Source organism: Saimiri boliviensis, chromosome 2, assembly GCF_048565385.1.
Source record: "Saimiri boliviensis isolate mSaiBol1 chromosome 2, mSaiBol1.pri, whole genome shotgun sequence".
In the NCBI taxonomy this organism is placed as follows: Eukaryota; Metazoa; Chordata; class Mammalia; order Primates; family Cebidae; genus Saimiri; species Saimiri boliviensis.
Genome location: NC_133450.1, coordinates 96,927,383 through 96,999,471, shown reverse-complemented (window position 1 = coordinate 96,999,471; position 72,089 = coordinate 96,927,383). Strand labels below are relative to the sequence as shown.

Here is a 72,089-nt window from a genome sequence, read left to right as displayed (position 1 = left end):
GTTAAATCTGATATAACTTTGATAAATAAGGCAGTATGTTGTTCTAACCCAGTCTCCCATTCTCTGACACTGAACATATATACAGAGTGTATATAACATACACCAAGTATTTAAAAATTTGAAATAAAAATGTGCATTGCTGCACATCTTCCTGTCTTTCACTCTTAAGGTTGAGTTTTCTTGCATGGGTTATGCTTTCCGAGGTCAAATTTATGATTGTTAGTTCTTCTTCCTCCCTTCCTTTCTCCAAGTGTCATCCCAGTGTTGCAATCTACAGTTAGATTGCTTGGAATAGAAGTATGGATGGGAAAGAAAGAACAGGACACAGATACTGGTTTTTAAAAGAAGAAAATATCTCTGTGTGTGTGTATGTGTGTGTGTGTGTGTGTGTGTGTGTGTCTATTTTTAAGTTCTGAGGTACATGTGCAGGATGTGCAGGTTTGTTACATAGGTGAGGCCAAAGGTCCAAATGCCAAATCTGTATAACTCTTCCATCTCTTTTAATGTGAGAATAAATAAATGAAAAGGTAAAGAGGGATAAATACTAGTGAGGCTCACAGAAAAAAATGCAGAAATGTAGAAAAGGGATATTATCCCAAAGATTCTGAACACATACAAAAATAACTTAGCACATAAAGCAAAGAAACATCTGTAAGTGGTTAGCATTTTTAAAATGACTCAAGATCATATACATTTAGATTACTGTGCAACCATTAATACCATCCATCTCTAAAACATTTTTCATCTTTCTTAACTGAAACTCTGTACTCATAAAAAAATAACTCTCTATTCCCTCCTCCTCAGTCCCTGGCAGCCATTCTGTCTCCTTGAATTTCACTACTCTAGGTGATAAGGGAGTGGGGCAGGGACGTGCTGGGTAGAGAAGGCAAATCTGAAAGAGCTTGGCAACACATGCCCACTTGGGCTTCTGGAGTCACAGACACCCATGTCTAGATGCCGCCATGGGGCCTGAGCCCAAATCCCGTCACCTGGGCCCCTGCAACTGCCTATCTGGATGCTCCTTCTAGGGGTTTGAGCTGTGGGCAACCAAGCAGACAAGCCGCACCCTTGTCAGACGTCCTGCAAGGAGAATCAGGGAACTCTCCTGTTTCATAGGTACCTTACACAAGTAGAATCATATTTGTTCTTTTGTGACTGGCATACACACACACACACACACACACACACACACACACACACACACACACACATTTGTTTGTCTGCTTTTGAGATGGAGTCTTGCTCTGTTGCCAGGCCGGAGTGCAGTGAAAAAAAAAAAAAAAATCTTATCCATTACCATCAAGTCAGCTTCATGCCCAGGATGCAAGGCTGGTTCAACATATGCAACTCAGCAAATGTAATCCATCACATAAACAGAACCGAAGACAAAAACCACATGATTAATAGATGCAGAGACGGCCTTCAACAAAATTCAACAGCCCTTTATGCTAAAAACTCTCAATAAACTAGGTATCAATGGAATGTATCTCAAAATCGCGAGAGATATTTATGACAAACCCACAGCCAATATCATACTGAATGGGCAAAAACTGGAAGCATTCCCTTTGAAAACCAGCACAAGACAAGAATGCCCTCTCTTACCACTCCTATTCGACATAGTATTGGAAGTTCTGGCCAGGGAAATCAGGCAAGAAAAAGAAATAAAAGATATTCATAGGAAAAGAGGAAGTCAAATTGTCTCTATTTGCAAGCAACATGATTGTATATTTAGAAGACCCCAACGTCTCAGCCCAAAATCTCCTTAAGCTGATAAGCAACTTGAGGAAAGTCTCAGGACACAAAATCGATGTGCAAAAATCATAAGCATTCCTATATACTAATAACCGACAGAAAGCCAAATCATGAGTGTACTCCCATTCACAATAGCTACAAAGAGAATAAAATGCCTAGGAATACAACTAACAAGGGATGTGAAGGACCTCTTCAAGGTGAACTACAAAGCACTGCTCAAGGAAATAAGAGAGGACACAAACAGATGGAGAAACATTCCATGCTCCTGGTTAGGAAGAATCAATATTGTGAAAATGGCCATACTGCCCAAAGTAATTTATAGATTTAGTGCTATCCATTGACTTTCTTCACAGAATTGGAAAAACCCACCTTAAATTTTATATGGAACCCAAAAAGAGCCAGCATAGCCAAGACAATCCTAAGCAAAAAAAAAAAAAAAAAAGAACAAAGCTGGAGGCATCATGCTACGTGACTTCATACTATACTACAAGGCTACAGTAATCAAAACAGCATGGTACTGGTACCAAAACAAAGATATAGACCAATGGAACAGAACAGAGGTCTCAGAAGTAACACCACACATCTACAACCATCTGATCTTTGACAAACCTGACAAAAACAAGCAATGGGGAAAGGATTCCCTATTTAATAAGTGGTGTTCGGGAAACTGGCTAGCTATACGCAGAAAGCTGAAACTGGATCCCTTCCTTACACCTTATACACAATTTAACTCCAGATGGATTAAGGATTTAAATATAAGACCTAACACCATAAAAACTCTAGAAGAAAACCTAGGCAATACCATTTAGGACATAGGTATGGGCAAGGACTTCATGACTAAAACCACCAAAAGCAATGGCAACAAAAGCCAAAATAGACAAATGGAATCTAATTAAACTAAAGAGCTTCTGCACAGCAAAAGAAACAATTATTAGAGTGAACTAGCAACCAACAGAATGGGAAAACATTTTTGCAATCTATGCATCTAAGGGCTAATACCAAGAATCTACAAAAAACTTAAACAAATTTACAAGAAAAAAAAAACATCAAAAAGTGGGCGAAGGATATGAACAGACACTTCTCAAAAGACGACATTTATGCAGCCAAGAAACATGACAAAAGTTCATCATCACTGGTCATTAGAGAAATGCAAATCAAAACCACATTAAGATACCTTCTCATGCCAGTTAGAATAGCAATCATTAAAAAATCAGGAGACAACAGATGATGGGGAGGATGTGGAGAAATAGGAATGCTTTTACACTGTTGGTGGGAGTATAAATTAGTTCTACTATTGTGGAAGACAGTGTGGCCATTTCTCAAGGATTTAGAACTAGAAATACCATTTGATCCAGCAATCCCATTACTGGGTATACACTCAAAGGATTATAAATCATTCTATTATAAAGACACATGCACACATATGTTTACTGTGGCACTGTTCATAATAGCAAAGACTTGGAACCAACCCAAATGCCCATCAATGATAGACTAGATAAAGCAAATGTAGCACATATTTACCATGGAATACTATGCAGCCATTAAAAAAGGATGAGTTCAAATAATATATGATGCATCTAGTGTAGTGGCTGGGGTTGGGATGAGTCAGAAGCCAGAAGGGAAAATTAGGTGCTTCTTAAAGAAATAAGAAGTAAGGAAAGTTTAACACAGTGGACAACACCACATGAATGTCAGAAAAAGTGGGGTCTGTAGGTTCATGTGAATTCAGACTTGAACTCTTCAAGCTCACACCCACCATAACAGCCAATGGATCCTGAGAAGGAAAAGGCAGAATGATACAGAAGGGGAGGACCCAGCTAGTGTTCTCTGACATCTGATCTCTTTTAGAAAGAGGTCTTAGTTGCAAACAACTTAAAAGAAGTGATTTGTTTAAATAGAAAATAGTTCATGAAAAGAGTTTAAGATTCTCTAAAGTCTAAAGAAACAGGATCTGGAGGCAACCCCACTGGGAACCATGCCCAAAATCACACTGCAGAGTTCACCACTGATGCTACCACCCATAGACACTGCTGCTTGCATCACTAAGACTATTGACACTGGACGATACAGCCTCCCCCAGTCTTGCCAGAATGGATTCCATTTCTTTAGAATTCTAGCTCTGGCATCTGATTGACTGATCTCAGGTTCCATATCTGTTCCACAGCTACTTAGTAGGAAGCAGGGACTCAGATAGGGACTCTCTGGCCCAAATACTAAAAGAATGTCCAAAGGTGCTGGCAGCCAACAAAGACTGCCCTGAGTTCACACATCACCTACATACTAGAAGGGGAAAGAATTTTCCAACTGGCCAATGAGCCTCAGTTAATCAGAGACTGAGACAAAATTTGAACCCAAGTAGTCTGGCTCTACCAAGATGAGCAATCTTAACCTAAAACTAACAAACTTGTGAGACCTAGACACATTTAACTCATACACAATTTAAATTTAAATTTGGATGCATTTTACCTTTATCATAGATTATACACAAGAAAATCAGAATTATCATTATTATTTTCCTAGTTCTGGAAATAGCTGTTTCATTGTCAAAGAAGAAACGGATTCCAATACGTAGCATTGCTTATAATGGCAAAAAATATTTGAAAACTCAATACCCATCATGAAGGAAATGGATACATAAAATGTGGTATGCTGTATGATGGAATACTACACTACTTAAGGGGAGCAAATTTTATCAGTATAAATCAACATAGCTAGAGCTGAAAAATATTTTCCATGACAAAGGCAAGTTGCTCAACAATATGCAAGTTATAGCATATATCCATCTATTTTTCAGACACACAAAACAGTGTATTATAGTGTTTATGGTAAAAAAATATTCTTTGCTTGGCCACAATTTAGTCAGTCTCCTGAACCTTCTCATAAGCCCATCTGTGCACTTTCTTACAAATTTCAGTTTTAGCAAAGAATCTTGCTAAGTCAGTTTCCCAAGAATGCCCACCCTTGATATCTAACCATGCTCAATATCTGACCAAGTTCATCCTCCACTATCTCCCAGGTGATGTCTGAGCATTCTGCCCCATCCTCAGCAAGAACCCCATTAGGTCACTTTAGACAGAATCCCCCTTACCCCTAATGTTTTCTCTTAGTAATTTTTCTTCCACTGATCCCCACCCTGCTCCTTGGCTATAAATTACCAATTGCCCATGCTGAATTCAAAGTCGAGCCCAATCTCCCTTCCCCACTGCAAAATCCCATTGCTGTGGTCCCAATGCCTATCATGATGGTCCTGTATAGTCTTTCTAACCATTCTTTCAAGTATTATTTAATGTTTTTTCTTTAATAATAGACAGATAGATGTATAGTCAAATTACCAAAGGAAAAAAAGCACAAACTAGAAGAACACACATGAAATTCATGATAGTGGATGTGCTTGGGAGGGAAGGAGTTGTATGGATTGAGAAGGGGCACAAATTTGTTTTTAATACTTTATTTTTTAACCAAGCGAAATGAAATAACATTTGTTCATTCTAGATGGAACATATATAAAATTTTTCCCAAATGAAAGAAGAAGGAAGAAATAAGGAGAGGGAATACAGAAAAGGAAGAAAAGAGAAAGAAGAAATGGATTTCAATTTTCAGATAGATAGCTAACAGATTTGATTTGTTCAAAGGAAATTTTTCCCAGATGTCCTGCCTATAACTCCTTTAAGTTCTTGCCCCCAGCTCAGCCACACAGTTCCAACCTAAGCAGAAACTCCAGCCCAAATCAACAGCTTTGATTTTGAACCACAAAAATTCTTCCTGCTTTTGGATCTCCGTTTCTTTCCTGTTCACTCTTTGACTTTGGTCCATGCTACTTTTTCCTGAGAGCCTGTCATTTCCTGGCTTCCACCTGGATCTTGTTGATTAAATCTTGTTTTTCCCCTTGCTTGTGCCATCTCTGCCACTTCTGCCCAGTCCCCACTTCACCCCTACCTTTTACCTACCCAGGTAGGGGTGTCTGTCATTCCCTTACCAGACTGCTTCTGGGCCTGATGTGAGTGGGAACCAGGTAGTAATCCAAGAAGTGAGACTGAGCTGGGGTACAGTTTTCCTGACACTTCCCTTTGGACCTCCCACGGTCAGTTGGGGGATTCTGGCTTTCAATTAAAAATTTCCAAAACTGAGAAAAATCCATTTTAGAAAAATCAAATTATGGCATATTTAGAATTAGGATAAGTTGTGTGTTTGCAAACAGAGGAGGTTATTAAATATTATGAAAGACAGGGAAATTAAAACACCAGCTAATTTACAATTTTCCTTTTTCAATGAAAATATGCCTGTATTGACACTGATGTTAGCAAAATAGTACCAAGCCAAAAAAAAAAAAAGTTTTTCTGCATTTGTTATAATCGCCTGCAATTTAAAGAACAACATGGATTAAATAGGATTTTATGAGTTAGGTTGAGAAATTAGTCACTCTATTTTTTCATGGACTGGGTGTGGTGGCTCATACCTGTAGTACTAGCACTTTCAGAGGTCAAGATAGGAGAATCGCTTGAATCCAGGAGTTAAAGACCAGCCTGGGTAACATAGCAAGACTCCCTCTGTACAAAAAAAAAATTAAAATTAGCCAAGTGTGGTGGCATGTGCCTGTGATCCCAGTTACTTGGGAGGCGGAGGTGGAAGGCTCTCTTGAACCCAGGAATTTGCAGCTGCAGTGAGCCATGTTAGTGCCCCTGCACTCCAGCCTGGGCAACAGAGTAAGTTCCTATTTCAAAAGATAGTCATTGTTATTATTTTGTGGGGAATTTATTTTTAAATTCCAAAGAAGTAAATCGCCAACTAATTTCTGAAGGTATTTTTAATTCCCATCCTATGCTAGACAGAAAAGAAAACATACAGCACAGTCCCACTTCTCAAGAAACTTATTTCTGTGCCAAAAAAAAAGACACAAAGTGGAAATATTTTTCTATGAATTTTTGAAATGAGATCGTTTGATTGCTTTGGACATTTTAAATGAAGCCTTCCCAGATTTAATCATTTTCTGAAGCAGCCAATGTGTAATGAGGGCATGAATAAGGGGTAGATGAAAAACATAAAGTATGCTCCCAGCCAAAGTAACTACATTTAAAAATTATTGTTTTCAGACATACAATAATATAGATGTCAAATATAATAAAAATGAAGCTTAAAAATAAAATAAGATAGATACTACTGATGCTCCCGTTACCCTCTTAGATCCCATTTCCCCATCTCCATCTTCAAAATCCATTTTAGATAGATTGAGACCATCCAGAATTTGGTGTTCATCATTCCCATGCATATTTTTACAATTCTGTAACATATATGTTTCCATATGGTACTGCTTTGATGGTTTTAAACTTTACACAAATAGTATTATACTGCATACATTCTCCTGAAACTTTCTTTTTCTCTTTCACATTTTGTACAATTCAGCCACGTTGGTATATTCATTGTACTGTTGTATACTACTACGTCTACTATTGCTGCTGTTGCTATTGTTACCACTGATAATGGATTTTATCTTGTGCTTGACACTGCTGTTGTCATTTTACAGTATTATACACTATTCTAGTATTTTATAATGTTATCCTCAAAATCCTTTTATCAGATAGGTACTATTGTGATCCTCATCATCAAGTGAAGCAAAATTTGGAGTTTAAGCTCAAGATCCCATGACAAATCAGTATGATGGTATCAAAATTAATTTATGTATTCTTACAGACATCAATGTGATTTCCAGGTATTCATCATTATGAATGATGAATGCAGCCATGAACATCCTGTATATGGCTCCCTGTGCACCTGTGTTAAGAATTTCTAGGAGCATACACCTTGAAGTGGAATTGCAGCATTACAGGAAATCCACATTCTCAACTTGACCAAATTTTTCCAAATTGTTCTAAGTGATTATTCTAATTTACACCTGCCCCAACCCACTCCTCCCCCAACAGTGTTAATTCATAAGGACCCACTATTGGGATTTTCAGACTTTAACTTCTACCAATATGACAGATACAAAATGCTACCTTACTGTGGGTTTGCTTTTTGTTTTTTGTTTTTGCATTTCCTTGATTTCTGCCTTTGTTTGTTTGTGCTGCTAATATTTAAGAATGAGTAATTTATAGAGACCCAAAAATTTATTTTCTCTTAGTTCTAAAGGCTGGAAAGTCTAAGAACAAGGTGCCAGCAGGTTTGATTGGCTGCTAAGAAACACCCTCTACTCCCAACGTGGCCCTTGTTGCTACATTCTCCAGAGTAGAGGAACACTGTGTCCTCAACATGGTGGAAGACAGAAGGGCAAGCCCATCAAGGCCTTTTATAAGGGTCGCTAATTCCATTCATAAGGAGAGGCACTCTAATCACCTAATCACCTCTTAAAGGCCCCACTTTTTAATACCATCACATTGGTCAGTAAGTTTCAACACTTGAATTTTGGAGGGGACACATTCAAACCAGAGCAATTATTCTTGAGTTTAAGCTCTTATTCCGCCGTGAATTGCCCGTCCATAACCTTGGCAACTTGGTTTTTCTTCTTTTTAGGAATCCTGCACATATTTAATACTAATTCTTTGTCCATCATCTGCACTGTAAACACCTTCTTCCAGTTTGTGATTTACCATGTCCCCCATCCTGTCTCTTATAATACAGAATTTTTTTTTATCTGATCAAATTTACCAATATTTTCTTTATAGTTTGGGCTTATTTTGTCTTCTTTAAAAACATATTTTTATGCTCTGACAGAAATTCTTTTAAATGTTCCTCCTATCAGCTGAAGGGCAGGGCACAGTGGCTCATGCCTATAATCCCTGCACTTTGGAAAGTTCAAGACCAAGCCTGAGCAATATAGTGAGACCTCTGTCTCTACAAAAATAAAAGTAAAAAACTAGCCCGGTTTGGTGGTATCAGCCTAAGACCCCTCTCTCTTAAAAAAAGAAAAGAAAAAAGAAAGGAAGAAGACCAAGTGTGGTGGCTCACACCTGTAATCCCAGCACTTTGGGAGGCCAAGGCAGGTGATCACCTGAGGTGAGTTCCAGACCAGCCTGGACAACATGGTGAGGCCTTGTCTCTATTTTAAAAATACAAAAATTAGCCAGGTGTGGTGGTGTGCACCTGTAGTTCCAGCTACTAAGGAGGCTGGGGCAAGAGAATTGCTTGAACTCAGGAGGTGGAGTTTGCAGTGAGTGGAGATTATGCCACTGTACCTTAACCTGGGTGACTGAGTGAGAGGAGAGAAAAGAGAAAAGAAGGGAAGGGGAGGGAAGCGGAGGGGAGGGGGAGAAAGGGAAGGGAAGAGAAGGGAGAGGAAAGAGGGAAGGGAGAGGAAAGAGGGAAGGGAAAAGGAAAGGGAAAGGGAAAGAGAGGAAGGAGGAGGGAAGGAAGGAAGGAAGGGGAAGGGAAGAAGGGAAAGGAAGAAAGAAAGGGAAACGTTTTGCTTTGGACATCAATTTCTAATTCATGTAGAGTCCATTTCTGTGCATGGTAAGATGTGGAACTCTAGTTTAATTTTTCTCCGTGTGGTTTACCATGTTTCTATTTATCAGTATTCCACCCTCCTCTCACTCATCTGTATTGCCTTCTCGCTTATTTCTTTTTTCTTTCTTTCTTTCTTTTTTTAACGGAGACAGGGTCCCACTCTATCACCCAGGCTGGAGTGCAGTGGCATGATCATGGTTCACTGCAGTCTTGACCTTCCGAGCTCAAGCAATCTTCCCACCTCAGCCTCTTGAGTAACTGGTCTCACAGGTACATGGCACCATGCTTGGCTAATTGTATTTTTGATAGAGACAGTGTTTTTCCATGTTGCCCAGGCTGGTCTCGACCTCCTGGGCTTAAGCAGTCTTCTCCGTTCTGGCTCCAAAAGTGTTGAGATTACAGGCGTGAGGCACCGTGCCTGGCCTTCGTCCATTTCTTGAGCAGGCTTTCGTATGTGCATGTGCCTGTTCCTGGACTCTCTACTCTGTCCCATTGGTCCATTTGTCTACCCCTGCACTTACACCACACTGTTTAATTACTTAACTTGATTATCAGTTTTGCTATCTAACATGGCATGTCTCCCTGCTTTTTCATCTTCAGCATTACTCCTGGCTCTTTTGGGCCCTTTGATCTTTCATGTGAGTTTTAGAGTCAGATGGTTAAATTCCACAGAAAATTTTTTTATCGTCTCAACATTTATTAATTCAAGGTTTACTACATTAATGTTATTGATTAATTTGGCAAAAATTGACCTTTTTATATTCCATGGGTCTCTGTTTCTGATCAGGCTGTCAGTCCTGGACCCCTACATACTAGGTTTTATATTCCTCTTTCAGCTACAGAGTCTTGCTCAAACTTTCCCTTTCTGTTGTTTATTTTCTTTTTCTTTTCTTTTCTCTTTTTTTTTTTTTTTTTTTTTTGAGACAGAGTCTCGCTCTGTGGCCCAGGCTGGAGTGCACAGAATGCAGTGGTGAGATCTCGGCTCACTGCAACCTCTGTCTCCTGGGTTCAAGATTCCTCTGCCTTAGCCTTCACAGTAACTAGGACTACAGCTATGCACTACCACACCCAGCTGATTTTTGTATTTTTAGTAGAGACAGGGTTTCACCATGTTGGTTAGGCTGGTCTCAAACTCCTGACCTCGAATGATCTGTCTGCCTCGGCCTCCCAAAGTGCCCTTTATTTTTTTACGTATTTACAGCTCCATACACAGCTGCCGTTCCCTGAGCCCTCCAGGGATAGGTTGGAGGAGGAGGCCAGCAGCCCATGCTACTCTCCTACTTGTCGAGAACTGGAAGTGCCTTGTTTGTGTTTTAATTTTGAGAGCCCAGAGGCCCCAGAGAATGCCATTTATGCCACTCCAGGGAGAGATGCATGATAACATCAAAGCTGTTTCCCCTACCCTCAAAAAAGGTAAGAATTCAGCAACGGCTGGAAAAGGAGATGCAAAAAGGATGTGAGCTGAGAGGCTGAGTTTATGAGAAGAGTCCCACACTTGGACTCTTCCTCTTTAGGCTGAGCCCAAAGTTGTGGGGTTGATGGATTTTTTGGATGAGTTTGGGGGGCCTCCCTTCCCAGCTGTGGCCTCAGGGAAATGAAGAAAAGGCCCCACAGAAGCTCCAAGTCCAGTCTGACTCAGCAACACCCCAGCACTGCTGAGTGTGTTGCCCATGTAGGTGGACAGGACAGCAGCCCCACAGAGACCCACACTGGCCAGGTGGCACAGGATGGCTTCTGGAATTGTCTTTTGCTCTGACAAAGGACACAGGGAAAGCTGCAGATGAAACGGGTCTAGGATTAGGACGAAGGGGAAGCAAAGCTGGTAGAATGGCTGACTATAAGCCATGGTGCCGCTGAAGATGTCAGCAAGGGACAGGGTGAACACAGTGCATGGCCAGGCTCAAGAGAGGAGGTGCAGGGGCGGAGGCCAGCCCCAGCCCTTGCACGGGCATTCCTCCTTGGTGTCAGAACACTTCCAGGAACCTCAGGCCTCCCCCGAGGAGAAGGAAAGGAAAAGAGGAATTAGGAAAATTGCCAAATGAACAGAGTAATGAGATAAAAGTATTTTTAAGCCTAAAGATATTGCATTTTATCAAATTAGCAAGTTTAAGCTTCCTACCGTTAGCAAAGCCTAAGTGGAGTCCAGTTATAACACTATAATGAGCCCCCCACCTTTGTGCACAGGTAAGCTGAAATAGTGAATTTCATACCTGTGACAACTTACATTGTCACTTTTATCTTACTAGTTTAAACATTTTTACCATTGAAACATTCTCATTTTATCAGTTTTGTTCAGTCTATTATTTTGTTGGTCACCAACTTATTTACTTTTTAAGTTTTTCCACTATGTTCTCTTTGCATTTTATTATTATTAGAGCTACACATATTTTCAGAGAGTAGTAAATACTATTATAGATCTGTAAGGCAATTTCTTTGACCCACCAATTCTATATTTAAAAAAAAATAGTGTAAAAATATTTAAAATGGAACTAAACCAGGCAACTCAAGACAGATCTGTATAGCAAACTAGCAAATAAAATAGTTTGACTTATCTTTTTATAGCCAAACTTAGATATCCAATATAAAATTTAATGTCTAGCAGAAGCATTTGTTATCTGAAAGTTACGGAAATTTCCTGCTGCAGTGCCTGCTGCCTTCAATGCTTTGCTGGTGCAGAGACAGTAACTTTTAGAGAAGTCAACACATTCTGGAATTTGGGAACCTTGGAACTTTGGAACTGGGTGAGTGTGCTGGAGTGTACCCAACTACCACCTGCCTCCTTTGGGGTGCCACTGGGGCACTGTTCTATGTAGACTTGGCTGCTAGTGACACCATTTGAGCCCTTTATGCATTTATATTTGTTTGTATCTGTGGCACCCTTCAGGCTTTGCTCAGTTCAGACTTATTTGCCTGGGAGGCCGGCTTGAAACTGAGGTAAGGGATTTGGGACTGTATTTAGCCTCTTAACTGGTGATTTGTTTGGAGGTGTGTGAAGGTGTGGTCTTTGTATATGGCCCCTCATCTCTCATAATGATATATGTGACGTATATCACAGAAAGCAGAATTTGTTTTAATTGAAAATTTGTGTGTTACAGTCTTTTACTTTTGTTTACAAGGTCAGCGAAGTCCATCAGCTAGTTAGTCATAACAAGCTGGTGACTGAGAACCTAATATGGGGAACACAGTTGACAACGTTGAGTGCATAAACCCTGTTTCCTACAGCACACATCCCAACGCAAGTGCTAACAAACATTTATTTCTCAACAGTCCTTCCAACTATTAATAAGAACTTTCAACACTGAAGGAAAGCTCTTGGCCCTCCTTAGTAAATAGACTTAGATTATAACTGGGCCACTTAGCTTCAAAATGGCATTTTAAAACTTTTTTTGCTTTTCTCTTGGGGTTTCAAGACATAACCTTGAAGCAAACTGCAGAAGCCTTTTCTCTTAGCCTTAGACGCCACTTCCCTCCCTTTCCCACCAACTTCGCTTCACATTTATCTAACTCTATATTGGTATCTAATTATGTGCCTTCTTAGAAGTTCCAGGAGCTAATCTTGAGACACACAGGCCAAGTCTGGAGACCCAACTGCAAAATTCCAGAAACTACTTTGAGGCGGCGAATCAACAGCTCGGCCATTATTGAGATGAGCCCACAATCCAGGTGGACTGTAACCCAAGATGGCCACTTGAACATGACACTCTGACATTGTACTCAGCCTAATTCTTGCACGCCTTCCTTACCAAGTTTTTCCTTTTTAAACCCCTGCCATCCTCCACAAAATTGAAGTGGCTTCTTTGGATGGGAGTCTGGCCAATTCCACTTTACTAGTTTCAGTTAATAAAGTCACTTTCTTTCTGCCAACTCAGAGTTAATGGGACTCTGAAAGCAGTGAGCATCCATACCTACATTCAGTTACAATTTTGGTGGCCCTTACAGGAAGCACTATGGGCTTCCAGGGCCTGAGCACGCCGGTCTAGTTTCTGTTGGGCAGGGCACAGGACCACCTGTGAGCTACAGCCACTGTGCCTACTGTGTCCCCTTGGCTGGAACGTTAGGGAGTTCCCCTGCAGCTGCTGAGACGCTTTTGACTTGAGGATCTTCTTTCTCTTCCTGCTGTGGTGCCTGCTGCCTTCAATACTTTGCTAGTGCAAAGAGAGTAACCTTTAGAGAAGTCAGCACATTTTGGAATTTGGGAAACTTGGAACCTTGGCACTGGGTGAGTGCGTTGGAGTGCACCCGACCACTCTCTGCCTCCTTCGGGGTGTCGCTGGGGCTCTGCTCTATTTAGACTTGGCCAATGGTGACATTATTTGAGCCCTTTATGCATTTTTATTTGTTTGTATTTGTGACACCCTAGTTCTTTGCTCAGTTCAGACTTACTAGCCTGGGAGGCCGGCTTGAAACTAAGACAAGGGATTTGGGACCGTACTCAGCCTCTTAACTGGTGATTTGTTTGGAGGTGTGTGAATGTGTGGCCTTTGTATGTGGGCCCTGATCCTGCATCCCCACCACCCCACCCCTTCCCTCTCTCTCCCTTCTACCAACATCATCCTCCTGATTATCTGAGAAGCCACCTACAGCCTTATTCCTCTTGGCCAAAAGCACCTTTAACTCCCTCTGGTTGAAAACACTTCACCCTGACTGGTGACTTGTAGAGGTGGGAGGGATCTGTCCCTCACCTATAGGTCTGGGGTGCTGAGGCTCTCCGTGACTGCTTACTGTGCAGTGGCTGGGAGGCTCCTAAGCCTCCCTTCTTTCTGGTCTCTTTCCCCTTTCCTTCTATAAAATCTGACCTTTCTTCTCTCTATTCCTGTCTTTCCTTTTTGTCTTTTCCTACTCAATCCAGGGGTCCAGCATGGCAGGGGAAAAGCACTTTCCAACATTCTGGCCCCAATTTTGTTACCCTGTTAGGGATTCCAGGTGGCTAAATATTTTGGCCCATTTTGTGCACATTTTAAACTGATGGCCAAATTACCACAAGAAAAATGCAGAGCTCAAATAGTTAACCTGCTCTACAGAGTTAGAGTCTTCAAAAGGTCTCTATCTTCTTCTCTTCTTTTCTGCCTGCTTTAAATCTGCTGTTACTAAGCTGCTGGTGCTGACATAATACTGGCTAGCCATGTGCAGAAAGCAGAAACTGGATCCCTTCCTGATACCTTACACTAAAATTAATTCCAGATGGATTAAAGACTTAAACATAAGACCTAACACCATAAAAACCCTAGAAGAAAACCTAGGCAAAACCATTCAGGACATAGGCGTAGGCAAGGTCTTCATGACTAAAACACCAAAAGCATTGGCAACAAAAGCCAAAATAGAAAATGAGACCTAATTAAACTCCAGAGCTTCTGCACAACAAAAGAAACAATCATTAGAGTGAATTGGCAACCAACAGAATGGGAAAAAATTTTTGCAATCTACCCATCTGACAAAGGACGACTATCCAGAATCTCCAAAGAACTAAGACAAATTTACAAGAAAAAAAACAAACAAGCCCATTCAAAAGTGGGTTAAGGATATTAACAAACACTTTACAAAAGAAGACATACATGAGGCCAACAAACATGAAAAAAATGCTCATCATCACTGGTCATTAGAGAAATGAAAATCAAAACTACATTGAGATACCATCTCACGCCAGTTAGAATGGTGACCACTAAAAAATCTAGAGACAACAGATGCTGGAGAGGATGTGGAGAAATAGGAACCTTTTACGCTGTTGGTGGGAGTATAAATTAGTTCAACCATTGTGGAAAACAGTGTGGCAATTCCTCAAGGATCTAGAAATAGAAATTCCATTTGACCCAGCAATCCCATTACTGGGTATATCCCCAAAGGACTATAAATCATTCTATTATAAGGACACGTGCACACAAATATTTATTGCAGCATTGTTTACAATAGTAAAGACTTGGAACCAACCCAAATGCCCATCAATGATAGACTGGACAGGGAAAATGTGGCACATACATACCATGGAATACTATGCAGCCATAAAAAACAATGAGTTAGTGTCCTTTGTAGGGACATGGATGAACCTGGAAACCATCATTCTCAGCAAACTGACGCAAGAACAGAAAATCAAACACTGCATGTTCTCACTCAAGGTGGGTGTTGAACAATGAGAACACATGGACACAGGGAGGGGAGCATCACACACTGGGGTCTGTGGGGGGGAACTAGAGGAGGGACAGCAGGGGGTGGGGAGTTGGGGAGGGATAACATGGGGAGAAATGCCAGATATAGGTGATGGGGAGGAAGGCCACAAACCAAATTGCCATGTATATACCTATGCAACACTATTGCATGTTCTTCACATGTACCCCCAAACCTAAAACTCAATAAAATACATATTTTTTTAAAACTCGTTATTTAGGGTCTAACTAGAATATAAACATTGAAAACTCATTTGAAACTGAAGGAAAAAAACTGCTGTAGAGACTGCTTTACACCGAATTTTGGTTCACAGCTTTCCTTGGATTACCTATCAGGGCAAACAAAGTTTAGCCATAGGAAAAGGTTCCAATCGTGTCAGAAAAATAACTTGGAGCCAGCAATTCCCATAAAAACCTGGAAAATTCGTTCAGGCCATAACGGGAAGCAGGGTGTGGGAAGTGGGGAGAGCCGGACACGCCTCACCATACCTTGCCCAACTTCTTGGATTTTAGGCACAACTGACTGGCATTAGCATTAAAACAGAGTTCATAAGACAGATCAAACAGAACCCGTAAAGATAAAATAACCAATTTTAAACAGGACTTAGGACAACACCAGGCAAGGGTTAAATCACTTGCTCCTATACTTAAAGAGTAAAATACGTCTTAGATGCCTCAAGATTTTTGTTTTTCTCTAGCAGCCAAACAATCCCTGGCCTCAATATAAGCTGACTGACTCCTGGCCTCTGTTCCACCAGCCATATTTACAGCTGTAATTAGATGAGAGACTAATGTCAGTAATTTTTCCTGATAAAAGACTACAGAGCATGGGCTAGTTTACGGAAAGCACACACTTACATGCCTTTATGTCCTATAAAGACCTTTTGACATATAAGGCCTAAATGTAATATATTTCAATGTGAATTCTCCACCTCAAAATAAACATGGCTCATATATGCATATGTATTTGTAGAATACACATGTGCCAGGACCATCTCTGTAAATATTTGTAGTTCCTCCTACAACGTGTTAAGTCTCTATATTTAGCCAATCTGTCGTCATATGCCACAGGAAATCTGGGTTCAATTGATAGTGGGGACAATGCACTATAACTAAGACTAAACACTGTATATATTTCCTGTGTAACTCTGCGAGCACATCCTCAGCCCTACAAGACACAAAGGCAAACTAGTGCTATATCTAATCCCACAATGTCTTTAAATCATATGGCTTCAGATATCCTAACTGTGACCCAGGGCAACACTCGGGCATTAATTAAGGCTGTATAATATAGATAGATAGATAGATAGATAGATATAGATAGACACCAGAATCTTCTCACAATATAACCCAAACTATTCAGGCCTTAAATACCCATATTTCTATTGGATATTATATATACTATCGACGCTCTCTCTCAAGACCCTGTGATAGCATGGTTTAGTTAACTTCCTAACACATGAAAGACTCTCCTATACAATATAATTGACCTTCTGCTCATTGCTCTCTTTGATTGCTATGGCTTTTATTGCTGCTGTACACTTTATATGGGAATGCAGGACAAGCTTTCCCAAAAACTCCTAGGTCCTCACACCATAATGCTCCAACAAATCCCTACTATGAGTCCAGGGACTCAAGAATATTTTCAGCTCCTGGTCAGCAGATATCATTCCAATACTCCCTAATTACACCCATCTCAGCAGGAATTAGCCGTTTTTCATATAAATGGAATTAAATCTGACAGCAGGGAATTCTAACTGGGTAGCTTAGCTTCAAACCATTTTTAAAAATCTTTTTTGCCTTTCTCTTACGTTTCAAGATAGAACCTTGAAGCAAACTGCAGAAGCCTTTTACCCTAGACTTAAAGTAGACTCCAAGTCCCTCTTCTTCCCTCCATAGACACTCCTTTCACATTTATTTAACTGTGTATTGGTATCTAATTATGTGCCTTCTTAGAAGTTCCAGAGGTAATCTTGAGACACACCCCCAGGCCAAGCCTGGAGACCCAGTGGCAAAATTCCAGAGACCACTTCAAGCTGGCTAATCAACAACTCGGCCGTTGCTGAGATGTCTCCAGCCCATGATTCAGGTGGACTGGGACCCAAGATAGCCACCTGAACCAGACACACAGATATTATACTCAGCCCATTTCTTGAATGTCTTCTTTATCAAGTTTTCCCCTTTTAAATCTCTATCTCCCCCCACCCCAAAATCAAAGCTTTGAACAGGAATCCCGTTACTTCCCCTTTCCTAGTTTCCATTAATAGTCATTTCTTTCTACCAGAGCTCACCCTTGTTAATTGGACTCTGTCAGTGGTGAGCATTTGCACCTGTGTCTGGTTTCAAGTTGAAGCTGCAACTTATGATGAAAAACAGAGTAATTATACATTTAATTACATTTTATGGCAAACCATATTGTAAATATTTACTCACCATCTGCCTTACCCATCTAAATAAAGGCTAAATGTTAATCCAGCATTTTCAATGCTTTCAACTCACAAAGACACCTGTATCAACAGCTTCCTGCAGTTTTCCTACAAGTTACTGTTTAAAAACAATTTGCAGCTGGCGCAGTGGCTCACACCTGTAATCCCAGCACTTCGGGAGGCCAAGGCAGGTGGATCATGGTGTCAGGAGATCAAGACCATACTGGCTAACACGGTGAAATCCCATCTCCACTAAAAACACAAAAAATTAGCCAGGTGTGGTGACACATATCTGTAGTTCCAGCTACTAAGGAGGCTGAGGCAGGCGAATCGCTTGAACCTGGGAGGCAGAGGTTGCAGTAAGCAGAGATTGTGCTACTGCACTTCAGCCTGGGCAACAGAGTGAGACTGTCTCAAAAAAATAAATAAATAAAAATTAAAAACCCACCAATTTTGCACTCTATGTTAAGCATAGTTTTAATCAAGGCTGAATCAAAGATATTGGGGCATACAATAATTTATTTCCATCTATACAGTCTTAAAACAGTTTACCCATACAATATTAATTTTGTTAGTTCTATCTCTAAATCAAAAGAGTAGATTACACAAAACTGTGTGTGTGCTGTCCTTTTTATTATATATATTTAATGTTATAGTTAAGAATACCTAAACATTGCTACTGCAATTCTGTTTTTTCCTTGGGAATCTGAAATTTGAATGTAAACCAAAGGAGATACAGAAGTACCAAAATGAGGAGTATAAAAACCCAGGAATGCTGAATTTGAATCCAAAGTATCAATATGAATCCAGGAGGTACTTTATCTTCATTTTGAAAATATAGTGTTCCAAAAGTTTTAGGACAATATTAAGTTTTAAAATTCAGGAAAACAAATGTTAGGAATTTATAAAACATATCCTCTAAAACAGCAGTCCCCAACCTTTTTGGCACCAGGAACCAGTTTCATGGAAGACAATTTTTCCATGGATGGGGAGTGCAGAGGGATGATTTGAGGATGTAGCTGTTTCACCTCAGACTCAGGTAATTAGGCACAGTTCACAATAGGGGTCACATTCCAATGAGAATCTAATGCTGCCACTGATCTGACAAGAGACGGGTCCACGGCCTGGGGGTTAGAGACGCTTGCTTCAAAAGTTTAAGTTCTTAAATTTGTTATACTTATTTAATTTGTGAATTTTGAATAGTAAATTTGCATTCTCAATTAGAAGGATTACTGATGAGAGAATAAAGTACCACCTGTGGCCTATCAAGGGGTTTGAATCTGAGTTGGCTCAATCCTCTAAACCCAGCTGCCACAGAAGGGAAATACCAGAGGATAGAGGAACAGGTTAAGCCTCACTGTGAGCGTGCAATCGCAAAATCTAAACTGTGAGAAACTACATGTCAGAAGGCCTGGGTTCCTCAACAGATAAACTGTCAGGAAAAGTAAGGGACAGAGGGGATATCTGTGGATTACGGATTACGAGTTTAAAGAAATAAGCTTCAAAATTAGCAAGTCTAAGTTACAGTAGCTATGGATTCTGGTATGTGGGAAAGAACAGAGGCAATGGAAAGCAAGATATTACACACAAGTAGACACATTATTTCTGCTAACATTCTACTGACCGAAACTAGGTCATATGGCTACATCTGTCCAGCTCGAGCTAAGGCCTGCAAATGTCTCCAAGTACGCAGCCACGTGCCTTGCTAAAATGTAGGAAAGCATATCTGGGTAATTAAAAAGACAGACAAGGAAATATTACTATGAAAACCAGGATAGTGGTTACTGATGTTGGGGGTTATTAATCTTGCTTTTGAGATTCATCCATGTTGTGTTATGTATCAGTATCTATTGTTATTGGATGAGGCACATGATGGGTTTCTCAGGTGACTAGAAAGCTCTATGTCTTGATCTGCATTTTGGTTACAAGGATATTTATTCTTATAATAATTCATTAGATCATGTGTTTGTTTTGTATGGCCTATGCATTTATTTTATATTACAAATGAAAAGAATATTAGAATCAAAACAAAAGAGGAAAAATACGAATAGCATCTGTTTTATATGTTGTATTCTCACAGATTGACTTTACTATATTTTTAGCTTTGGGTTTTTCTTTTCAAAATGTACATAGAAATTTATTCTTTTCCATTTAGAGTTCTATGAGTTTTGACAAATGCCTAGTATTGTGTAACCATGGCCAGAATCAAGATACCAAACAGTTCCACTCCCCCAAAACTTCCTGTGTTGCACTTTGTAGCCATCATCCCTCCCTGTGGTTCCTGGCAACTATTCATCTTTCTATTCTTATAATTTTGCTTTTTCCACAATATCCTATAATTAGAATAATACAGCGGATAGCCCTTTGAATCTGGCTTCCTTCACTAGCATAATGCTTTTGAGATTCATCCATGTTGTGGCATGTAACAATAATCCATTCCTCTTTATTGCTGTGATGTAGTTTATCCTACTTTCATTGCTGAGTAAAATATATATTTATTCACCAGTTGACTTTGTCTTCTTTCCAGTTTGGGGCAATTATTCATAAACTAAATATTCACATTGAGCTTTTCATATATACATGTTTTCATTTGAGTATATTTTAGTATTTTTAAATTTTTAAATTGTGTTTTTGTGGGCGAAGGATATGAACAGACACTTCTCAAAAGAAGACATTTATGCAGCCAAAAAGCATATGAAAAAAAGCTCATCATCACTGATCATTAGAGAAATGCAACTCAAAACCACATGGAGATACCATCTCACACCAGTTAGAATGGTGATCATTAAAAAGTCAGGAAACAACAGATGCTAGAGAGGATGTGGAGAAACAGGAACACTCTTACACTGTTGGTGGAATTGTAAATTAGTTCAACCACTTTGGAAGACAGTGTGGTGATTCCTCAGGGATCTAGAACCAGAAATACCATTTGACCCAGCAATCCCATTACGGGATATGTACCCAAAGGATTATAAATTATTCTACTATAAAGACACATGCACATGTATGTTTATTGCAGCATTGTTTACAACAGAAAAGACTTGGAACCAATCCAAATGCCCATCAATAATGGACTGGATAAAGAAAATATGGCACACATACACCATGGTATACTATGCAGCCATCAAAAAGGATGAGTTCATGGGCTTTGCAGGGACATGGATGAATCTGGAAACCATCATTCTCAGCAAACTAACACAAGAACATGAAACCAAACACCACATATTCTCGCTCATAAGTGGGAGTAGAACAATGAGAACACATGGACACAGGGAGAGGAACTTCACACACTGTTGTGGGGTGAGTGGTGGGGGGCTAGGGGAAGGGTAGCATTAGGAGAAATACCTAATGTAGATGATGGGTTGATGGGTGTGGCAAACCACCATGGCACATGTGTACATATATAACAACCCTGCATGTGCTATACATGTATCCCAGAACTTAAAGTATAATTTTTTTTTTAAATTGTGCTTTTTGAAAAATTGTGTTATCCTTAAATTTCTGTCATTTTGCTTATCAAGTACAATCAAGGAAACTCAGACATAAAGAAGACAGCCAGAGGATAGTTAATGCCCCAGAGACAGGAAAGTTCATTCATTTTCTCTTTGACTGTGTCTTGTGGCATGCAATTTAAACTCCTCATAATTGACCCCTGATTTCCTTTAAAATTAACTCCCCTATCTTTTTCAGAAATAGAAATTTCTAAGACACATATTTTATAATCAAGGCTTGGCTAGAAACTATGGCTGAATCCAGAGGATCTAAGTCTCAATTAGCAGTTTACTGAAGAATTGCAAGAACGTTGACCCTGTGGACAGCTGCTTTAAGGAAACAACAGTGAGCTTGTCTTTTTGTCCTATTCAGTAAGGGAAACAATCTCCTTTTGCTGAATAGATAAATATTTGGTTGCTTTCTTATATTTTTTTCTATCTAGTTATGATGGTAAGAGTTCTTTTTAAATTCTGACTTTAAGTAATTAGTATAGTCTTAAATAACCCTTAATCTTGTATCTAAACTATACTCAATCATTGATTATGAAAACATTAAATGTACTGATTATGTGCTTGTTAGAGAAAATTATATTCATTAGAATATTTTTGTAGCATGTTAAACTCAAATAAGCTGCTATTAAAAAGTGACCCAAATACATAGTGACTCAAAAAAGAGAGAAGTTTATTTCTCTCTCAAGTAATAGTCCAGAGAAAGGGAGTAATCCAGGCAAGTAAGAGCTTCTATGCCTTGGAGTCATTCAGGGAACCATGTTCCTCTTATTAGATATAGTGAACTCCAAGTTTCTCTTCAAAGAATCAGTGTGTCAGTATGTTCAGCTCTCTTATTCTTTAATTCTCCATTTTAAAGTTTAACTTCCTTGTAGTTTCAGTAAACAACCTTTTCCACCAGTTCTTACCTTTCAAAGGGTAAGAAAAAAAAACAACAGTTTTTTTCTTTATGGTCAGAAATTAAAATTGGATAAATATGTCTACAGGTTTTATTAAAATTGAGTTTAACATTAATAGCACACTAATATAAAGGTGAAATTTAGCTTCTGGTATAAAATCATACAGGAAGCATTGTCAAATATAAAATGGTATTTGGCTTTCTTTGGTCTAAAAACTAATAAAAATAGGTGCTAAAGAGAATTCAGAAGGAAAATAGACATTGCCAGACCAGAGAGAAATGTTATCCAAATCCCTTATGAGGGGAATCTGCTTCCAACTGCATCAAGGGACCCATTGGGGGCCCTAAGCCATGTGTGACACAATCATCAGAGTTTACGGTTGCGTAGGAATTTATACCTTGGCTGAATGGGTTACAGACAGTTGCTTAGTATGTAAGAAAACTAATAAACAAACTGTTAAAAAAAAAAAAAAATTTACCCTCGGGGGAAGGAATCCAGGCTTAAGGCCATTCCAGAGTATCCAGATTAATTACATGAAGATGCCTCCAACTGGTCTTCTAAAGTATTTATTGATGCAGATAATAGGACTCATTTTACTGTACATGTCATTGGGAAATTAGCCCAGGTACTGGATATAACATGGACATATTGTACTCCCTGCCACCCACCTTCATCAGGGAAAGTAGGAAGAAGGGTCTATCACCCTGTGGAGTCCAAACTGCTCCCCCGAAAAGACATTCTACTACATTTCTATGGTATAGGAGAAGTCTCAGGGAAGGACCCCATAGAATCCTTTGAAATGCACATCATTGCCTCCTCACCTCCTGTACCCCCTTCTCCCTCTCCTAAGTTCTCCATTAACCAAACCTTCTCTCATTATTTATCCAAGGATAAAACCAAAGTAGTTGTTGCAGAGGTTAAAGATTTAAAACAAACCATAGCAATTGAAACAGGGTATCAGGAGGCATTCCCTGAAGACTTAACAGGGTGCAGTGAAACCAGGCCTTTTCAAGAGCTTACCAATCAGTCATTATGTTCAGCTCTCGTAGCTTTTTAATTCTCCATTTAAAAAAGTTTAACTTCCTTGTAATTTCAGCAAACAACCTTTTCCACCAGTTCTAATCAGCAGTTCACATCTGTTCCCCTGGTACCCTGCTCCGTCCTGACTCATCCCAGTCACCTGCTCCAGTCACCTGCCCTGATCACCTGCTTTGACCCGAGTTGCCTCTGGTCACCTGCTCTGACCTATACCAAATGCTTGGCTGGCATGCATTAGACTATGTTCTCACACTAAACAAAAGTGACTGTTACACTTGTGTGACAGGCAGGCCAGAAACCCAGAATGTCCCCTTTCCACTTAGGTGGTCCTCTCATGAGCCTGAGCTGTATGGTAGCTCTCTTCCAGAACCCCACAGCCTGGGGTGATGAGTCATGCAAGACTCTTTTCACTGCTGCTCCCTGAGGTTAAGAGCCCTGCAGGTCAGCCCCTAAGGGCCATCCGGCTTCCAGCCCCCAATGTTAACTGCACCTTATGCCTTTCATGGCAGGGGGAAAAGTTGGCATTCCTTGAAGACTTAACAGGGTGCAGTGAAACCAAGCCTTTTCAAAAGCTTACCAATCAGTCTGCCCTTGTTCATCACCAAGCAAATGGGTGGTGGTATTGAAGGGGACTATTGCTGGATACTCTGCCAAGTAATTAGAGCAGCACTTATTCTCTAGTCCAGTTGGCCATCCCTTTTCACCCTAGCATTCCATCATCAACATGATAAAAAAAAAAAAAAGCAAAAGAAAAATAGTAGATAAAAAGAAGTGCCTCACTTGGGTCCTTTAACCCCTATGTTTAATAAACACTATTGGAGCTGCCAAACAAATTTAAAGCCTGAGATCAAATAGTTGCAGGATTTAAGTCAATATTTTCATAGGTGACAATTAATATATTACATCTATTATGATCAGCAGCAGTTTATTAATTACACCCGGGATGCTGTCAGAGGGATAGCAGAACAACTAAGCCAACAAATGGTAAGGAATTTAGAAGAGAAAATAAACTGTAAAATTTAAGATGGAGGATTGTTAAATATAGGGAACTCCAAGCTTCTCTTCAAAGAATCAGTATGTCATTATGTTCAGCTCTTAGTTTTTTAATTCTCCATTTAAAAAAGTTTAACTTCCTTGTAATTTCAGCAAACAACCTTTTCCACCAGTTCTAATCAGCAGTTCACATCTGTTCGCCTGGTACCCTGCTCCGTCCTGACTCATCCCAGTCACCTGCTCCAGTCACCTGCCCTGGTCACCTGCTCCAGTCACCTGCCCTGGTCACCTGCTTTGACCTGAGTTGCCTCTGGTCACCTGCTCTGACCTATACCATAACCATCCTTCCTGCCAAACTACCCACCCCGTCATTCTGGCTTGTACCCCTGCTCTCTTTAAAATAGCCAATCAGAATTAGCTTAGACTGTGTGATCTAACATTAGCCAACAGGGGAATGACAAATCAGTAGGGGCTACCTACATCAGGAATAAGAACGCCTTCCCCTCCCTTGTCCAGATGTGCGCTCACCATTGCTCCTTCTGTAAGACACACCCTTCTATGGAAGTAAATTGCCTTGCTGAGGAAATTTACATTCGAGTGCTACTTCTTTTTGCAGCACCAAAAATTTACATATAACACTCCCTTTTGTTATTCCATAGTCACCTAGAACAGGAGTCAGTAAACTTTTTCTGTAAAGGACCAGATAGTAAATATTTCAGGCTTTGTGCCCTCTATGTTCTTCATTGTAACTTCTCAGATCTGCCATTGTAGCATAAAAGCAGCCATAGAAAATATATTAATTAATATATGTGGCTTCATTCCAATAGAACTTTATTTATGAAAACAGATGGCAGGACAGATTTGACCCATAGGTCATAGTTTACTAATGTCCTAGAGTGTAGTTTTCATAGCTGAAGCTCTGTTCATATTCTGGTATGTGGGAAGCAATAGAGGCAATGGAAAGCAAGAAATTATTCACAAGTAGACACATCATTTCTGCTAACATTCTACTGACCAAAACAAGGTCAGATGGCCACATCTGTCCAGCTCCAGCTGAGGCCTGTGAATGTCTCTAGCTAGGCAGCCATGTGCCTTGCTAAAATGTTGGGGTTTGATTATCAAAAGAAGAGAGAGTGGATATTGGTGAACAAGTATTTGTCTCTGCCACTCCCTTAAAAGTGGAATATACAAACTAGCACTGTGATTTCTAACTTACAATGTACAGATTCTCTGAATTATTCCGGAACTTAAACTGGTGCTTGTTTTTTACTTGTTATTTGGAAACTATCTAGAACCTCTCATAATTTTCTTTATTTTCTCCCTGATAGCATCAGGAAAGTCAGAATCTCAATCAAGCCAGGGTCTTAACAGAAACTAAGACTTGAAAAAGTAGTTTGCATTGAGAGGAGAAAGGAAATAGGCAGAGAAAAGGGACTACCAGAAAGGGACATAAAAGCGAGGAGAAGGTGGTGCCTGAGAACTTTCCATTCCCATGAGACCTGGGGTGCTTCCTGCTTTGCATTCTGTGCAAATCCCTTCAACTCCTTTTTCACTTAAGCATCCTGAGGTGCATTTCTGCGTCTTGCAAACAATCTTCAGGAAGTATATAGCAACCTGTTCTAACATATTTGATCCCAAGTAGAAAGTCTTATTTCCAGCAGGATTACAGAAACATTACCTTATTTTGCCTAAAAGTCTCCCCCAAGGACCCCCGTTTATGATGAAAGCTAATTGGCTTAGGTTTGGATTATATCAAATTGGGCATTTTTTAGTCAAAACTATTTTTGTCATGCTATTTATAGTATTATGGTTACATTTCCTTTCTTGTACAGCACTTTTCTTGGAGTTAATTGCCTATTTTTTTCATTTTCCTTTTTTTTCCATGTACCCGTTAATTCATTGATCATTAAACCCTTCAGCAGGACTCAACTGTGAATCCTTTCTTTGCTTCATGAGACATTTTTCCCTGCAGCTTTTGTCATCCTGCTGCTTTCCGGCATAGTTGCCCTGGAGGATTGCTGGGTGTTCTTCCTCCATCATTCTGGGAATTCCATTACTGTTTTCTTGTGCGGGATTGCCTCTTTCTCATATCCCATGCCTTCTTTTTGCTTTTCAATCCCTTGCGTTTTTGAGACATCCTCTACTATCTTCTTGCAAAAGGTGCTTGGCAGGTAAAGTTTTTGAAAAATTGGGTGTCTAAGACTTTTTATTCTGCACACTTTCTTGATCAATAGTTTGGGCCATATTTCCCTGAATGTTGAAGTCATTGCTTCATTTGAACCTAATTGTCAGTGCTGAAGTCAAGAAGTCAAAATCTGCTATAATAAAGTGAACCTTTATACTTAGTAATCTAAAATTTCATAGTGAGTTTTTGCTTTTTTTTCAGCCACGTTACGGAGTACTTACTGGGCTCTTAAATTTGAAAATTTCTATCCTAAAGTTCTGCAAAATTGTCTTGGATTCTTTCTCTGATAGTTTCTTGCCCTCCATTTTGTTTTCCTCTCTTACTTTTGTGCCTATTAGACTAACGTTAGACCTGCTGGATTGATCTTTAATTTTTCTTTTCTTTCCTATTGTCCATCAAGTCTTCTTGCTCCACTTTCTAAATAAAGTTGATGGTATCCTCTTTCTTGCTATTTCTGAACAACCCCTCCTTATATAACATTGCAATTACTTTGTTATAGACAGCATTGCTCTTCTAATCAAAAATGTTCTTCCATTGCATTGTCTCTGCTTTCTCTGGGAGGTTCCTTCTTCATTATTTTGTTCTCTATCTTAAATATTGAAAGATTTTTCTCAAATAGTTGGACGTCCCATGGATGCCCATTTATATTTAAGAGTGAGGCATTGAAAAAAAGAGAGATTGGAATCTCTATGTGCTTGGGCAGAGATTATCTAAAGGAGAGAGGCTGCTTCCCTGGAGGGTAACCTGCGGAAATGCTGCTTTTATTTCAGAGGATCACAATGTGCCAGGGCCTGTAAGTCTTTTCTCTTGAACTTATGCAAGATGAGATTTTGTGTTACATTTTAGACAAGAGTATTTTATAAACTCCATCTTATATTTCACCTACCCAACTACAAGGAGGAAATAGCTAAGAAATTTACAAGGTAACTTTAGAACAAGTATTGTGATAATTAGTGGTTTAATTATAACAAAAAAGAGAGAAAATTCAATTTTCCATGATGAATAAAGTTTATAACACCAGTGAACAAACAACTATCTCTGGAAAATAGAATTTTCTGCAATATACAAAGTGTCAAGATTACAAATTACAATTGTTGTTTTTAGAAGTTACTTGTCATGGAGATTCTTTGCTCTTTGTAAGCAAATATTGAAGAGCAAGTAAATTACATTTTCAAGGGTCAGAGCATGTGTAAACACAAAGCCAAACTTAAAGAGAACTTCACCCATTTGGCTTAGAATTTTTCTGTTTTGTTCTTGATATAATAACATGTAAGAATCCTTTAATTATCTATCTCTCATTAACATGAGGCATATAATTCAACCCTGATTCTAAAGTACTTCTTACAACCAGGTTCTTATTTCTCTATTTTTTTTTTAAGAGATGGAGTCTCGGCCAGGCGCGGTGGCTCACACCTGTAATCCTAGCACTTTGGGAGGCCGAGGTGGGTGGATCACCTGAGGTCAGGAGTTCAAGACCAGCCTGGCCATCATGGTGAAACTACGTCTTTAAAAAAAAAAAAGAAAAAAAAAAAAAAGAGATGGAGTCTCACTCTGTTGCTCAGGCTGAAGTGCAGTGGCATGGTCTCAGCTCACTGCAACCTCCGCCTCCCAGGTTCAAGCAATTTTCCTGCCTCAGCCTCTCGAATAGCTGGGACTACAGGCATATGCCGCCACACCCAGCTAATTTTTTATATTTTTAGTAGAGACGAGGTTTCACTGTATTGCCCACACTGGTCTCGAGCTCCTGAGCTCAGGCAATCTGTCCACCTCAGCATCCCTAAGTGATGGGATTACAGGCATTAGCTGCCACGCCTGGCCATCTGTGTTTCTTTTTACATACATGTATGCCTTGTGATCTACTCATTTTCTTTCATTTTAAGCTAGGCTAAATTATTTTCAAGTTAATATATTTTTACAGGCCAGTCATTTTCTCCTGGCTGATGGGATTATGGGAAAGTGGGGGCTAGGGGTGGTAAATCTGGCAGCCAACTTTTTTTGTAGCCAAGAGGAGGAGGAGACTAGGAGTCAATCTCACAATTCAATATACAGTCTTTCACTTCATGCACCTGATCTCCATAAGATACCTCACTCCTACTTGCTTGTTTAATTTATTAAGTATCATTATAGTGGAGTTTTGGGAGAGAGAAGATATAAATCTGTATTCCGTGTAGTATATTTAATTCAGTGTCTTGACAGATTTCTTTGGAAATTGAAAGCATCTTCGCTAGATTATCTGTGGGAGTAAGAAAATGATTCTTGCTTAACCATTCATGCTGTCAAGAAAACTGGAGCCTCACAATTATAGAGTGCTACCCTTACTTAGTCTCTATGACAGACTTTAAGTTCTTAATGTATATACTCTCATTTCTCCTTAAGAACTCTAATTGTAATTGGATACTTAGCTATCCAGAATAAAAGATCATACTTCTCAGCCTCCTTCACAACTACATATAGCCATTTGAATAAATTCTTGTCAATGAAAAGTAGACAGAAGCAATATACAGAACTTCTGAGATATCTCCATAAAATGGAAACAGTTTGCCCTTCTTCTTCTCTTTCTTCATCCAGCTTTTCCATAATCAGATGAGACACTGGAATACCAGCAGCCATCGTGGACCTTGAAGACAAGAGCCACAAGATTGGTGAACCAGACATCCTGAAGGTGGGTAGGTCCATGACATCTTCTTAGTTAAAGGATATATATCATTGAGTAGTGCCCTGACCTACTCGGGTCCTGGATAAATAAAATCCCTATTTATTGTCTAAAATCCTTGCTTTATAGTTTCCAAATCTCTAAGATTCTAAGGGCATGTTTTCCAGGCTGCCTCATACAGGGGCTCAATTCTCCTCCTCAGTCCCACCTCACAGTTGTTCTTCTGTCCTGGATGATTGTATAGAGATCTCCCCAGGCAACTTGATCTAGGAATCTTATATCCCAAGTACAACTCCGTCATATTGTACTCATGTCAGACAAACTAGGCCCACCAGTGCTGTCATCCAACATAAGACCTGGATCCATCAACCCGTAAGCTGCACCTCCTGGGTTTTCTTTCTCCATTACTCACTAGGATGTACTCAGATTCTTCTTCTGGAGTGAGGGAGACATTCTTAGTTTCTACCCACAGCTATTCCCTCTTCATTCTTGATATCAGAATTTCAATTTTGTTTGGAAGGTGTTTTCATTTCCTGTTGCTGTTGTAACAAATTACCACAAACTTAGTGGCTTAAAACAACAGAAATGTATTACCTTATGGTTCTGAAGGTTAGAATCTAAAATAGGTCAACATAGCTGCATTCCTACTAGAGGCACTAAGATAGAATCCATTTCTTTGCCTTTTTCAGCTTCTAGTTGCTGCCCTTATCCTTGGTCTGTAGCCCAGGATCACTCCAATCTCTGCTTCCTTTGTCACACCTCCTTCTCTAACTTCAACTCTCCTGTCTAGCTCTTATAAGGACCCTTGTGATTACATTAGAACCACCTGGATAATTCAGGATACTCTTCTCATCTCAAGATCTTTAATTTAATCAGGTCTGTAAAGTCCTGTTTGCCACAAATGGTAACACATTCATAGGTTCCAGGGACAAAGACATGGACATCTTTAGGGGCCATCAGTCTGCCTACCACAGGAGGCAATAAACCCAATCTCAGAGGATGCTCATGATTAGTAGCAGGCAGTTACGGCAATCCTGTTTGTTTCCTTTTGACAGTAATAGGTTTGTGAGGTAGGCATGTGAACCACTCTGTCAAGCGAGATGTACAGAGAATCCTACGGTTTCTGAGCAAGACTTTCCTCCTAGCAGAAGAGATACAAAAGGAGAAAATTCTCATTTTTCTGGCCATCACCTTCCTAATCTTTTGAATGTTATGATGTGAGGACACAAAAACACTGAAGAAAAGGCCAAGACAATTGTGGAGATGATGACTTAACATCAATACTTAATCATGACTTAACAAGATGACATTAGGCCGGGTGCAGTGGCTCATGCCTGTAATCCCAGCACTTTGGGAGGCCAAGGCGGGTGGATCATCTGAGGTCAGGAGATCAAGACCAGCCTGACCAACATGGAGAAACCCTGTTTCTAGTAAAAATACAAAATTAGCTGGGCATGGTGGCACATGCCTATAATTCCAGCTACCTAGAAGGCTAAGGCAGGAGAATCTCTTGAACCTGGGAGACAGAGGTTGCAGTGAATTGAGATTATGCCATTGCACTCCAGCCTGGGCAACAAGAGCAAAACTCAAAAAACAAAAAACAAGATGACATTGTTGAGCCACTAATCTAATCCTGGAATCACTTACCTTTAAACTTCTTATTGAATGGAATACTTATATGTTTTTAGGTCAAGCCACTGTTAGTAGAATACACTGTTACTTGCAGCTGAAGGCATTCTAATTAATATATATTTCTAAATGGAAAGCTGTCAACTGCATATCACTTGGACTGTGTCACTTGGATTCCAAGCATTCTGGCTCTTAGAAAATAAACTTAATGCCCAGCCACAAAGGAGAAAAAATGTTAACACAAAAAAAGATGTGGAATTGGTGATTTTAATCTCAGAGGAAACATATTTGAGCTTCCAAACTTATGTAATAAGAAACTATCTTCTTTTTATCTTGATTCATATTCTTCCCACCGAAGTGTACCCAGATGGTTTAAGGTCCAGTCTCAATTACACCATCTGTTGACTGGTAAATAAAACAAGATAAGGCCAAAGTACTGAGAATATTAAGTAGATGTTAGGTAAATTGTAGTTATCATCACATACTTTTGTGCTTGATAATCAGGTAGTTTGTTTTTTTAAGAGGAAGCCTCCCTCTGTCACCCCGGCTGGAATGCAGTGGCATGATCTCAACTCACTGCAACCTCCATGTCCTGAGTTCAAGCAATTCTCCTGACTTAGCCTCCCGAGTAGCTTGGATTACAGGCACCACCACACCTGGCTAATTTTTATATTTTTAGTAGAGACGAGATTTCACCACGTTGGTGAGGCTGGTCTCAAACTCCTGACCTCAAATGATCATCTGCCCACCTCGATAATCAGCTAGAATTTTATTTTGGCAGATTAAAGGCCATGATTAATAATAGTATCACTAAAGTTCCACCTGGAGCCAAACTAGTGATAAAACAATTTCTATATATGCTTATCCTCTCTGGGAGGATTAATAATTTCACCGAATATTGAAAAAGTCAATCTGTGAGAAAGGTCTGGGAAAACTTCATTCTATTCCAGTTAGGGACCCATGCTATAAATTAATAATAGAAATTTTGCTTAATATGAATTTAAAGACAGGTATTTTCTATAATGTTGAAGCAAAGCATCTCCCTCTAATTCTGATTCTTAGACAGACCAGGGTCAGCACCTGTTTACACCATTTAACCAAACTCTCCCTAGACTAAGACAGAACAAGAGGGCTCTGAACTCCATAAAATGCTGTTACCGATGATTTAATGCTCTTCTACAAATGCCTTTTGAGAGAAGTTCTCTCAATATTTTATACCAACAGAATTTGACAGACTGAAATCAATACTGTTTGTCCTTCTTTGGACAAACAAGGGCCTTGTCCTTATAATTCCAGGGTAGATTAAAACTATTAAAAAGAAATCATCCTTCCATAATAAAACTTGGCAAGTATGCCCATAAAACAGCAACCAGAGAACATACTGCTCTATGCCATCCACAGAAGCCTAACTGGGTTCTCATTTTACAGAGCAGCAAAGAACACTTGGTCATTGTTTCATGAGCAGTGACCAGGAAAAGGTGTGTCAGCACATTTTAGAGCACTACATCTGTCAGTCATGCCAAAATACTAAGTAGCTCCTGTGGCTGTCTGTCCAGTGCCTAGAATACAGCCTGGCTCAGGATTGTACATGATATTTTTTTGAATACTTTTTTTAAACTTAGAGAAATCAGGGTGTTATATCCCAGTGGTCATCTAGAAAAGGTAAACGCAAATAGAATTTTGCTATACTATTTCAAACTACTTCGTTTAAAAATTATTTTACTCTGTCTTATCCCCCAAGGAGAAGGACTTTTATTTAACTTTATTCATCTATTTTGTATATTTTCATTTTCTGCAAATTAATTTTGTACAGCCACTGGAAAAGTAAACATTACAGTTCATTTGTTGGTCATTTGCCTTACAAAATGTAATAAAGTCTTTTCACTTAATTTTTCTATTGAATTGGCAGTCTGAGGTACCCAACAGAAGTGAAATTCAATCCACACTGTATTTGGTATTTTAAATCCAAAGAATTTAAAAACCTCCCATATTCTAGGAAAAGCATGGACCAAACAGAAAAGCTCTAGAAAGAGAGCCACTTAGCCAAGGCCAGAGGAGAGAGTCCTTCTCAACCCATCTCTCAGAGTGAAGTTCACAATGGTACTGAGCAAGCTGATGTTTCCATCCTTCTAAGACTGTTTTGACAATGAGACGTCATTGCATTTCAAGGATCAGTTTTGCTATATATAGGTATATGGTCCCTGCTTAGTTGGGGCCCACTTTTGCAAGAAAGATAACCTGATACAGTGGCAGGAATCACCCCTTGTCTGACTGAGTTACTGTTCCTCCTCCAGGATCCCTGAACAGCTGCAGAGGTACAGCAAGGCAGGGAGTGATGAGGGGGCCTACTGCCACATACAGGTCTGGGATGTGCTATTTTACTCACATATCAACAGTGCTCACACAAACCCCGTGGCTTTGCTGATTGTGTTCTTATAACCAAGCCCAGCATTTGTAGTGTTAACTCTGCAGCAGGATGTGAACAACTCAACCTTTCTCCCTCTGCTATCTTAGAAATCTTTTGATTCATCATTGTGTGGATTTAAATATTTTTCTCAGCCCTCAGGGAACTTAACTCTCCAAGGCTTTTGGGAATCGTCAAGTGTTTATTTGCTAAAAACTGGGGCTCCTATGGAGGCATCTTTTCTAAGGGGATGGTAGCATAAGTGTTCCATTTGCTTCCCTTTACTTCCCTACCCCCTTGCAGTTAGGCAAGGCAAAGTGATTTTTTTCACTTGTAAAATGCGAGCAGAATTGATGTGTCACTTCTGGAAGAAGCCTGTGTTTGCAGGTACTCAAACTCCAGCCGCTCTTCTCTTTCTTGGTCATCAGCCAGCGTGTATTGAGAAAAGCCTCTCCCAGCCTGTGATCCTATGTCACGGTGATGAGCAGAGCCATCCTGCCAATCCATGTTAGACACACAATGAGCAAGATATAAATCTTTGTTACTTTAAATCACTGACATTAAAAACAAAACAAAATAAAACAACCTCTATCAGGGCCGGGTGCAGTGGCTCACACCTGTAATCCCAGCACTTTGGGATGCCAAGGCACGTGGATCACAAGGTAAGGAGTTTGAGACCAGCCTGACCAACATGGTAAAACCCCATCTCTACTAAAAACACAAAGACTAGCTGGGCATGCTGACGGGCACTTGTAGTCCCAGCTACTCGGGAGGCTGAGGCAGAAGAATCACTTGAAACTGGGACACAGAAGTTGCAGTGAACCAAGATCACACCACTACACAGAGCAAGACTTTGTCTCGAAAAAACAAAACAAAACAAAACAAAACTCTATCATAAACTAATTCATTCTAATACAGGGCTATTAAGGGTACATTAAGGGCTACTGTGTATTTGGAGGAGGAAGTGGAATTAGGGCTTTTGTGAATAAAGGAGTAAAGAGAGAAGTGGTGTCGTCAAGGGAGAGGCTGGGGAGCACATTCAAGAGTGGGTCCAAGGGTCCTAGAATGGGCAGCTGGGCTCTGTCTCTGCAAGTGACTGCAAGTGACTTCCTCTGTCCCTGCAGGTGACTCTCTCTGGTAGTCAGTGGACAGAGAGTGCTGAGGCCAAAAGCAGGATGCTTGCTAGGGAATTATTCATGGGCCCAAGAACTGAGTAGAACCAGAGAACCGACCTAGTCCAAGAAGCCTATGCCAAAGAAGCTTCTGGGTTCAGGGGAATGATCCCTGCTAACATTTCTAGATGCTGGACACAGTCACAGGAAGGTGGATTCATGATCTGCATTAACGTGGGTCTCTAAGAAGCAGATGCTATAAGGAGATTAAGAATAAGCAAGGGATTTGTTAGCACAACACCAATGAGGGAACATGGGGAGGGAGCCGGAGCCTAAGGAGTTAGGCAGAACAATGAGATTACAGTGAGTTCTGAGGCCTCTGAAGGTGAGAGGGAAGGAAGGCAGGGAAGGAGGCCTTTGACTGCTGTGCAGCTCTAGGAAAGTTTCAGCATGACTGATGACTGATGAGTCCTTAAGCCAAAAATCACCCTTTAGAGGAATCCTATGTTCCTCACATCTTAGTATCCTTGCCACAGTTACAATTGGCTGAACTAAGGCCCTAGAAAGCATGGCCGGGGGTTAATGTTGTGATGAATTTCAGACAGCAGCACTGAGACCCTCAGTTAACAATGTTCCTGTGGTAGGAGATCTGAGAGGAGAAATTCCAAAGCCACTACACAGCTGCCGCACCATCCTTTATAGCACTTACAAAGTCTAATAGGAAGAAGATTATTACGCATAACATGTAGAAGATTATCTTGGTGCTAATAATTCTACCATATATTTGTTTCAAGTTTACCCTGGGCTTTCACACATTTTACCTCCATTATAAGGATAGGAATCCTGAAGCTCCCTAGAGCACCTGACCACGCAGAGGGGAGTGGAGCCAAGCACTTGGCCCTTTCACCTTAGTCCAGGGCTCAGTCCACTGTATAATAGAAACACCTGTTGACAGCAAGTGCTCCCAACATGTTTGTCATGTCTTTAAATGAAAATTAATCTCGGGTCGCTTGCTTAACAGACGGCTCAGAAAGAAAATACACTTCAAGAAGGCTCCTCTTCTGTTTGTTCTGTGAGTAGAGGTAGAACTTATAGGATGAGAACAAATCAAACATGAAACCAAGGAGTTAATTTGATAAGGTCGGCCTGCCCTGCTTGCTTTTGGTCAATTGCATTTTGGTTTTTTATCCCCCTTTTCCATGAAGCTGACGACCAAAGTAGCTGAAGTCCTCACTGCTAAATGCCAAAACTTTTTTTTTTTAACTTTGTCACCAGGACTGGAGTGCAATGACTATCATAGCTCACTGCAGCCCTGAAATTCTGGGCTCAAGCAATCCTCAGCCTTCTAACTGGCTGGGACCACAGATGTGTACCACCATGCCCAGTGAATTTTTAAAAGTTATTTTTTGTAGAGATGAGGTCTCACTATGTTGCCAAGGTTGGTCTCAAACTCCTGCCCTCAAGCAATTCTCCCACCACAGCCTCCCAAAATGCTGGGATTGCAGGTGTGAGCCATCATGTGCGGCCTGAACACTGAAACTTAACCTTCACTGGCTACTTTACAGATAATACATGTATATGTCACCATTATAATGGTCGCTTCAGTTGTTGTTCGGGAACTTGAGCCAGCTCCTGTCCAGTTCAAACCAGTTGAGACCACTCACCCTTCAACTGGGTATGCCTAAGAGGTGGCCTTTGGTGTCAGAGGTCCAAAAACTCCAACCTCAGATCATGCTAACACCACCATTGTCTGTACATATCTCCTATGAAATGCCATAAACTCCAGCTACACTTGTGCAGAATCAATCCGTTACTTCATTTCTTCCCACTGCCAATCTCATTTCCCCATGACTTAGATCGCCTCACTTCCCTAACCCAACAATATCCCTTAGCCTTATCTTTGGGGAGGTGAATTTGACAGCTGTTATCCTGCCTCCTTCCTTGGTGCCCTTGTGAATAAATCTCTTCTCTTGTGCAAAACCTGTGGCACAGAGATTGATTTACTGCACACAGGCAGAGTGGACCAGGCCAGTGGTAAAGTTTCCTATCTACCAGGAAACTCTTTATGAGGGGAGTGTCCAATCTCTCTGGCAGTGAGAGATTGGGCTAGAATCTGTCACTGCCAGAGCAGCCCAGAATGGCTGCAAGATGGGGGAGGAGAGGCTTCTGGGCTGAAATATCTTCCCTGTAAATGGAGAGAAGAGCTGGGTTAGAGATGCAAATTCTGCAGGAAACCCCTCCCAAAGCCATAAAGCCTTTTTCATCCTTTCAACAGGCTTGTTTATGTGGGACTTGACCAGCATATACTTTTATTTAAGATTAATGGAGGTTTTCTTCTTTCCAGAAAGAAAGAACTAAAAACGGTGAAACAGGAATTACCCAGACCATGGGGAAAATTCAAATCATAGTTCCATTCCATGAATTGGCACAGCTCAGGGGGAAAGACAAAGACAGAGACTTTGTGCAAAGTCTCAGTGTGAAAGAGACCAGGCAGCCCAATAAATGAGCTATGGCAAGTGAAATAAAAATAAATATGCCAGCTCCAAGTACCAAGAAGAAAGGAATGTAATATGTCAATTCAAGGATTGTTGATTATATGGAAACTATCTGAAAGCATTTATATTTTCACTGGTTATCAGGAAAACACCCAAGAACAGAGACCTTTTAAATTATGAAATTATCTCCCAGAGGAATGAAATGTGAAATATTTCCATTTCTGTAGCACACTTCATCCAGCTTCCTTTTAGAGTAAGATAGAAACAAATTACACTTAAGAGCTCTCCATGTTTGCTTCCAACAAGAGGAAAATGTTCTGGGTCCATTAGACAGCCCCGAAACTGACATTTATTTTATACTTAAGAATCACTTATTCAGGAGTAGGAAATTGCTTTCCTTTCTTAGTGGAAGCAATTGCCCTGGGTAATCAAAGAGGAAATAGCAGGGTATTGGGCTGGAAAAGGGTCCCTAAGTTCTAGTCCCGATGACCACAACTAGATGATGTTGGGCAGGTCACGCAACCACCCTGTTTCCTTATTTATAAAATGAGAAGGATATTAATGGTTCAAAGTGTTTTTTGCTCCTTCAATTGGCCTGGGGAGCTTGAATAAATACGGATGACTGGGACCTTCCCCAGAGCAACTGAATCAGAATTTCTGGGAATCTAGATTTTTAAAGATCTCCCTGGTGAAATCACCAGGTAGTCATTCTCAGATCAGTATTTTCGGAACAACTAGACAAGATGTTCAGTTCCCCCCACCCCCAGTTCTGAAATTCTATGACGGGCAGGAGGTAGGAAGAGAGGGTCAGGGAGAGGCCATTCTTCTGTGCATGGAGCAGCTATGCACACCTGTGTTAGACATGCACACCTATGTTAGAACCTTGGCCAGGTGCTGTGGCTCATGCCTATAATCCCAGCACTTTGGGAGGCTGAGGTGGGTAGATCGTCTAATGTCAGGAGTTCAAGACCAGCCTGGTCACCATGACAAAACCTGGTCTCTAATAAAAAGTACAAAAATGAGCCGGGCTTTATGGCACTCACTTGTAATCCCAGCTACTTGGGAGGTTGAGGCAGGAGAATTGCTTGAACCTGGGAGGCAGAGGTTGCAATGAGCTGAGATTGCACCACTGTATTCCAGCCTGGGCAACAGAGTGAGACTCTGTCCAAAAAAAAAAGAAAGGCAGAACCTTGTACCTTACTCCAGAAAACCTACTGAGATAGAATCTATTTTAATAAGATCCCCATGTGGCTCATAAGCATTTTAGAGTTAGAGAGCCCTACTCTATTTCACATAATCAGGAGTGCGCCTGTGTACCTGCAGGCCAATCAGTCATTTTCCTACCCAATCTCTGTGGCTTGGCCAACCCAGGAATATATTACAAAGGAAACATTCCCAGGCTTCCTGGGAATTTCAGGTGACATCACTTACTGGCTGCCTTTCTCCTCAAAGCATGAGAATTTGAGACATGACCAACTTACTATAAGTCTCTTATCAAACTTGGCTTAAGTTCCCATGAAGGTGAAAGAGTGAGGCCAAAGGGAGAGAGGTAGGCCATGTGTGTGTGCACGTGTGTGTGTGTATGTGTGTGTGTGTGTGTGTGTGTGTGTGTGTGAGAAAGAAAGAGAGAGAGAGAGAGAGAGAGAGAGAGAGAGAGAGAGAAAGAGATTATCCCATTTTTAAACCAGGCAAAATTTTTCTAGAGGAATTTCGGAAGTGAGGTTGACAGTCTCAGGGAGAAGAAAATTTTAAATTGTGTTTGACTATTGCTATTTGATTGGGGTAGAGGAAAATAAAATACACTGCAACTCAAACTTTCTCAGGTACTTGCCATCCTTACCCACATCCTGTCTTGAGAGCTCATTACCAAAAAGAGAGAGAAAAAAATAAAATAACACCCCCCACATGGAAAAACACTTATTTTTGCTCTTGGAGAAGAGAGAGGGATCCAATTTACAAAAAGCCCCTATGGTTGGTCACTTTCTCACAGAAAGCTCTGCTGAGCTACTTCCCAGTTTATGTAACTTCAGTGCTTTGCACAAAGCAGGAGGTGGTCAAGAAATGTGTACTAAATAAGTTCATTTGACACCTGTCTTCATAGCACTTATAACAATGATGCCTACCTCCTCTGTCAGAGAGATAGCTTCATCTAGTTTCTTATCCAGTATACCCTCAGCATCTGTCGTGTGGCTCACAGTTGGCCCCCAACAAATACTTGATGGACGAACTAAATAAATATTTCCTCTGTACCTCACAAAACATCCAGTATGCCACTGATTTGAGAAAATATTTGATTGATATTTATTCAAAGCAATAATGTTTCTGGAAATGAAAACTTTTCTGGAAACTGCAGTGTTGTAAGTCTCCATTATTTCCCTTTTCAGCTCAGTGAGTGATATTTTGCCATTTTCTCAAGTGTAAAGCAGCATCAGTAAAGTGAATTACTATGGGAAGAATGTTAAAAAATTAGTGAGAATGTGAATTTAAAAAACAACCATGGAGCAAAAGAAACCACAGAGCATAAATGATAATGGTCAGTGAAGGGCCATTTCCTGCTGCTTCCCGTCCCATGATATATGTGCAAAAATAAACAAGGGGGAAAACCATATTTTAAGATAGAATATTAAAAAAAATGACTCAGTAGTATGATTCAAACATAAGGCAAGAGGAACTGATTAAAACAAAAGGAAAAGAAGCTTTTCATTGGTGGACATTATTGTACAAAACTATGCTTAAGTAAGGAAGACTGTCTGATGAGGATGGCAGTACACTGGTTCTGACTTGTGGAAAGTCCCAAAAAAGTAGGTGAGCCTGCAATAAAGGTTAACATTCATGGAATGATAAAAATACCTCAATCAGCAGGGTTTTGTTCCCTTCCCCTCACCAGGACAAGAGTCAAGCATGGGGTGAAGGTAGGGGAAGCCAGACATTGCAAGAGATAATCCCAAAATAGGGTTTAATGTTTTTCTTGGGAAGCATTCTTCATTCTCTAGTCAGACTCAGATTGAATAAGACAAACCAGAAAACTTTGTTTTTGCCTGACTGGAACTCATTTTCCAATTTTAACCTCTGGCCTAATTTGGTTCTCAGTAGCAATGGAAAATAGTAACTTAATTTCTTCTTCATGAGGAAATCAAGCTAATTCAAATTACAACTAAACCATTCAACTTTTCTTTATTGAATCCATTCTCTGTAACCATTTTGTAAATTTCTGAATTGAGGTTACATCCTGAATCCTAAAATTCTAAATTCTAAATCATAAAATACCAAATATATTTAAATGTTTGTTTAATGACTTGGGAAAGAAGACTAAGGAAAAGCATTACAGCATACACAATTTAAAATTATTTACAAAATGTTGAAGTCCACAGAGGGGATTTTGCATTTGGAAAATGTTCCAACTAACAGTATTAACCCTTTGTTTCTCATATACATTGCAAATGTTTTTCTCGGTTTAACTTCCTAAACTTTCATTACACATTAAAATATTTTCTCAAACTGCAATAAGTTAAAGCAGTATACTCCTAACACAGGTATAGATGAACAGGTCATCTATGAACAGAATAGAATAGAGTCCAAAAACAGCCGTTTATACTTTTACTACTAATAAATCATAATGGTGCCCAACACCATGAAACTGGTCAATGCCCCTGGGTGCCAATGCAACACTTAAACTGTTTCCATGAACCCTCGCCAAGGCAGGAAGAGGCAGAGCTACTCAAACCCAGACCTCTCAGACCCCTAAATCTACACTCTTTATAAAAATATGCTAGAGCCTTCATTTGTATCAGCAGAATTTGAAATAATTACAGAAGGAATATTGAAACAATTGGCTAAAAATGTGAGGAAAAGTAATGTTAGATTATTCTCTTGTATCACTAAACCTTTTTTATGTGAACTAAAATCTGAAATGTAAAAAAAAAATTAAGTATTACATTAAATAAAGAACAGTTTTATAATCTTAAAGAAGGCTGTTCTTAAAATGATATCAAGGTCAGACACCATAGAAGAAAACTGACCTATTTGACAACTTAGATGAAGGAAGACACTATAAAGAAAGTTATACAAACCTACAGAAACACTTGCAATGTATGTGAGAAACAAAGGGTTAACATCCTCAGTTAGAAAATGTGCTAACGAATATGAAAAATATCAACATTTCAGTCAAAACTGGGGAAAAGGTATGAATAGACATTTCACAAATAATGAAAATAAATTGCCAAGAAACATATAAAAATATGTCCACTTTCACTTATTAGTGTTATGAAACATAGAAAATACCCAGAGCTAGTGAGAAAGTGTGTGCAGGAACAGTCATTCATGTACACTGCTGGTAGATGCATAAATTGATACAAAGAAAGATACATTTCCTTATCCAGGAAATAAAGGAGGTAGATTAATCTCTTAAGATTCTTTCAAAATCTAAACTTCTAAGGATCTATGTTTCTCTGAGTTGAGTCAATGACATATGAAAGGATGCAGCAATCGACAAAACATGTTTTTGTAGAAATAAGATATGTTTTCCTCTCCAGTGATTTAAATCTATTTTGAGAATTTATATGATTTATATCATAAACCTTATTGCACCCAACACTAATACCAACACAAACATGTACCAAGGCAAGCATATGGAAGCACCTAGGATTTTAGAGTTGTTTTAGTCTGTTCTGACACTGCTATAAAGAACTTCCCGAGGCTGGGTAATTTATAAAGGAAGGAGGTTCAATTGACTCACAGTTCTATATGGCTGGGGAAGACAGAGGAAACTTACCACCGTGGTGGAAGATGAAGGGGAGGCAGGCACCTTCTTCACAGGGTGGCAAGAGACAGAATGAACGCAGGAGGAACTACCAAACACTTAGAAAACCATCCAATATTGTGAAAACTCACTATCACGAGAACAGCATGGGGGAAATTGCCCTTGTGATCCAATTACCTCTACCTGGTCTCTCACTTGACAAATGAGGATTATGGAGATTGTAATTCAAGATGAGATTTAGGTGGGGACACAAAGCCTAACCCTATCAAGAGTCAACCAGGAATTGACTGTGCAGAGAAAACCACAAAGTCAACAGACAATGACAACGCAGTGTGAACAGCTAGACCAGAGCTAAGCACAGGCTGTGAGGGCACATGAGATGGGCATTCAATCCAGGCTTGGGGATAAGGAGTGTCAGAAAGATTCTCCACAGGCAGCACCATGTGCAAAGGGGAGCCCCTGGAGGGGATAGTGAGTCCTAGGATCTACTGGGTTCACCGAGGCTGAAGAGGAGGACAGCTAGGAGCCCAGAGGGGAGAGAAAGGTTTTATGTGTCATCTTAAGAAGCTTGGATGTCATTCTTACAGTAAATGTAAACCATCACAGGAATTTAAGTAGGAAATAATCAAATCAGATTTGCATTTGAGAAAAATCTCTCTAGGAGATTCCCATTTCCAATAAGACCATACAACTGAGAGAGTCAGAAAAGGTTTCACACAAAAAACACAAAATGGGTAAAAGTTTTAAAAATTAGTTCAAAACCATAATTGATACCACAGAAAAAGAAAGTGAAATCCTGAGATACCAAACACAGAGGAAACTGAAAATCAGAAAGGTAAGTGCTTGAGCAGATGCGACACTGTCTGAAGAGGAGTAGGAAGTTTTGTCCTCCTTAAAGAACTTAAACTTAACTGACACCCAATGAAGCTTGGGCTTAGGAGGAGCAGAGAGTTAGAGCTAAGACTCTGAAGAGTGACCCCTTCTGTAACTCATTCCTTCTCACCTCCTCCAGGACGTCACTCCAGAGGTGCCTCCATCTCATGCTTATATTATCAATTTGTCTCTCCTACTGGATCATTCCTGACAGCATGCTAATAAGCTGTTTTCTCTCCCATCTCAAGATTCCTGTCTTTGATCTCAGTTCCCTAGACCCCATTAGTCAGCTCTTCTTTGCAATGAAACTCCTCAAAAAGTTGCCTATATTTAGCATCTCCATTTTCCGTCTATTGTCAAGTTTACCAGTGAGCTTCACAATACTATTGGCTAAACTGCAGACCTTATTCATATCTCACCCACTGTTCCATTCATTTTCTTTTTCTGTTTCAGAATTGAATCTAGTTCCTATATTGCATTTACTTGTTATTTTTTCTTAGTATTCTCCAGTGTGTGACAGTTCCTTAGTCTTTACTTGTCTTTCATGACCTTGGCACTGAGCTCTGCTCAGTATATGTCAAGTTAGACTTGAAAGTTTCAGGTAAAAGGTTGAACGTGTATGTGTCTGGAACATATAAGCATATTTGAGAGGTATCAGCATCTGGAGGAGGGTAGAAACCATGGGTATGGATGGGCCATGTAGGAAGGATATAGAGAGAAAAATGAGAAGAGACAAGTTGCTAGAATGGAATACTGAGGAAGAGAAGCTAAGAAAGGGTGGCCAGAAAAGCAGGAAAAAAAGCTATTGAAAAAACCTCTCTTGACAGAATCCAGGAGATGAGAGAACATTAATAAGAAAATTTGCAACAGTGACAAATATTAGCAAAGGAAAAAGTCCTCCCTGTTAAAGTCATATAGGCAAATAATCAAGATCGATCTATTATCTTTGCATATGGTAACTTCAAGACAGTAGGATTTTACTCTGAAAAATCCATTCCTTGTTTGTACACTCATTGTTACAGTATGGACATTTGTCTCCTCCAAATATTGTGTTGAAATGTGATCCCCAGTATTGCAGGTGGGACCTAATGGGAGGTGTTTGGGTCATAGGGTCAGAGTGCTCATGAATGGTTTGATGCCATCCTCTTGGTAATTAGTAAGTTCTTTATTAGTTTTCATGAGAGCTGATTGTGGAAAAGAGCTTGGCACTTCCCTGCACTCTCTCTTGCTCCCTCTCTCCCCTTGTGATACACGGGCTCCCTTTTGTCTTCCACCATGAATAGAAGAGGTCTGAGACCCTCACAAGAAGCAGCTGCTGGCGCCATACTTCTTTTACAGCCTGCAGAACCATGAGCCAAATAAACTTTTCTTTATAAATTATCCAGCCCCAGGTATTCCTTTTTAGCAACACAAGTGGACTAAGACATTCATATTTAGTGAAGACTGACTGTGTGCAGGATCTGTCCCAGTGTCTCTCTTGCCTTTTCTTCTCTTATTGAGATAAATCCAAATTCTCTTTTGGTTGTTTCCTGAGCTTCCAGAAATAAGCATGGATTCAACATATAAACTTAACTTGGTTAATTCCTAAATGCCCTGGGATTCCCATTTCATTCCTGTGTATGTTAAAGTCAAATAGTTTTTCTGAGTATGACCTTCAGTTTCCTATGTATTATCCCCAGTATTTTGTACATTAAAAACATATTAAAAATCCATGTGCTCATTCTTTTGCTTTTCGGTTATAATCTTGTTTCACAATTCTCTAAGTCAACTCTATTTGGTACTCTCTTGGGATAATCTATATACTTTTTAAAGACATTTCCACTGAATCTAATCTAATGCTTTCCTCCCTGGATTAGCACACATGGTCCTAAAGCTCCTTCACTATATTCATGCATTAATGACCACCTACTATTCAACACCTACTAGTTGTTCTTTTTTCCATCAAGGAACTTAAATCTTGTACGAAAAATAAATCATCAAATTAAACAATTATAACCCAATGCAGAATATGCCAGAAGAATGAGCAAGTCTATGAGACTTTACTAGAGAAGAAATCACCTTTGGCTTGAGTGACCTAAGGGGGCTTCATGGAAAATGTGGCATTTAAATGTGGCCTTAAGTGAAGAGGTCAAGTGCAGTGGCTCATGCCTGCAATCCTAGCACTTTGAGAGGCCAAGGCAGGAGGATTGTTTGAGCCCAGGAGTTTGAGAACAGCCTAGGCAACATTAGTGAGACTGACCCCATCTCTACACAAGGAATTTTAAAAATTAGCTGGAAATAGTGGCATGTGCCTGTGGTCCCAGCTACTTGGGAGACTGAGGTGGGAGGATTGCTTGAGTTCAGTATTTTGAGGCCACAGCGAGCTGTGATCACATCACTGTACTTGAGCCAGAGTGACAGAGCAAGACCCCGTCTCAACAACAACAACGACAAAAAATAAAGAAAGAAAGAAAATGTAGAGGATTACAATAGGTGAGGTAAATGAGGATGAAGGATGGAAGAGTTATGGAAGGGCAACAGTGTGAGCAAGAGCAGCAGGGCAGGAAAGCACAGAGAAAGTCCAGGAAGTGATGTGTAGGTATACTTGGTGAAAAACAATGTATCAGAGACAAAAGGAGGGAGAAAATGCTGGCAGCTAACTCTGAGCTCTTACAATGAGCCTGACAGCCTACAAAGTGCTTTGTGTTCATTCAACATTCCATTGAATCCTCTCAGAACCCAAAGGGCAGACACCATTCCATTTCCATTTAACAGGTGAGGAAACCAAGGTATAGCAGGATAAAGTGACTTGTCTAACATGGATGAGATAGTAAGTGGTTGAGCCAGGATTTGGACACAATAAGTGATTTCAGAGCTGTACACCGTGCAAGGTGGCCAGAGAAGGCATAGTTACTGAGTGAACCATGGGGACCAGATCCAGGGAAGCACTGAGTAGTCACAGATACGAAGAGAAGAAAGAGTTTCAAAAAGGCAGAGGTTGTTTATAGTCATAAATCTCTCCAAGAATCCCCAGGCCAGGACATAGAAAAGCCTCTGCTACTGGAGAGCACTTTCAGCATAGTGGTGAAGACGCCCAAACCCAGAGGATTAAATAGGGAGAGGGTGGGAGAATGGGATAAGGTAACCAAAAATCAACTTATCAAGAACAGAGAGGACAATAGTGAGAAAAGAGGGATAAACTTATGATTCTTTTTTAGGCTAATGATACTTGGGTTTATTTATATATAGAGGATAAGTTAGTGCAAATTGTTAGAGAAAAAAGAAGTGACAAAGTCCCTTTTGAGGTGGGAGGTAAAGTGATCAAAGATGTGAGAAAGCCTCAGAGGACCACAGAAAGGAAGGAAGACAAGGGGAACGGAAGGGAGGGCCTGTGAAGATGGATTCTGAGGTCATGATGCACAGGCTGAAGAAGTCTACTTCTGATGATCAAAATCCCCTGTAAAGAAGGAAGCCATTGCCAGTGCTCAAAGTAGTGGGTCAGCTGGAGGTAAAGATGTAAGGATTGTGGTAATGATTCACGACAACCTGTGGAAAGCCAACAAAAGCTGTGTTGGGTCTGGCCTGGCAGCACTAATGGAGCAGGTTCACACATCTCTTCACCTGGCTTTGATGCCAGTCCCTGGAGAGCACACCAGCAACACACTCACCTTGTGTGTGCTGCTTCCTAGAGCCAGCCACCTCCACCACAAACCAAGGGGAATGAACATCCAGATGAGATGAAGCAGGGCAGAGAACAAGACATCTCAACAAAATGTAGCACATCCATTAAGGAAGAACAAAACATTATGAGAGATACAGTTTTCACAGTTAGATGCCCTTTCTCATTTATATGAAAATCTGTATTTCATATTTCAGTATGTCTAATTAAAAATGCATAATTAAGACCCAAGCATGGTAGTTCATGCCTGTAATCCCAGCACTTTGTGAGGCTGAGGTAGGTGGGTGACTTGGGATCAGGAGTTTGAGACCAGCCTAGACAATATGATGAAACCTCATCTCTACCAAAAATACAAAAAAAATTAGCCAGGTGTGGTGGCACATACCTGTAGTCCCAGATACTCAAGAGGCTGAGGCACAAGAATCATTTGAACCCAGGAGCAGAGGTTACAAAGAGCTGAGATTGTGCCACTGCACTCCAGCCTGAGTGAGAGTGAGACTCTGCCTCAAAAAAAAAAAAAAAAACCAGAATAATTAAATATTCAAATAGAATATTTAAAGTATATGTGATATTTATGTATGCCTAATTGAAAATTCCTAATTACTCTAAAAGAATGTGAACTTTAATAAACGTGCAAGTACATATGCTAGAAGCTACCTCTAAATGTCTCCTGAAAATAAACAGTTGAAAAATGCAATATAGGCACCAGCACCTTTCTCTTTTTGTTTCATATAATTTAATCTAATGTGCTAATTCATGGAAAATATTATGTAATTGCAAAGTTGTTTGGGGTTAAATAAAATTGTGCTTCTTTTAGTCAAAACTTATTGTAAGACTTATTTTTAATTTTTTTGCTGTTATTTGGGACCTAAGAACCTATTTTAAAAAGTGATTTAAATAAGTTAAAAAGTATTGGGGGTTTATACTTATTGGGGTCCAGTTTAAAGGACCACATTAGATGAATTAGTCTCATTTTTAATTTTAGCAGAGGTTCTAATTATTTGCTAAATCTTCTACTCTGTTTTCATTGTCTTGAAACCAAGAAAGTTTATAAATGTTTACTGAACATATATGTGGAATTTTGGAGAAAACTTGCCTTAGTCACTTTTTGGACAGTCCCTACTCCCTATCCTGGCTTATTTGTCTTGACAGTTGCCATTCAGTCCTGTTCTGAATTATTTAGACATCTAAACATCTTGGGACAGTGATTTTTTATATAAAATTATTAAATTAGACTTAATTCATCATGATGCCACATCCATGTCTTTTTGATGGACTGATGCTGCTCTTTTCAATTACTTTACCTTGTAAGCTTCTTGGAATTACAAAACTATAAGTTTTGGGAAGCCATAAGCAATGCTTGAGGTTGCCATAAGAGATCTACCCATTTCCATTTCCATTTTCCCTGAACACAACAGTAATGGGAAGAGGTGAAAACCGGGCAACTGCTAGTCCATATATATAATCTTGCGTGAGGTGAAAACACATCCTTTTCTATGGGAAGATGCAGCTCATAATGGGGATCACGGCTTAGGGAGCAGAGTTATTGGCATGATTTCAGCAACCACTCACTCCCCAGAACGTGATAGCTTCAGAGAGATTACAACCCAGCCTCAAGTCAGCTCAGACTCTGAATGGAATAACACAGATAACTGTTAAATAAACAATCCAAAACAAAATTCCTCAGGTTATAATGGGGTTCAGGAATAAACTATGAACAATTCCAACCATAACACCCAAAGGGAACTGATCCTTTAAATAATCAACCAGACACAGGCAAAGAAAGCATGTCAGTTTCAAAAGCAATCTCAGTTTCTCCTTCAATTCATTTACAAAGTTGTGTTTGTTTGAAACTCATATTTTTAATATCAGAAAATCTTTTTGAGCCATACCTGAATTGCCTTAAGTGCTTTTATTACTTTTTTGTTGTTGTTAGTTCAAATTGCTACCAGTCCCATTCTGTGGCTCTGGTGTGTTACAACCTGTTTTAGTTGTTCTTCCTCTCCAGTGAAGCTTGGCTGTTTGGGTTTGTTCTTATTTCTCTTGGTGCCGCTCATAGAGACTCCGTTTACCTATATTCCCTATCAATTTGTGCTGTTTTATAGCAGGCAGCTTCCAGAAGGAACTTATTCTCTGTTCCCTGGTTTTCTCTTGCTCTCCCATGTTAGCAAAGCCTCATCCTTCTTCATTTCCTAAGGACCCAAAAAGTCTGGGAATATTTCCCACAACTGAGGTTGATCTTCCCTCAGGGGTAAAGGATTCCTTAAGCCAAGCAATCTCAGGCATAAACACTCATGGTTCCTTGCTCCAGGTTCTCCTACTGTTTTCTTCAAGCTCTCCTTTGGATCATAGAGAAGGGAGCCCAGCTACAGCTCTCCACCAGCCTGGTTTTGAAAATGATGAACTATCATTGTCATTATTGTTGTTGTTTCCATTTTACAATGAACTCATTTTAAACCACAGATTCATTATTTCAGTGGCTCAATCTTTTTAATTGTGGACCCCAAAGTACACATTTAACAAAGAAGTCTTCACTGAGCTTTCATTACTACATTTACTGCTGATAGATGTGGTGAAGCTGGTATATACAAACATAAGATCTGTAAAATACATCTACTCAGAATACGAATATGGAATTAATTATTGCCTTGATGGTTCTATGGAATTCTGTAGGTCCACATCACTACGTGGTAAAACAATTCTCCCACAGCTTTTCTTTGCTGGAACAATGGTGAAACATTTCTTGTTACACTGTGCCACGACATCATAAGACCTTGGCACCAATGTGATTGTGAAGAGGACCCTGTAGGAACAGTAGGTCACACTGACTACATGAACTGAAGAGATTTATGTAAATATTTAAAATTATTTTAAAGAATAATACTAAAACTTCTTATGGAACTTGTTCATCTTTGGAGATAAGTATGGGGATTCAAGTTAGAGAAACTTGCAGTAAAGATTGCCCCTAAGTGGTCTCTAGCCTTGAGTCTCAGAGACTGTACTCAAAAGCCTTCCTAGTTTTAGAATAATTTGCATTCTCTAGAAGAAAAAAAAAAATTTTTTATATACCCACGTGACATGCTACCAGATCCAGTTCTGTTTTTAGATGTTTGTAGTTGATTTTATGGGAATTTTTTCATCAGCACTTTTCCTGAAGAAAAAAATTGAATTGATATGCTAACATACAACTTTGTTTTCTTAGTATCTTGAATATATTAATTACCTATCTCTTATGCAAATTTTTAAGTACACAAATGCTCTAGAATTCAATTTTTTTAGCGTTGTAATTCCTTTCTTTTTTTTGGTTTTGTTTCCTCCCATTCCCCCATCTCCTGCTGATTGATGTTTCAAACTTTGGGAAACCGCATTTGGAAAGACAAAAGGGCAGGAGGGAGCCTTGACTTACTTGTGGTTTGCAAAGAACATTTTGCTTTTAACCTCATTATAAATGAACATAAATAGATTCCTAATTTTCTTAGTTTCACTGTACCTACTACATGATTTGTATGTGCTTCTATCTAGTGAGAAGCAGCTTAATTTTTTTCAAATCAAAACTCTGTAATAACTTTAGTTCATTTATGTTTAATGGTATTCGTGATATCTGTATTTATACCTACCGTCTTGCAATTTTTTTTTTTTTTTTTTTTTTTTTTTTGAGACAGAGTCTTGCTCTGTTGCCAGGCTGGAGTGCAGTGGTGCAATCTCGGCTTACTGCAACCTCTACCTCCCGGGTTCGAGCGATTCTCCTGCCTCAGTCTCCCACGTAGCTGGCACTTCAGGGGCAAGATGCACACACCGTGCCCAGCTAATTTTTTCTATTTTTAGTAGAGATGTGGCTTCACCATGTTGGTCAGGATAGTCAATCTCTTGACCTTGTGATCAGCCCGCCTCAGCCTCTCAAAGTGCTGGGATTACAGGCATGAGCCACCGCACACAGCCCATCTTACTATTTTTATTGATCTCACTTGTTTTATGTTTTTTATTTTTTCTTTCTTTTGAATTTGATAAATGTTACTGCATTTTCTACTTTATTATTATGTATTATTTTACTATTACCTAGCAGTTACTCTACAAATTATGACATGCATTTATTTATTACTACATGGTATATATTAATATTTTAATCACCTCCTAGACTACTAAAACCTTAAAACATCTTAACTCCATTCGCTACCTATCCCCACCCAGTGCCTTTTGTGTTATTGTTGTCATCTGTTTTCGTTTAGCATATTTTTAAACTATGCAAGACATGATTACTATCATTGTGTAGAGTGTGCATTCATTTGGATTTATCCACGTTTACTCTTCCTTTCCTGCATCTCTGTTTTTCTGTGTTGGAATAATTTTTATTATGCCTGAGGAATTCCTGCTAGTATTCCTTTCGGTATGAATCTTCTGGTAAAGAATTCTTTTAGTTATTATTTGCTGGGAAGTGTCCTTGTGTTTTCTCTTATTGGAAGAACATTTTCACTAGTTATAGAACTCCAAGCTGGGTCCAGTGGCTCATGCCTATAATCCCATGACTTTGGGAGGCCAACATGGGTGGATCACCTGAGGTCAGGAGTTTGAGACCAGCCCAGCCAAGATGATGAAACCTCATCTCTACTAAAAATACAAAAATTAGCTGGCATGGTGGCACATGGCTGTAATCCCAGCTACTTGGGAAGCTGAGGCAGAAGAATTGCTTGAACCCGGAGGCGGAGGTTGCAGTGAGCTGAGACTGTGCCATTGCACTCCAGCCTGGGCCACAGGAGTGAAACTCCACCTCAGAAAAAAAAAAAAAAGAACTCCAGGTTGGCACCCAGGGGTATTTTGCAAACTCCTGTGCCCATTCCTAGGATTTAAAAAAACATGCACTCACTGGCAAATTTCTTTCCAGCAGACAGCAGCACACTGCCGCTCAGACAGCTCTGCTGTCTATTTCCCCACTATGGTGTCAGAAATACAGGTGCAAGACCCAGGGTTTTCCCATGTTCTGTCATATACTTCACCTCCCTTTTCTCTTCACTACTTTTCCATTAATCTTCAGTATTGGTGACTTGCAACCCACATACACATTATTCAAGTTTCTAGTTGTTGGAAATGTATTGAGAAGTAAATGGGTATGTACTTAAATTTTGTGAAAAGAAATTCAAGATTGAAAGGGTTTGCTATATTTCAAACTAGGTAAGTGCATGATTATTAAGTAATCTGACTTTCCATCTGATTAACAACTTGATTAGTCAGGGGAAGAAATGCTGGCTAGTTGCTAAAACAAGCAAACCATTTATCTCAGAAGGCTAGCCCAATAGTAGTTTACTTTGTACTCATAGAGAGTTCATCTGGGTTTCCAGTGGCAGTCTTGCATGTGGAAATCAAGGATGCTGCCTTCTGTAATCCCTGTGCCTCTGAGGCCTCCTCTGTATTCAGCCAGCAGAAAAAAGAAGAGAGTAATTGGAGGCTTACGACAGGCTGCTTTTCACAGGCTGTGTGTATAAGCAGTGCACATCAGTTTCACCCACATGCATGGGCCAGGACTCAGTCCATGGCCACACCCAACTTTAAGAGAGCCCAGGAAATGTCATCAAGCTATGTGCCCAGGAGAAGCAGGAAACTGGTCTGGCAAGGAGTTAGTCTCTACCACAGGAATTAATAAGAATTCAATTTAAAAATCATTGACTTTTTCCAAATGCAGCTCAAGAAGAATTATTTAATGTACACTTAATTTGTGCTCAAATTAACTCAGATATGATAAAAATTAACATAGACTAAAGTGTAATTTATCCCTGTTAGTGGGTTTTTTTTCTCTTTAACTTTCATAAACGTAACAAAACAAATGGCTTTTAAGTAGTCCATTACAGACTGTAGAATTGTCACTAGTGTTGGTCGTTATTCCAAATGTACTACCTGTCTATTTGGAGCAGCATAACCCCCTGGTCTGTCCCAAGTGTTATTTTTCCATTCCTGCCTTGAGGTCACTAGAAGTTAAAGAACTGTGCTAAGGGACCCTCATACTCACTGCAGTTGCGCTCTCAGCTGTTGTCGGCCAACTGCCACCACCACCATGGCCCCACTCTGTCACCTCCTAACTGTGCCTAAGGGCCTTCCCTACAAATTGGCTGCTCCATTCTTCTCCTAATTCTTCATACCCTTGACATCCCTTACTTTTAAGACAAACTCATCTCTTCTTTGCCATTTCTGTTCAGTGACCATCTCTCCTCTTTTCATGAATGTAGGGACCATATTTTCCATATTTACAGCTCTATCTCCAGTAATACCTGGTGGATTAAAAAATGAAGCTATTTGGGATCAGCTTCAGCATGTACCTGACATTTCACCTCAAAACATCTGTCTCTATATGCACCACTTTCACATTCATAACTCTTGTCATGGAGACTTTCTATGGCTTATCTCTTTAATATCACGGCCCATCCTAATATCTTCGAGCCTTCCTCCCTCAATCATCTCCTCTTTCTTTTTGTGCTCTCCTTTTCCACTGGTTATTTTTTTTTTCCATCTAAAACAAGTCTCTTTTAAAAGCAAAGTACTTTCACAATATACTGTCATTTCAGCTTTTTTGCTTCTAGAATGCGAAGGACATAAAGTGCTCAAGTACCTAAAATGTGAGTAGCTCAGAAAGCACATCAGTAGGTCTTCCGTTTCACAGATGAGAAAACTGAAGCTCAGAAATTTCAACTCTATCCCCATAATCAAAAAGCAGTAAATTATATACCACTACATCTCTCTACAAAATCATAAGACTCATCCAAGAAAAACTAAATGACACATTAATTGTTTAGTTTCTCAAACAAAAGTTGATGCACACAGCACAGCCACTTCTTTTAAAAACAGTTTGGCAACTCTTTTGAGAGTTAAACATACACCTAACATGTGATGCAATCATTTCACTCCTAGCTTAGCCAAAATAAATGAAAGCACATGTCTGTATATTTGTGCAAAGACTTGTACATAAATGTTCACAGTAGCTTTGTTGTTAATAGGGAAAATTTACAAAGTTCAATATAGGTCAATAAAATTGGCTTTTTAAAAGTTTGTGTACATACTTGATATTTGATGGAATGTCTTTTTAACTGGTTTCAACCAAGTAAGAAGCTGCTTTTCACTTTTACTCAATAGAAGATGTTACAAAAATTTAACACATCTCCTTTAGTAAATGTCTTCAGGTCACCGAAGGTCATCCTGAGTGACCCACTGGTGTTTCCTTGCAACACTGGGATAAACATTTTGACATTACTGGAAGACATCTGAAGAGTTTCTGCCTTTGTAACCACGGAGTCTGAGAAGTCCAATATGCTGACACACTGGAGAACCAGGAAAGCCACTGGTATATTTCAATCCAAGTTCCAAGGCCTGAGAACCAGGGATGGTGGGTGCGGGTGGGGGTCCATTAGAGTAAATTCTGAAGTTCAAAGGTCCAAGAACCAAGAGCTCTGATGTTGGATGTTTAATGGGAGCGCTACTGTTTTTTCTTTGTCAGCCCTCAAAATATGAACAGTTTTTGACCCATTTTTAAGATTCATTTTGTCTCTCTGCTTCTCAAGCTTTTAATTTCTTTTCCAAAATTACATTGCTGCCTCCTGTGACTCATGGCCCATGCACTCCATCTTCTGTGATCTGATAATTACTCTACTCTGTGCTCATAAAGGTCATCAGTGACCCTTAGTTGCCAAATTCAATTATCTTTTCTTGGTTCTCATTTTCCTTGACCACTCTGCAAAATCTGAACTATTGCATACTGTAGCAGAGACTGCTGGTTGACCACCAAATATCCCATTCCCTCTTTCTTTCTTATCAACACAATTCCAATTTTATTCAAGATGGTAAGGAGTCCAACAGAAGGACAACATTCCCCAGCCTCTCTTGTAGTAGAGATAGTCTTATGAAATGTAAGCTGACATGCTTATATTCTTTAGGTTAATGCCAGCTGCTGTAACAAATTCTAAATTCTCATCGGCATAACACAATAGTATATTTTCGCTCACCTATGTTCAAAATGTACATTCCTTGTCAGCAGTAAACATTTCACATGGTCATTCTGGGGTCCAGGGTCCTTTCATATACTTGTTCATCATGTTCTAAGATCTTAGAGTCTTCCACATCCAGCTGGCAGATGGGGAAGGGGAATGAACAGCAGCATGTGGGAGAACAGAATTCAGCTATGTGGTGATACATTACTGCAAGGGAGGCAGAGAAAAGTAGCTTATGGGACTGTTCAAGAAGAGGAAATGGATTTGGTGAGAAACCAGCTGGTCTCTGCTAGATGGCCAAGTTGTTCAGCTAACGGATTCTGCCCCGGCCAGATCTACAGGCATGATTGGAACAGACCAGTCACTGCTTCCTGACTGGGCGTATTCTAGGGCACAAAACCTCACTTGATCAGTCCCTAAAGCCAAAGATTAGTGTTTCCTCTTCACACTCCACCGTAACAAGTGCATTATTCATAACATTTTCTCTTCTTCTTATTGCTGTGACAACCCACAAGTTAATTTTCACTCTTCCCTAATAAGAACTGTTCACAATCACAATCAGACTCATGACCTTTTACAGCTATGAATAGTGAAGTTTGAGAAATAAATTCTGAGATAAAGGAATACATTAATAAGTTGTCCATCAATTTGTAATTTAAAATTCCCAAAGAGAAGCAAAATTGCAAAATTTGAGTGATGTTGGTTATTGTCCACAATAATATTTTTTACCAAGTACAAAAAAGGACAGATTATATTGATAAACATGCAGAGATCACAGTTGTCTCACTGCTCAGATCAACAACTCTCTTGTTAGTTTAAATCACTTTGTAGAATCTAAATCAAAGTCCTCCCCAGCAGATGTTTACCACTTTTACTGCCTTAGATGAAGTTTGTCATCTACTCTTGATCCACTGGTTAAAAGTGTCATTCCTGTAGATTATCCTTCATCCAGCTCAGATTTCTGTATAGTAGGAAGACAATTTATCTGTATTTAAATTCAAACTGATCATAGAAACACTGGAACCTGGTAATTTTCTCCTCCTGTCTCTCCAGTTTCATTAACAGTAACGATAATCACTCCTAAAGTTGGAAGTGTCCAGCTTTTCCAACTGTTTATTCTCAAAGCTTTCTTGCTTTTTTAAAAAAGAGTGTTGTTTTAAATAATTTCTCTTTCATAAAAATCTGTACCAGTTAATGTCATAGACAGAGAAAAACAATCAATTTCAAAAGTCAATTTCAATTGTTTACTTTATGTCTTCCTCCAGAGCCACATCCAGGTATGTAAAATAATTTTGAGTCCTAGACTTGTATTTGCATACAATTTGTGTTTATTTAACCTGGGCTCTCTGCCTGGTAGTTGAACAGAGGAACACCTTTGCTTCTTAGGTAAGATACCAAATTGTTTAAGACTCAAACATAGTCTTTCAGGACATGGACAAATAGAAGGTATTACCGCTATTCATTCATTCAGTAAACAGTTATTGAGAATCTATTGTGTGTCTAGCAGTGTGTGCTGGGACATAGGGGCACAAAGCTGAATAAAATATATTCCCTGCCCTTGAGAGACTCACATCCAACATGCAAACAAACACACAATATTATACAGCAAATGCCTGGGGCATTTGAGGGAATGCAAGGGACTGGGTAGTGGAGGTTTGGAATGAGGGTAAGAAATTTCTAGGAAGAACCTGAAGAAGATTGCTGAGGGATCAAAGAGATGAAATAAAATTCAAGACTAAGCTGAGGAAAGGTAAATAAAAAACAGTGATGTTGTTTGAATATTTGTGTGCACCAAACCTCATGTTGAAGTGTAATCCCTGATGCTGGAGGTGGAGCCTGGAGAGAGGTGACTGGATCATGGGGGGCAGATCCCTTATGAATGGTTTAGTACCATCTGCTTGGTGTTGTCCTCAAGATAGTGTATAATTTCTCATGAGATCTGGTTGATTAAATGTGTGTGACACCCTCCCCTCTCTCTCTCCTGCTCCCACTCTTGCCATGTGACATGCCTGCTCCCTTTTTACCTTTCTCCATGAGTTAAAGCTCCCTGACGCCTCCCCAGAAGCCAAGCAGATGTCAGCACCATCCTTTCTGTATAGCCTCCAGAACTATGAGCCATTTAAATCTCTTTCTGTATAAATTACTCAGATTCAGGTATTTTTTTCTTTTTTAAAATTGTTTAATGCTGTCTGTCACTGTGAAAGTTATTTCTTTATAGCAACATAAGAACAACCTAACACAAACAGTATGAGTAAAACACAAGTTAGTATTGGAATGCTGTGGCCCGGGCAGTGGCCTCAGTTCCCTGGCTCACCTAAAATGTGATCAGGAAGGCTCCTTTAAACTTGAGGTAGGTATAGTGGAGCTTAAGGGCCGACAGCCTCTGGGTCTCAGCTGAGATGCCCAGCAGCACTGCCACCAGTACTGGACACTGTAATGCACCGCTCAGATCCCATTCAGGACTGAAAGGCTTATTTCTCTGGCTGTGGCACAGTCCTCAGCTGACAGCCCCCTCCATACCGGGCCTTGGCTGAGAGAGCTGCAGCACCCAAGACTCTATGCCCTTCCCCAGGGCAACCTGTCCTCAGTCACCGGCCCATTTAGAGATACAAGGGCCTAGTACCCTTACCTTCAACTCAGGACAACTTTGAGTGGCCTTGTCAGCTTCTGAGTTTCCAGTCAGGTTGGTTAAGGTCTTTTATTAGAACTATCACAACCAGTTTCTCTACCCAATTCTGCTTCTGTTCCTTCTTTTTCACTGGTGTTAATCTCAAAAGCACTTCTTTTTTTTTTTTTTTTTTTTTTTTGAGACGGAGTTTCGCCCTTGTTACCCAGGCTGGAGTGCAATGGCGCGATCTCGGCTCACCGCAACCTCCGCCTCCTGGGTTCAGGCAATTCTCCTGCCTCAGCCTCCTGAGTAGCTGGGATTACAGGCACGTGCCACCATGCCCAGCTAATTTTTTGCACTTTTAGTAGAGACGGGGTTTCACCATGTTGACCAGGATGGTCTCGATCTCTCGACCTCGTGATCCACCCGCCTCGGCCTCCCAAAGTGCTGGGATTACAGGCTTGAGCCACCGCGCCCGGCCAAAAGCACTTCTTAATAAGTATGCTACATATCCTATCCTAATCACCATCTCAGAGTTTGCTTTTTTTGGCAACCAAACCAGCCATACCTGCCAATAATCTTCCTTGGAAGCTTACGTAAGCTGCTAGACAAGCTCAGTAATCAGCGAAACTTCAGAAGCTATGATTGGGTTACAAATGGATTATTCCACAATTTATTTACTCTCAGGTCACAAAGACATTTTCAAAATTTCATGCTGATCTTTTGAAAGTATGTTTTCTCCAGGTCCTACACATACAAAGATCCTGATCCTGATTTACACATGGACAAAAGATCCTGATCCTGATTTATACACGGACTTCTGTCCATTTGTAAATCTCAGTTTAGCGGCCAAAAACCAAAATGGAAATTCTTGCTAGACAAAAGGATAAGGAATCCCAAAAATCAGGAATAAGGATCAAACAAAAATGATGTTTTTATTAAACTACCCACAAATAGCAAACAGATCCCAAAATATTTGAGCAGACTTCACTACAAGACATTGTATGACCACAGAAACACAGGGCACTGAAACACAGGGCACTGACATGTGATCTGTCCCTGGTAGTGCTTCTGCCTCTTGACTTCTGAGTAGATAGAGGAAGTTGCAGGGTCCCTCCTTTCTCTCTCACTCCCTGGTCTTCTCTGCAATTTTCTTTCTCCAAGACAGAGGCTTGGGAAATCCAAAGATCTGGATGCCATTCTAGACTCATCACATACTAGTTACGTGAACTTAAACAAGTTATTAACGTCTCTGAGTCTCATTTTCCTTATCCAAGAAATGAGAGATAAAGAAAACTTCTGCAGTGCAGTTGGCAGAAATGAAAGCATTAATATCACTTATGGAGCCATGCAGATAGATCATGCCACAGAACAGCGCTTAACATTTTCCCCTTAGCTGCACACTGGAATTAACTGGGGAGCTTCAAAAAATACTGAAGCCTGGAGGGCACTCCCTAAAGAGTCTGGTATCATCAGTTCGGGGTACCGAAACATCAGAAAGGTTTAAAGTTCTCCAGGTGATTCCAAAGTGCAGTCAAGACTGGTAACTATTGTTCTATGCAGAGTATTTTATTTAAGCAAGATACTACCCTAGGAATTCAGTCCAATTATTCCCCTTCACCCTCCTTCCCTCATTTCTACAGACAAGGGGATTAAGGTTTAGAAAAGTTAGAAGACTATGCAAGCGTACAGAGCTAGCAAGGGACAAAGCTGAGATTTAAGTTCACACAGTATGACTCCCAAGACCTAACATATCATTGCCACACTGCTATGTCCTAAATGTGAAGAAACATCTAGCATGGTCTCTAGCATGCAGAACATGCTCCAAATTTGAGAGCTAAGTTTACTTGTCATTTCTTAGCATCCTTCCTCTCCCTTCCTTGCTCTTCACAATCCCCAGCCCCAAATATCACCTGGAGTTCAGTAGAAGTAAGCAATGGATAAGATTTAGAAGCATAGTCAGGATGGATCCAGAAAAAAAATATATTCTTTTTTCCTTCTTTTCTCCTTCCTAAATCCTCACCATAAGCATACATTTGTTGTATTAGTCTGTTCTCATGCTGCTAATAAAGACATATCTGAGAGTGGATAATTTATAAAGGAAAGAGGTTTAATTGACTCACAGTTCCACATGGTTTGGGAGGCCTCACAATAATGGCAGAAGGAAAATGAGGAGCACAGTCATGTCTTACACGGCGGCAGGCAAGAGAGAACTTGTGTAGAAGAACACCCCTTTATAAAACCACCAGATGTTGTGAGACTTATTCACCATCACAGAACAGCATGGGAAAGACCTGCCCCCATTATTCAATTACGTTTCACCAGTTCCCTCCCATGACAAATGGGAATTATGGGAGCTACAATTCAAGATGAGATGTGGGTGGGGACACAGCCAACCCATATCACTTGTTTTACATTTAAAGTCTTTTTAAAGAATTATTACAGGTACAATATTGAAAATATCAGAATCCAAGGAGACATTTTTCTACCATTCCTTCTCAAGTGTAAGTGAACGTTTTCATTTGCCTACATGAACTTCTGAGCCTTGTCCATGAGCATCTATGATTTTTATGTTTACATTGCTATAATGTAATTATATATTTAAAATTGTCATCCACATGATGTCATTTTTTTCAGAAGATCCGTCCTATAACCCAGTTAAGCAGTCTGGTACAGCTCTGTGGATAATGGAGGTAATTTTACCCTTAACTTAGCCTAAAATACTGTCATTAAAAATTTCCCTCTTAAGGAAAAAAAAATACTTAGCCTGGTTACTCTGAAAGCTAATATAAAAATGTATAAGCCTGTAGAGGTCACACAACATGACGCTTGCCTTTCCGTATCTGCTGTATGCCCTTCAGTGCCCACACGCCTCATCGCTCTCACCCCCACACTTGGCATGGAGTAGGAACTCAAAAAATATTTGATGCATGAACAAACGACCCTTTTCTTGGCTGTACAGTGAAATTACAAAATAGGATTTCTTAGAAGCTGGCAAAGAAGACTCCGAAGTTAGACCTGAGAACAGGGCAGGGTAAACTCCGGCAAAGCAGGCAAGAAAGGCAACCGGAAATCCCATGGCAAAGGACAGCTAAAGTGTCCGAGAGGAAACGTGTGGTTTCCTGAATTGCACTTGTTCAAAACCTTCAAGCTTAAAGCATGACTATGTAAACCTTGTCAAGGACCCATAGCTGGCCCAACAGTCATACTTTGGGGTTGTTTTCTTTAAAAGTTATTTATAGTCTTAGGGTTCCTAGGAGAAATAGGGAGCTGGAAGCCACTGTAGCATGAAAACAAAGCTGCAAGGAATTGAAGTAGACATGCTTCCCAAGAACAACCCATGCAATATTCTTAGATGAAGGATTCTTAAGCTAGTGTCCATTGGGTCTCCTCTGGGTACCACAGAGGGACTTCAGGAAATGGTGAATGGACTGAGATGGATGGGGGGGGGGTGTAATGAATATGTATGTGTGTGTGTGTGTGTGTGTGTGTGTGTGTGTGTGTCTGTCTGTCTGTCTGTCTGTCCGCCTGTGGAGGAGACCACAGCTTTCATCAAATTCTCATGTCTTTTGATTATGGGGCTGCTCTTCCTTTCACTTCATTAAGTCAAGTGGGGCTCTTCTAAACCCATCTTTATGTGCTAGGGGCTAGAGGTGGGGATGAGAGAGAGCAGGTAGAAGACAGGGGAACTAACTCTATATAAAACCTTCTATTGAGTCAATATAAGTAAAAGGCTTAGAGAGTGTCCAACCTGCATCAGGACCAATAAATATTAGCTCTTATTATTATTATTATTATTATTATTGCACTATGCCAAAGCACTTCATGTTTTCTCAAACTCACAACAACCCCATGAGTTCAACATAAGTCCCATATTCCATTAAGTTGAACAACCAGCCCAGGGTCACAGAGTGGTGGAGTTCAGAACTCTCTAATTCTAAAGCTTAGATTCTTCCTCTCCAGCCTGTGGCCTGAATTACCGGCCAGGCTTTCAGTCTGGGGGCAGCTGCTCTGTCTGCCCTTCAGGTTTTCACATCTAAAGCCCAAAGGTCTCGCTCTTTCCCTGAGTCTGTCCATCAGAACCGGCAGGAGGCCTAAAAATGAGCCCCTTCAAGCCAAGGCACAATCTACTTGCTTACATAACATAACCTCAGTCATCCCACTCAGGTTCCACACTCAAAGCAAATTTCTCTTCCAGGACATCCAGTGCTAGTTAAAGAAATAAAACCACATTTATCATAATTAAGTCCCTTGCCTTTCTGACACAGCCAAGTCAAAGGCCAAAACGGAATAAATTTTTTCTAGTAGTCACAAATCAGAGAAGTGAGAAAGCTCTACGCCAAATCTACCATTTTCTGATTTCAAAATCCATGCTAAAAACTACAGTTAAATATCAGCTACCAAAACACCCTTCCATCACATGAGAATCATGGCAACTGCATGTATTGAGCACTTTCTATGTACCTGCAGTTTATGTGTGATTTCTATGCCTCAAAAGAGCCAAGCAGGACAGACAGATGTTACTGCTTGGGAGGCTAAGCAAGTCCCATAGAGTCACACATGCAGTGAGAAGCAGAACCTGGACTCCAGCCCAGGCCTGTCTGATGACATCAACAGTGTTGCTAACCATGCTCTTCCCACCAGCTCTCTACAGTCACTGTGATTCACGGTACCCAGGACCAACACTGGTTCTTGGCTTTCCCGCAAACCACTTCCCTGAAATCTGGGACAATTTCTTGGGAGGAGGAGCCGTGAAAAAAAGACAGATGGACTCCAAAATGGTCCAGCTCCGCTACTTCGCTAGCTCTGTCACCACGGGCAGATCACTAAACTTTCCAAGGCCTCAGTTTCCTCACCTATGCAATGGAGATGACCGTCAATGCCCCACATTGTGCTGATCTAGAAGAGATGAGAAGTGGAGCTAAGGTTTAGGGGCTTCCCAAACGTGAATTATCATTACCCTTCCTTAACTCGCTAATTCAAGACAGGTGCAAGTCCTTTCTCAGTCTCCTCTCTTTGCTCATCTTCAGAGTTCTTGGCCACCTCCAGAGTTCCACCACTGGCACCCTTCGCACTGCCCTCCTCCCAGATGGCTGCTGCTTAATTTCCCGTCCATTACAGTAGTTATCTTGCCTCGCTGTAAGGACTGGTGTGGGCTGCTCCGAATTCTGGCTATTTTCCTCCTGTCCTTCCGACTCGGCACCAGGGTCTGTCTCAGTATACTGAGAACGCAGCGCGTCAGGGCCGAGCTCTTTACTGGTGTGCTCCGCGCTCCGCAATGCCAGCGCCAGGCGCACACCCTGCAGAACGTCCCGCCTCTCGAAGAGGGGTGTGACCCGCGAGTTTAGATAGGAGGTGCCTGCTGTAGGGTACACCCCGCAGCCCTCGGAGCTTTCTCTGTGGCGCAGCCTCTCCGCCAGAACCGCGTGCGTGCGGAGCAGCTGGGGGCGCCTCAGCACCGGGGCGCCAGGGCCCTCGCCCTTCCGCAGCCTTGACTCCAGCCCTCCGCTCCCGCAAGTCATGAGGTTGCCCTTCTACCGCTGCCAGAACACCACCTCGGTGGAAAAGGGCAACTCGGCGACCATGAGTGGGGTGCTCTTCAGCACCGGCCTCTTGGGCAACCTGCTGGCCCTGGGGCTGCTGGCGCGCTCTGGGCTGGGGTGGTGCCCACCGCGTCCACCGCGCCCGCCGCCCTCGGTCTTCTACGTGCTGGTGTGCGGCCTGACGGTCACCGACTTGCTGGGCAAGTGCCTCCTGAGCCCCGTGGTGCTGGCTGCCTACGCTCAGAACAGGAGCCTGCGGGTGCTTGAGCCCGCATTGGACAACTCGCTGTGCCAAGGCTTCGCCTTCTTCATGTCCTTCTTTGGGCTCTCCTCGACACTGCAACTCCTGGCCATGGCACTGGAGTGCTGGCTCTCCCTAGGGCACCCCTTCTTCTACCGACAGCACATCACCCTGCGCCGGGGAGCGCTGGTGGCCCCGGTGGTGAGCGCCTTCTGCCTGGCTTTCTGCGCCCTACCTTTCGTGGGCTTCGGGAAGTTCGTGCAGTACTGCCCCGGGACCTGGTGCTTTATCCAGATGGTCCACGAAGAGGGCTCACTGTCGGTGCTGGGCTACTCTGTGCTCTACTCCAGCCTCATGGCGCTGCTGGTCCTCGCCACCGTGCTGTGCAACCTGGGCGCCATGCGCAACCTCTACGAAATGCACCGGCGGCTGCAGCGGCACCCGCGCTCCTGCACCAGGGACCGCACCAAACCCCACGCCAATGAGAGGGAAGCGTCACCGCAGCCTCTGGAGGAGCTGGATCACCTCCTGCTGCTGGCGCTCATGACCGTGCTCTTCACTATGTGTTCCCTGCCCGTAATTGTGAGTCCCGGGCCCAAGACAGCAGGGAGCTGGGACTGTCTGGCCGTGGATGCGGGGCAGGGTGGAGCGAGCGAGCGGGATGGACGTAGCGCCAGGCGAGCTGCGCCCTGGGCCAGGAAAGTTTGTTGCTGAGGTCCCCAAATTGGATTTCCTCCACAGCCCCCAGATACAACTCAGCTTGTGGAGTGAAATGAAGGAAAGTTAAAGAAAGGAAGGGAAAGGCAGCTTGACCGTGTCTCGTTAGCTCAGCAAAACCCTCTCCATGTGGCAGAACTTCCTCCTTTCTGCTTCCTTCTGGGGAGATCTCGGGATCATTTTTGCTCCTTAAGAGGAGCAGAACTTAGTTTCTCCTTGGCAACAGAAGCTCTCTACTCCCCGACGGCTGGGTGATGTTTTATTTTGTTAGACTCGCTCATGACTTCAGTGGTATGAGAAATGGGTGAACGGCGTCTTGGGGAGGGGGTCTTCTTCGCGGTGTTGGCATAGAAAGGGAAAATGAAGTTTAATCTCGTCAGAGTGATTTGCAGATGCATAGTTTTAATTTTTAAAAACGCCTGCGTAAGCTTTGAGGCGCCATGGCTGCTGTTTCTGGTGCTGCATCCGCCAGGGATTGTGGTGATGGAGGCCGAGGCTCTTTGTATGTTTTAGTTGCTGGTGTCGTTTTGATAACCTGTCTTGACGGGTTCTGATGTATCTTGGCAAGTGAGGTGACATGAAAGCCAGTATCTCGGGTTTCAATTTAGTAATGAGGATGGCAGTGGAGATGGAATTATCTCGTCGTTTCGAAGGCATTTGCCCCTGGAACCCCCGCCAAGACATCTGGGAGTAGGTGAGGCTCGAAGAAATTTTTTCAGTGTTTCTCCTCTCCTTTTTCCCACCCCCAAGGTACCTGTTGAACAAAAACAACACTTAAAGAAATTCCATTGCCAGTCCCATGTTTTCGAAATCCTGAGACTTCTGTCAATAGGGAAAGTTGTTAAATTTCTTCTCAGAGTGTAGCAATTTTGTATATTACTCTCAATGGTGAATAAAAGGGAAATACAAAGTGATTTTTCCTTTAAATGAAGGCCTGACTGTGTGCGGGAAAAGAAATCTTGAGCATCAGCATGCATGGGGAAACAGTATGCCCCCAAAATAAACAAATACATAAATCTATATCTATCTAAATATAGATATAGGTATAGATGACATATAGCAGTGTTTTTCAAACTTTAACCTGCTCAGAATCACCATCAAGGCATCTAGAAAAGCAGATGGCTGGACCCCATTCCCCAGAGTTTCTGATTCAGATATTTTTAAAGAATTTTCATTCTTAACAATTTCCCAGGTGATATGCAAGCTCTGATGCAGGGATCACATTTGTAGAATGGCACTCTGAAAACAGGATTTGGCAAACCACAGCTCACAGGCCACAGCTATCCTAGCCACTGTTTCATATCTCCCTGGAGTTAGGAATAATTCTTAGAAATGAATCTCTGCAATCAATTTGATAAGGCCCAAGAGCTTTGAGCTTCAATTGAGCCATACAGTTCCAAGAAAAATACTGTTCTAATAAAGCACTTTATTCTTTTTAGTAGATATATTACCCAAAAAAAGTACTTAATACATTTTTAATTCCATCAATAATAAGTTGTGGAAATGTGTTTTCTCTCATGTTATATTAGTACCCATCAAATATTTATGATCTTTCCTCTTGGCCCATAAAACCTAAAATGGTTACTATCCGGTTCTTTATAAAATCTTTTAGGGGCTCCTATTTTAAAGTTGGGACCTCAATTATCTAGATGCTGTGATAAAACAGACAGTAGCCAAATGCGTGGAAATTTTGACCTGAGTTTGAATGTTTTGGTCAGATCAATGCAGAAAGCAACATCATACAATGGAAAGAACATTGCATTTGGAAATGTCCCTAAAGGGACTTGGATAACTCATAGAGTGTTGTGAGGATTGAAGGAAATGGAATTGAAAATGATTTTCTAAAAAACTTGTAAAGTTCAAATATATTTAATGTTGACAGCATTCTTCACAAATTCTTTACCATTTTCTAGAAAGAGTAAGGGCTTTAGCTTCAGACTCGAGTTTGAATCAGGCTTTATCACTTACTAGCTATGGAAGTGGCTAATTTACCCTTTCTGACCTCAGTTTCCTCATCTGTAAAATGATTTTAACCATACTTGTTCTATCAGATTGTTATGAAGATTTGAAATTATTTACAGAATATAATATTCATCACCTAAATCAGTGCCTTGCCTCAATAATTAGCATCATTCTTACCACGATTTATAACTTCCATGTATTATTGTTGCCTACTAAACATTTAAAAAATCAAGAAATATTATCTTCCTGGGAGATAGTGCTATATCTAGGGTAGTGGCTCTAAAACTTTATTTTGGTCTAAGGACACCTATATACTCTTAAAATTATTAATGACCCAGACAGCTTTTGTTTATATGGATTAAATCTATCAGTATTTCTCATACTAGAAAATAAAACCAAGAAATTCTAAAAATATGACTGCAAAACAAGATAAAATGTACTTCTGTGGTTTTCCACAGGTACAAGGAAAATGTGGGGATTTCAAAATGATCTAATGAATGATAGTAAGGTTACAGACATTATAGCAAGTAACATGGAAAAATTCTGTTAAGAGCACAAAAGTACTGAAAACACTCTGAAAACTGTGTGTGTACTCTCAACCTACTACCTTAAAAGGACACATTGTATAGGTATTAGAGACTTTACACTCTTCTAAGGAATGGACCTAGCAATTGTATCTGTATCTGAAAGGGGAGACATGGGTGACAGTAAGTTACATAATTAAATTGGCTTAAAAAGAAAACACTTGATATGAGTTTGTTTTCCATTTGTCCCTTTCTCCTCAAAGTGGAGTGTGGAAAATATAATTCCAAACATTTGAGAATGCTTGATTAGTTAGGATCTAGACAACTGAATAATACTGGTGTAATTAAAATAAATAATTTTATTTTCTAGGCATTATTTATTCATGTCAGTTCCACTAGGTTATTTTGACTTTCAAGTCACTTGATGTGTATTAGAAATGTATTGTTCATTGGGGCGTGGTGGCTCACACTTGTAATCCCAGCACTTCGGGAGGCCAAATCAGGAGGACTGTTTAAGCCAGAGTTTGAGACCAGTGTAGCCAACACAGTGAGACCCTGCGTCTATAAAAAATAATAATAATAATTAGCCAGGTATGGTGACATGTGCCTGTAGTGCCAGTTACTTGGCTGAAGTGGGAGGATTGCTTGAGCCCAGGAGGTCAAGGCTGCAATGAGGCATGATCCTGCCACTGCACTCCAGCCTGGGTGATAGAGTGAGACTCTGTCTTTAAAAAAAAATAAATAAATAAACACAGGCATTTTTAAAGTGCTCAATGAATCGGTGTGAGAAGAACGCCCTCTGATGGACTTCGGAGGCATTGAGACAATGTTGTTGCCAGCTCTGCAAATGGACATCCCTGCTGGGCAGCCCTCTCGGGCTTCTGATACCCTCTTCTATCCAGTCCATGCATTGTAACAAAGCAGACCTCGCCCTCTGCTCTATCCCTTTAAATCCACCTCAGACCCTTTTCCCTGGGCCCATCCCTTGCCTGTTGTCCCTTAGAGGCCTCCCACAGCCTCCTTTATAAGGAGCATCTCACCCATTCTTTCTGCCCCCCAAACTGGCATAGGCACAAGATCTCTCTCATGTACTCAGGGTGTTCTCTATCTCTTCTCTGACTCCATGGATTCTGACAAGCAATTAAATAGCTTATACTTTACCTGGCTTACAGACCTCTTACTCATAATACCTAATACATACATGCATACCCTCTCTCATCCATCCCTGCTCCCCCACCAACCCCCAGGACATTGTGATTTTCTAGGGTGAAAATATGTTTTGTTTTGTTTTTTTGAGACAGTGTTTTGCTCATCTCCCACCCAGGCTGCAATGCAATGGCACCATCTAGACTCACTGCAACCTCTGCCTCCCACATTCAAGCATTCCTGCCTCAGCCTCCAGAGTAGCTGGGATTATAGGCACCCACCACCATGCCTGACTAATTTTTGTATTTTTAGTAGAGACAGTGTTTCACCATGTTGGCCAGGCTGGTCTCGAACTCCTGACCTCAAATACCTGCCAGCCTCAGCCTCCCAGAGTGCTGGGATTACAGGTGTAGCCACCATGCCTGGCCTGAAAATGCTAGGTACCTTAGAGAAGGCACTGCGAGTTGCCTCTAAAGCTCATGCCATATTCTCTTTACTTACACTTTCTTCCTATTATATCAAACTGGAAGTTTGAAAATTCAATCTAGTTAAGTATTCAGCAATAAGGTGAATTTTAAAAATCATACTCCTACAAACTTTTCATCAAGCGTAATGAAAGACAATATTTATGTTATGTTGTTTATTAAGATTCCCCCACTGCCTCCCCCTTGCCCGACTTCAGATTGAAATAACAGCTGAGTCCAATGTAAGGTGTCTTCCTAAGTACACTAGATGGGAGTGGCTGAGCCTGCTGAAATGCTCTATAGAGAAGAGAGTAGAACAGTAAGGAAATGATTAATGGGAAAACGCATCTTCTCTGGCAGATGCTCTCTGATTACCTCAAATGGGTCCAGTCTCTTACCCATATCCCTTCTTACTAATGTTGAGTTTACACACTTCCTGTTACATTAGAGTCCATTTATCCTATTACGGATTTAGAATCATAGTAGGCATAGAGAATGTAACAGAAAAAAAAAAAAAAAAAAGGTGGCCAGCCTTAGGCAGAGTGGGAAGCAATGGTTGTGCTGGTCTAGAGATCAGTGTTGGCTGAATGGAAGGAAAAGCTGTTGTTTGAGGCATTTTGCAGAGCTCCAAGGAGGCTACCGACACCTCAGGGAAGATCAAGACAATAGGAGCTGGTTGGAGCTAGGAAAGACAGCCTTATATTTTTGTGCATGTTTTGCCTTCTGGATTGAAGAAAAAAGGATGTCAACCATGATAAGGTAACAATCTGTGCTAAGAATAAGTAGAGCAATTTACACTGGTTGAACAGTTCTTTTTTCCAAGTCATCTCATGTCTTTTCATTGTCAGATCTCCTGTGTCTTCACATTGATTAAAAGCTTCCATTTTATTGGTGTCTCCATACATGTGACATTTCACAGGTATGACTTATTTCTGAGAGAACTAATAGGAGAGGATAGGAAGCAGGGAGAAGAGAGAAAGGAGAACTGGAGAAACTACGTGTCAGGATGCTAGCTGGAAAGAGACTCTGTATATATGAAAGCATGGTGACCCTGTTGGTAAAAGATTCAGTAGATCGTAGATCTCCATGGCCTGGCAGGGACCTAGAAACTTGAGCCAGGCAGGTAAAATAGCCTACAAGAACTTAATCATACAGGGTCTCCGGCCAGTACTCCACCCCACCTTGCAGGTCTGCCCCCCATCTTCCCAGCTCCCCACTTGCACCCACCCATCAGCTGCAGTGGCCTTAGCTATTTGTAAATGTACCAAAAATGAGTATTTCAAGCTCAGCTGCCATGTTCTTACAGAAACTTAGGTGAAGTAAGTGAATTGATTGCTATCAGTAACGTTTCCACATCATAATGGAATGTTTTTCTTCAAAACAGTATCGTGCTTACTATGGAGCATTTAAGGATGTCAAAGAGAAAAACAGGACCTCTGAAGAAGCAGAAGACCTCCAGGCCTTGCGTTTTCTATCTGTGATTTCAATTGTGGACCCCTGGATTTTTATCATTTTCAGAGCTCCAGTATTTCGGATGTTTTTTCACAAGATTTTCATAAGACCTCTTAAGTACAGGAACTGGTGCAGCAATTCCACTAACATGGAATCCAGCCTGTGACAGTGCTTTTCACTCTGTGATAAGCTGAGGAATACAGCACATTTTCAGTCAAAGAACCACGATTTAAAAAAAAAAAAAACTTATAATTTAAATCCTTAAAAATTATCTCCCATAACGAAAGCATGTATATGTATTTTCAAAAGTATTTGATATATCTTAACAATGTTTTGTCATGCAATAGTCAGGAACCCCTTCAGTGCATTTTCATTTTGTTATTAACAGCAACTAAAATTTCATATATTGTAACCAATGTTAAAAGTCTTAAAAAGCAATGGTATTAATTGTCCCTGCATTTGTACTTTGTACTTCGTGGCCCTAATTTTTTTAGAGAGGTCTTGAGATGTATGGGTCTTTTAAAATATTGTACAAACACCACCATTTATGATTATGTGATGGGGGCGCTCTTAAGGACAATTTCTTACCCTATTCATTTTTGATGAAACCTGATTCATTGAGTTTATATCATCATTGCCCCTATTTAGTTCATTTCTTTGCCAATTGATCTAAGCATAGCCTGAATTATGATGTTCCTCAGAGAAATGAGGTGGGAAATATGACCACGTCAGGCAGCTGGAGGGGCTTTCCCAGCCACAATCTGGGAATACTTGCTGCCTCATGAGGAGACCTGAAGCTATAACTAGACACAGAGCAAGATAAGACTACAGCCCACAACCCAAAGAAGCAAAAATCCATTTTTATCTTTTGAAGTCCAGTTTCTTTTGTATTGAGTCAAGGCTGCAGTAGAAATCAAACTTTGGGGGTGGGTTGCAAAATATTCTTTCAGTTTTTAGAACCTTCATTTTATAAAAGATTTATCCTATCGATGGATTCCTGGGTGGAAGGATTTATGCTTCTTTGAAAACCAGTGTGTGACTTACTGTAGAGCCACATTCACTGTTTGACGGTGTGGCACAGTGGGGCATCTGGCACAGTGAAAAGCCCACCCAGGACTTGGTCAGCCTCAGTTGATGATACTGACAATGGCCTTAACATCTACCTTAACAGCTACTTATTACAGCCATATTCTGCTCTGTGGAGACAGTAAGACCTTAGGTTCCAAGAACTACTTCAAATTACACTTTCAAAACTGGAGCAGGATACAGCTGCCAAGGAGCACAACTGAGCACTTTAATAGCAATTTAAAAGTTTACAAGGGTCAGCAGCATGATGACCTAAAGGGAAAAGTGGAGGAAACGTAGCTGCAACTGAAATGGAGACTCTAAACCCAGCTTGCAGGTAAGAGCTTTCGCCTTTGGTAAAAGAACAGATTGGAGAGCTTAGAGGGGTTTCAGCACCTCGGGAGTTCCTTTGGATCCAACACTCTCTGGGACTCCAAGATGCAAAGCCTGCTACATTTGCATAGTCTCAAGACCTCTAGCCGGAAGTCCCTTCCAAAGACAAGAGTACTCATGTTTAATTATTTCCAACTTAGCAGCAACCTCATTTGTTTCACCTCTGGTTTTTCTAGTATCTCAGAGATAGTATAAAGCTGGATACATGTATATAATTTTTTGGTATAGCAAAACTGTGAAAAAGGCAAATTAGGAATACAAGAAGTAGAATTTGACAATAACATGATGAAAAAAATGTAGTTGTTTTTGAAATTTCACTTTGGTTTGTATCTTCAATGTGTAAGTATATGTGTTTTATTGTCAGAGGAAGAACATTTTTGGGGAGGTATGTTACGATAATTGTCCAATTAATTTGAAAAGTCTCCAGATGAATCAATAAATATAATTTTGTAATATTTTGTCGAGGCAATTACTTTTCTTTGAACGAAAGAAAAGGGCTTGGTTTTCTTTTTTGAGCAGTTGCAATATTTCATTGTCTAGCAGTTTCATAGTGTGAATTTTTATATACTGTCCAATTAACACTTATGTTACTTTAAACAAGCTTTCCTAGACTTAGCTAAGGACTTAGTGCTCCTTTTCGTTTTATACAAAATGTAGCTCTATCATCTAGATAAAGTCCCTGTTGAGTTCAAACCAACTCTTCAGTGATGTTCATAGATTTATTCATTAATTCATTAAATAATTGACAGAGACCTTGTGCTAAGCAGTTGGTTAGATGCTGAGGAAAAGAATAAAAATAAGACTCAGACATGGTTCATGAGTTGCTCATTGTCCACTAGGGAGAGAAGAGTGTAAACAATTAGGATACAGTATAGAAATCCTCCACAGTATTGTGAGTGAGCATTTACTATTAGAAGAGGAGGCCCAAACTAGGAGCCACGTGTAGGGTTGTCAGGAGAAATTCACAGGAAGAAGATGCATTGAAAGTCAAGTATTGAAAATGAGTAGGAATTTTGACTCTGATTGAAAACTGAAAAGAACACAAAGAGAAAATTTACATAAGAGACAATACATGTGGTTAATAAATGTAGAAAAATATTCAGCCTAATCAAAGAAATGCAAAATTAAATCAAATTATACAGGACCTAACCCCCCCCCGCCACACACACACACACACAAACTATGACTCTGAATAACAGAGGTTATTCAGAGAGGAACATTAATATTCTCCTGGCGAGCTCATAAATGTGTATACCCTTTCTTGATCGAAACCCGACAGCGTATCAAGAGCCTCAAAGGTTCTTTTCTGTTGTTCCAGTAATTCCATTCTAGCATTATCTTGCAGAAAATAATTAGTAGTCCTGGACAAACAGCAGTATCATCACCTGACACTTACTACAAATGCAAATTCTTCAGCTCCACCTCAGACCTGCTGAATCAGAATCTCCTGGGTGGGGCCAGCAATCAGGGCTTTAACATGCTCTCCAGGTGATTCTCATGCATATTAATGTTTGAGAACCACTGCTCTACCCAAAACAAAAAAAGAAAATACCAAAAAAAGACAAGAAAATATGTGATAGACTCTGTTTCTCTGAACTCTGATTCTCAGATCCTTTGAGGTGTAGATACTCTCCCATACCTGAACTTCCACAGTGTTTTTATCTGTAATGTTCTTAGGGAAGTTACAGCTTTTAAATATCTTTCAAGAGTGGCAGCCATTACTGATTCTTTCCCAAGTTCAAAGTTCTGATAGCATTGATAAGACTGTTCTTGCTCACCTGGAGGTAAAGATGCTACCTCGGCAGTGATATTTCTTTGGCCTCTTGTAAACACTTACTGGGCACTAAGCCTGATGTTGTTCCCTTGTGAAAGAAGATAAACTAAAGAGCCTTCATGTATGAAAATATTGTCAAGGATTGTATATCTAAAGTGAGCTTTCATTAGGGATTAATATTTTCTAGCTCTCTATGGGAGAGAAATTTCCACTGAAATATGTAAAGCTATTTTTAAACTTTCATAATTTGACTCTTGTC

General features: G+C 40.4%; 1 protein-coding gene across 1 annotated transcript; it reads left to right on the top strand.

Moving 5' to 3' along the window:
- Window positions 1–61,942: 61,942 nt before the first annotated feature.
- PTGDR (prostaglandin D2 receptor) lies at window positions 61,943–70,671 on the top strand. Its single transcript, XM_003930524.4, has 2 exons — window positions 61,943–62,915; window positions 68,531–70,671. Exons 1-2 carry the CDS (start codon window positions 62,070–62,072, stop codon window positions 68,762–68,764), a joined length of 1,080 nt encoding a protein of 359 aa, XP_003930573.1. The 5' UTR covers window positions 61,943–62,069; the 3' UTR covers window positions 68,765–70,671.
- The last annotated feature ends 1,418 nt before the right edge of the window (window positions 70,672–72,089 follow it).

Bases quoted from the DNA above. Each gene is read 5' to 3' on its own strand.
- PTGDR (XM_003930524.4), top strand. From the start codon at position 62,070: ATGAGGTTGCCCTTCTACCGCTGCCAGAACACCACCTCGGTGGAAAAG. The intron at 62,916-68,530 runs GTGAGTCCCGGG...TCTTCAAAACAG, and splicing joins TGTGTTCCCTGCCCGTAATT to TATCGTGCTTACTATGGAGC.